At 38.7% G+C, this 72,089-nt stretch overlaps 1 protein-coding gene across 1 annotated transcript; it reads right to left on the reverse strand.

Moving 5' to 3' along the window:
- Positions 1-25,666: 25,666 nt before the first annotated feature.
- On the reverse strand, positions 25,667-35,804 carry TNFSF18 (TNF superfamily member 18). Its single transcript, XM_059145624.1, has 3 exons — positions 35,590-35,804; positions 29,818-29,848; positions 25,667-27,460 (listed from the first exon to the last, which is right to left on the reverse strand). Exons 1-3 carry the CDS (start codon positions 35,731-35,733, stop codon positions 27,114-27,116), a joined length of 522 nt encoding a protein of 173 aa, XP_059001607.1. The 5' UTR covers positions 35,734-35,804; the 3' UTR covers positions 25,667-27,113.
- Between the last annotated feature and the right edge of the window lie 36,285 nt (positions 35,805-72,089).

Consider the following 72,089-nt stretch of genomic DNA (forward strand, 5'->3'; position numbering starts at 1 on the left):
TATTATATTATAGTTAATATATAACTATAATTATATAACTATATTATTATAATTAATAATATTATTAACTATAGTTAATAAAACTATTTATTATTATATTATTTTATTATTATTATATAATTATTAACTATAGTTAATTATATTATTTTTATATATTATACTATATATAATTATATAATAATATAATTTATATAATAATATAAACATATATTACAAATATATATTAATATGGTTAATTATATTAACTATAGTTAATAATAATATTGGTTATTTTAAAAGGGATTTTACTTATTTATTTGAGAGAGAAACCTCACAAAATAGTGCATAAGTGGGGGATGGGGGTGGAGGGGCAGAGGGAGAAGGAGAAGCAGGCTCCCCACTGAGCAGGAAGTCCCACACAAAGCTTGACCCCAGCACCCTGGGATCATGATCTGAGCTGAAGGCAGCTGCTTAACCGATTGAGCCACCCAGGCACCCCTATAGTTAATAATACTGTATTGCGTATTTGGAAGTTGCTAAGAGAGTAGATCATAAAAGCTCTCATAACAAGGACAAAAAGCATTGTAACTCTGTATGGTGATGGATGCTAGCTACACTTATTCCGGTAATCATTTTGCAATATACACAAATAGCAAATCATTATGTCATACCCCTGAAACTAATACATTATGTCAATTTAAAAAATTAAGGAAGTGGGGTACATGAGAACAGTTAAACTGAAATGCTCAGGTGAGCATGAAGGCGCAGAAAAAGATTGGTGTACATGTTTTTAAAGTCCAAGTACCACAGTGAATCCTACCTATTTCCCTCTCCATGGCTATTTAAACTACAACATTCATGAAAAGCTGTGCCTTTTTATCATTTGGTCTGTCTGTAATCGGACATTTTGATGTTGGACCCAACTTACTTATCTTCATCTTTAAGAATTGTTAAGTCATATATCCTTGGCGTATGGAAAAACAACCTAGAAAATAAATTCTGTCATATGAGGTCATTCTTCTCCATTCCCATGAAAAGAGGAAGTGCTCCTATGCAATAAATTAGTATGGAAAGGTCTTCAGAATTTGAAGTGAGATGAGTCAGGCTGTTGTCTTTCATCATTGCAGTAACCAAAAGACCGAGTTCTCAGACCATCAAGGTATTGACAATCTTTCATCAACAAGTAGAGACCTCCCATAAGCATTTGCAACGTAAGCCAGTAATAGCTCTTTTGATGCCGCCAACTCCCACAACACACACACACACACAAACACACACACACACAGACACTCCAAAATTCCAGCAATGGGGTTTTTCTTGGAAATTTCAAGGGATTATGGAGTCAGAGACTGTGGAAGATCCCATCTTGAAGTATTTCAAGACCTTTTACATCAAATGTGTGCATCCATCTAGCCCTACAATGAAAAAGTAGAGGACAAATCTTTCCCTTCAGCAGACTATAGGCAAAGAACATTGAAAAGAAAATCAGTCTATTTGCAGATGCTGCAGAGCTGGATAACAGATCTCATCCAGAAGAATCACCCACTATTCTAAATATCCTCTGCATATTCAAATATTGGGCCAAGAACAACAGCATGAAATTTAACTGGCACAAAGCATCTAAGTTAAATACTACGATTGCATTTGAGCAAAGTGGAGGCGAGCTGTGAAAAAGATCTGGGTATTTTAGTTGATCTCAGGTTTAAGATGACCCAATATAGCTTCTGGTGACATCTGATGCCACTTTAAACATACTAAAGAACAGTGTTTTTACTGAGAAAGCAAATTACCTCCCCATAACCTTTATAGATCAGCCCCGTTCTGAAGTGCTTTATTCCAGTTTAACAACTGGACTGTGAGCAGGGACGGGACAGCCGTGATCATATTTACAGAACGATTCACAGTATTCACATCTTTAATATATTGATTTTGATCCCTATAATCTTACTATGAGATAAATGTTATTCTATCAATTTTTGTAGATGGCAGTACTGAAAGTTGAAAGGCATTAAGTGCTTTGACCAAGATAGGATGGTTAATGAGTGACAGAACCGGGTCCCTGACTCTTAGATACCCTCCTATAACCACTTTTGTAACACAAAGCACATGTAAGAGTCAGTAGACTGAGCTGTGTTCCCTAGGAAAACTTGCTTTCTAAAAAAATGCTTCCAAGAAAATTCCCGAACAAGAGTTTGTGCAAAATTTTCCTTAACTCTCATTCTCTCTATAACTTTCTCTCTATTTTTATTATGAAAGCAGAAGTGGAAAAATGGGAGGGAGCATGTCTTGAAAGTGACTCCGGAAAAGGAAGCACTGATGGTGCCACCTGCCTAAAACTTTAAGATTCCATCAGAAAAGCCTTTTATGAAACATACTAATTATTTGCACTCCATGTGAAAGAAGTCCGGGAGTAAGGATGAGAGACTAATCTTTTCCCCAGACAATGTTTAGATCGAGCAGAAGTATATCCTTCCACACTCAAAATTCATTGTAATCCTTCAAAATGTCACATAAAATATCAAGGCAAATTCTATCTAATCCTAGTAATGGAGAATCAAGCCATAGTATATAGAGCACTGAACTAGTAGTCAGAAATTTTGCTGCTAACTGCAGTTCTGCTAGGTACCACCTGACCGGCCTTAGGCAAGCTTGCACTCAGGTTTACATTAGGCAGTGGGGCTGTCAAGGCCTGTGGCGCCTCATATAGAACTTAAGAACATGCTCTCTGTAACAAGGATTTAGAGTGCATGCTCTAGCGTCAGACAGCCTGATTTTAAAGCAATTCCCTGCCACTTAGATGTCGCACCTTGAGCACTTCACTAAATTTTTCTAACTTTAATTCCATCATATGCTATTAAAGATGTGGAAAGAAAAATGCATATGAGGAGTGCCTCGCTGATTCAGTCAGTGGAGCATGAAACTCTTGGTCTTAGGGTTATGAGTTCAAGCCTCACAATGTACATAACATTGTCATGTACCTTACCAATGAAGGGAATCACTGGTCATTATCCTTACATTTTTGAGAAGGCAGATTTCAAAAAATTGAAAGAAAATTAAGTAGAATTCAGTGAAATATAATTGGGAGAGGGGAGGGAGTGGACTGAGAAAGTTGAGAAACTCTCAGAAAGAAATGCTGACACTGCAGTAGTGGATCACCCATATGGAAGGAGATGGGTGGCTATAGAAACAGCTTTTATGACGGGCTCAGGCGCAAAAGCATACAAATTAAAGATGAGAGATGGGGCACATAACCAAGACAATTTTAAAACAGGGACACAATTTACAACATCGTGGATGGAACTAGAGGGTATTATGCTGAGCGAAATAAGTCAATCAGAGAAAGACCATTATCATAGGATCTCCCTGATATGAGGAAGTGGAGATGCAGCATGGGGGGTTTGAGGGGAAGGAAAAGAATAAATGAAACAAGATGGGATCAGGAGGGAGACAAACCATGAGAGACTCTAAATCTCACAAAACATACTGAGGGTTGCCAGGAGAGGGGGTTAGGGAGAGGGTGGTGGGATTATGGACATTGGGGAGGGTATGTGCTATCGTGAGTGCTGTGAAGTGTGTAAACCTGGAGATTCACAGACCTGTGAGGGCTAATAATACATTATATGTTTATTAAAAAATAATTAAAAAATTAAAAAATAAATAATAAAACAGTGACACAAGCCTCCCAGAATGAAGGCAGGAACACTTGCTTTAGACTGAAATGAACTAAGGTGTGTGATAAAAAAAACATTCTGAAACAAAGAAAAAGACTGTTTTATTTGTGTTTTTGTTTTTGCTTGTTTGTTTAAAGAAGATTAACAAGAAAAGAGTCAGAGCTTGATTCCTTGGAGATAATAGTGCCGTATTAACTTGCAGACAGAGGAACCCGAGTTTCTCAGGACCTATTTTGCTTTCCTCTCATATCTGTCAGGAGTATTTATTGAGCAGCTGTGAAGTGTCAAGCATTGTTTCAAATCCTGAGCCTTTTATAATGATGTAATATAATTGCTCTTGTCAAGAGGTTGATAGTACAGTAAGGAGAGAGGCATGCAAATAAATAAATATAAACTGTATAATTAAGTACACTAAAGTAATTATAGTAATAGAGATGAGTATGAAGTCCAAGGGAGACATGACTAAAAAACTACTCCAGTCCGCCTGGGGTTCTAGAGGAAGAATCACAGAAAGAATAGCATTTAGACTGAGACATCTCACTCCATGAAATGTTGTACAAAGTGGAAAGGGTAACAGATAGAAGGTAAGAATAAACTAGAACTGTCCATCATGTTGAATGAGTTTGGCTCCATTGGCCCTGGTGAATTCATTCATTTGGCTAAAAAAATTTTTTTTTACTAAGGTTTCATGATGTCTGGCAAGTTTTGGAGATTGTAGGGAACTGGACAAATTCCAGAAGACTAAAGACTGACAAATCTTTAGACTTTCCATTTTAAGAGGAAGGATTCAATGAAAGACAATGTTGTTTGAGAGGACAGGCTCCAGATTTACACTGCTAAGATGGGGTTCTGGCTTTACTCCTTACTGTTGTATCACCTTAACCAAGTTACCGAATATCTCTGTTTTTCAGTTCCTCATCTATAAAATGGGAGAATAAGAGGAGATTTCAAAAAGGTGGTAGTGAGGATTACACGGAAAGTGCTTAGAAGAGCACCGGTACAACTCGGCGCTCGATGACTGTGAACTGTTTAACAACTCTACAAGCTACAGATCAAACTGGTTGGCCTCACTCACAGGAAAGATTCCAAAATACAACATTTAAAGACTCTAACCACAGAAAAGGAAGTGATGATATTTTAGGATGAGGATAGGTTCACTAAAAACAAGACATCTCAGACCACCCCCACCCCCCACCACATATTCAGTTTTTACACATGTGTCTTGCTGGCATGGGGAAAGGATTTTGTGGACTCATAACATACGGATTTTATCAAGGAATTTTTCAGTCCTTATAAAAAAGATGGAAGGGTGCATCCAGGTTGATGTTCTGTTGGGGTGCGCCCTTCACTAAGTCAATGAAAGGATCTTGCCCACGACCCAGGAAAGGAAGATACACAGGAGGCTTTGTGTAGATGAAGGTGCAGATGAAGGACTATGCTAGACACTAGAGAAACAAAATAAAATCATATTCCTATTCTCAAGGAAATTATGATAGACTGGGAAAATAGATGTTTATACAGATGCTTACTATAGTAACAAGTATAAGTCAACTACCATTGAAGGCAGTTACGAAGGGCAAAGAGGCCCCAGCAGGAAGATACTTGGCCTAGTCGTGAAAGCTAGTTTCTTGACCTTGTTAAAAATGTTTTGAAAAACACCTTGTCATGTTACTTTAAACTACCTAAACTTCAAAATATATCTGATTGTTTTAATGACGCTAGTTCTATCCATTTATTGCTAAAACAGAACTATCCAAAATAGTTATAACAAAGCCATCATTAGCATAACCATGTCTTATTTTTCAGGATCTGCATTTTCTTATTTGTCCTCCTTTGGCAGAGTCTCCCCTCCCCTCTATTGCTACTGCCACCACAGACCACTCCTCACCTGAGCTGTGTCTGTAGTTCTTGGGTGGCTTTGCTCTGCTTCACCCGCCCATCTGTCACCATGCCCCCTGAGTTGTCTTCTCTAAAACAGATCCCATCGAGTTATGAACTCCTAAAATAAGAAATAAAAAGCCCCTAAATAGTAAAGTATAGATTCCTTGGAACACTGCAGCTACTTGGGATCTGGCTTCCTCTTGTCCAGGATCAGCTCCTATCTTCTCTCTCCACAAGCCACCTTGCCCAGGCCTTGGGACCACCCCTGCTCTCTTCCATACTTCTGTGCCTTTGCTTGCACTTGCCTTTTGCCTGGAGGGCTACTTCCCACTGTGTCATCACACATAAATTCAAATATTCCCCCTTCTCTCATTTGGCTGGAATGTGTTTTTCCTTTATTAGGGCCCTATAGTTATCATAGCACTTGCTCCATTCTTTATTGTATTGGATGAACTCATGGGAAAAAACTTGGCTAGGCTTTGGATTATGTAGATTCCAATTCCTGCATTACTTCTTATCTTCACTGTATCTCAGTTTTCCCATTTGTAAATTATAAACGTGGGATTAATTACAGACTCATGGTTTGACTCATGATTCTTCGACTTTACAATGTATAAAAGGGATACACATGTGGGACAATCCCATCCCATGACTCCCAGGCAACCGGGCAATCAGGAGGATAAATGACTGTTACTGTTAACAGCCATTCTGTAGCCACACAACCAGTTTCTCACTTTCAGTACAGTATTTAGCAAATTACAGGAGATACTCATCACTTACTATAAAATAGACTTTGTGTTAGATGATTTCGCCCACCTGTAGGCTAGTGTAAGGGTTCTTCTAGCAGGACTAAACCAATCGCATTCCTCCATGTCAAGCTCTAAACACATGATAAGTTTCTAGCAATCAATTCTGTTTAAAGTGTCTTAATAAACTTGAAGAACTTGACCTATCCTACCCAACTAAAGACACCTGAATGATTGTTCAAGCTTCAGTGGCAGCTGAGGTTCGCTTCTGGTCCCTTCCACTTCTCTCCCCCTTCAAAAAGTCCTGCCTACATGAACAGGGAATGTGGGGGTTTTGGGGGAGGGACATTAGTTTGCCAGATTCTCAGTTAGGTGGCTTTTTTTTTAATTTTTAATTTTTTATAAACATATATTTTTATCCCCAGGGGTACAAGTCTGTGAATCGCCAGGTTTACTTCACAGCACTCACCAAAGCACATACCCTCCCCAATGTCCATAACCCCACCCCCCTTCTCCCAACCCTCCACCCACCAGCAACCCTCAGTTTGTTTTGTGAGATTAAGAGTCACTTATGGTTTGTCTCCCTCCCAATCCCTCTTGTTTCATTGATTCTTCTCCTAGCCCCTTAAGCCCCCCTGTTGCATCACCACTTCCTCATATCAGGGAGATCATATGATAGTTGTCTTTCTCTGCTTGACTTATTTCGCTAAGCATGATATGCTCTAGTTCCATCCATGTTGTCGCAAATGGCAAGATTTCATTTCTTTTGATGGCTGCATAGTATTCCATTGTGTATATATACCACATCTTCTTCATCCATTCATCTGTTGATGGACATCTAGGTTCTTTCCATAGTTGGCTATTGTGGACATTGCTGCTATAAACATTCGGGTGCACGTGCCCCTTTGGATCACTACGTTTGTATCTTTAGGGTAAATACCCAGTAGTGCAATTGCTGGGTCATAGGGCAGTTCTATTTCCAACATTTTGAGGAACCTCCATGCTGTTTTCCAGAGTGGTTGCACCAGCTTGCAAGTTAGATGGCTTTTTAATATAAAGTTCTTTCCCCTGCCCCAGCACCTTGTCTCTTGGTTTGTTGGTCTGTCATGTGGTAAACAGATGGGACTTAGTTTTGGTAACAGTTTTGGCAAGCCTGCCAGGACAGGTATTGTTCATGGTAGATAGCCCAGTGTTGGGAAGACTATTGGCGTCCCTAGCAATGTCCAGAACTGCTTTCAACCAGGGACCCTCTGTTCATTTTTGAGGTCAATGTAGGTGGCCTCAGCTTCTTGTAGGAGCAAGGAGCCAATATCTGGATTTGTTCATGGACTCATGTGTTGCTGCACCAGTGTGTTCAACTGCAACTCCCTTTCTTTGCTCTTTGTTTCTATTGTTTGAGGTACAAGGCTAGTAAAAACAACTGATGGATTTTTTACCCAATTTGGTTTTGGTTTGTCAGGTAAGTAGCTCTTTTGTGATTGTGTGATATTCGTGGGAAATGTAATGTCTATTCTACCATGACAGGCTGTTTGGGTGCATTTTGTAGAAATAGCCCAATTTCAGTTATTCGTCCATGTCCAAGAAAATAATCTTTTATTGTGACACAGCACAGACACAAAATATACACTGGAGCCTGTGAACGATGGATTTGAAGCCATTCCATGCATTACCATACTGCTCTGCAATTGGATTTGTATTGCTAGAGAGCTGGCAAAGATGATGTCATTCCCTCTATCAGGAGGAGACTAAAAGGGAAGGATCTAAGCTGATGGTACAGAGACTAGAAAAGAAGATGGACAAAAATGATGACATGCTCCTCTGTCAGGAAGAGACTAAACGAGAAGGGTCTAAGCTGACGGTAACAGAGACCAAAAAGAAGGCTTTTCCCCTGGCACTATAAGAAGATGGAGCATTTTAAGGGAGGAAGAAGGCAGGATTATATTACAAGCTCTAAATCCTTTCCCAGCCCTTCCACCCTTGCTTCCTCCAGCCAAATTTCCATCTCCTCTGGCTGACACACTTTAACTGGCTGACACACTTTAACTTCTGGAAACTGCTGGAGCTTATTTCCTCCTCAATAGGATACCAGGAAGCACCTCCAGGCTTCTTGGAGTAGTCTCCCCTTATAAGACTGCAAGGGACTCAATTTGCTAGGAGCAATTCCAGCCAGAGAAAACCAGTTCCCTACTGGTGATATAAAACAGCATGGACAGGTGGCCAGATACTTAAGAACTTACCGTCCCTTTTCTATGTCAGATCAGTTGAATTGGAGGACAATAATTCCTCCTAACAGGCAGATCCCCCTGAAATGACTGAGTTACTTACCGCGATATTTGCAACTCACTGACCCTCTTAGGCAGATATTCAAACTCTTAAATATGCTTCTTTTGGTCAATGAGAAGTGATTAGTGATAGGGAATGCATGTGGGCACCATAACTCCCAGACCAATATTGTGATTCTCTTGGTGGAACCAAACTTGGATCCCAATGACAGAGGAATGCCTGGATTTGATTACTACAAGAAATACAGTTTCACATTTTCTTTATTCATTCCTCTGTTTGATGGACATCAAGGCTCTTTCCATAGTTTAGCTATTGTGAACATTGCTGTTTTAAACATTCCAGTTCATGTGCTCCCCTGGATCACTGCATTTGTATGTATGGGGTAAATACCCAGTAGTGGGATTGCTGGGTCATAGGGTAGCTCTATTTTAAACTTTTTGAGGAACCTCAATACTGTTTTCCAAAGTGGCTGCACAAGCTTGCATTCCCACCAACAGTGTAGGAGGGTTCCCCTTTCTCCATATCCTCACCAACACCTGTCATCTCCTGTCTGGTTAATTTTAGCCATTCTGACTGATGTGAGGTGGTATCTCATTGTGGTTTTGATTTGTATTTCCCTGATGCCGAGAAATTTGTATTTCCCTGATGACGTAGAGTCCATAAGTATCTGGCCACCTGTCCATGCTGATGCCGAGTGATGTGGAGCACTTTTTCATGTGTCTGTTGGCCATTTAGGTGTCTTCTTTGCAGAAATGTCTGTTCATGTCTTCTGCCCATTTTTAAAAAAAATTTATTTATTTGAGAGACATAGATCACAAGTAGTCAGAGAGGCAGGCAGGGAGAGAGAGGAGAAAGCAGGCTCCCCACGGAACAGAGAGCCTGATGTGGGTCTCGATCCCAGGACCCTGGGATCATGACCTGAGCTGAACTTCTGCCCATTTATTTTTATTTTTATTTTTTTAAAAGATTTTATTTATTTATTTGAAAGACAGAGATCACAAGTAGGCAGAGAGGCAGGCAGAGAGAGAGAGAGGAGGAGGCAGGCCTCCCGATGAGCAGAGAGCCCGATGTGGGGCTCAATCCCAGGACCCTGGGATCACGACCCAAGCCGAAGGCAGAGGCTTTAACCCACTGAGCCACCCAGGCGCCCCTTCTGCCCATTTTTTAATTGGATTATTTATTCTTTGGGAATTGAGTTTGATTGTTGAGTTCTTTATAGATTTTGGATACTAACCCTTTATCTGATATGTCTTTTGCAAATATCTTCTCCCATTCTGTCGGTTGTCTTTCAGTTTTATTAACTGTTTCCTTTGCTGTGTTAAAGCTTTTAATCTTGATGAAATCTCAATAGTTCACTTTTGCCCTTGTTTCCCTTACCTTTGGTGATATTTCTATGAAGAAGTTGCTGTGGCTGAGGTTGAAGAGGCTGCTGACTGTGTTCTCCTCAAGGATTTTGATGGATTCCTGTCTCACATTGTGGTCATTCATCCATTTTGAGTCTATTTTTGTGTATGGAGTAAGGAAATGGTTTGGTTTCATTCTTCTGCATGTGGCTGTCCAATTTTCCCAACACCATTTGTTGAAGAGACTTTTCCATTGGACATTCTTTCCTACTTTGTTGAATGTTAGTTGGCCGTAGAGTTGAGGGTCTATTTCTGGGCTCTCTATTCTGTTCCATTGATCTATGTGTCTGTTTTCGTGCCAGTACCATACTATCTTGATGATTCTGACTTTGTTACAGAGCTTGAAATCTGAAATTGTGATGCCACCAACTTTGGTTTTCTTTTTCAACATTCCTTTGGTTATTTGGGTTCTTTTCTGGTTCCATATAAGTTTTAGGATTATTCGTTCCATTTCTTTGAAAAGAGGTGAAGGTATGTTGGTAGGGATTGCATTAAATGTGTAGATTGCTCTAGGTAGCATAAACATTTTCAAAATATTTGTTCTTCCAATCCATGAGCATGGAATGTTTCTCCAGTTTTTGTGTCCGCTTCTATTTTTTTCATGTGTACTCAAAAGTTTTCTGAGTACAGATTCTTTGCCTCTTTGGTTAGATTTATTCCTAGGTATCTTATAGTTTTGGGTGCAATTGAAAATGGGATCAATTCCTTAGTTTCTCTTTCTTCTGTCTTTTTGGTGTGTATAGAAATGCAACTGATTTCTGCGCATTGATTTCATATCCTGACACTTTACTGCATTCCTGTGTGAGTTCTAGCAGTTTTGGAGTGTCTTTTGGGTCCCACCTACCAAAATCTATCTCTCTTTATAATCTTTGACTTAAAATTGAATTTGTTTGGTATAAGGATTGCCACCCCAGCTTTCTTTGGGTGTTCATTAGCATGAACTAGTGAATTGTTTTCCACCCCCTAACTTTAAATCTGGAGGTGCCTTTGGGTCTAAAACAAGTTTCTTGCAGACAGCATATCAATTGGTCCTGTTTTGTTTTATCCATTCTGATACTCTATGTCTTTAAACTGGGGCATTTAGTCCATTTACATTCAGGGTAACTATTGAAAGATATGAATTTAGTGCCATTGTGTTGCCTGTAAGGTGACTATTACTGTATATTGTCTCTGTTCCTTTCTGGTCTGTTACCTTAAGGCTCTCTCTTTGCTTAGAGGACCCCTTTCAATATTTCCTATAGGGCTGGTTTGGTGTTTGCAAATTCTTTTAGCTTTGTTTGCCCTGGAAGCTTTTTAATCTCTCCTTCTATTTTCAATGACAGCCTAGCTGGACATAGTATTATTTGCTGCATATTTTTCTCATTTAGTGCTCTGAATATATCATGCCAGTCCTTGCTAGGCCTTGTGGATAGGTATCTTGCCAATCTATATTTCTACCATTCTAGATTACAAACCTCTTGCCCCAAGCCGCTTTCAGGATTTTCTCTTTGTCTCTGAGACTTGTAAGCTTTACTATTAGATGATAGGGTGTGGACCTATTTTTATTGATTTTGAGGGGGGTCCTTTGTGCCTCCTGGATTTTGATGCCTCTTTCCTTCCCCAAATTAGGAAAGTTCTCTGATATAATTTGCTACAATATACCTTCTGCCCCTCTCTCTCTTTCTGCTTCTTCTGGGATCCCAAATATTCTAATATTGTTTCATCTTCTGGTATCACTTATCTCTCAAATTATCTCCTCATAGTACAGTAGTTGTCTATCTCTCTCTTTCTCAGCTTCTTTATTCTCCATCATTTTGTCTTCTTTAGCACTATTTCTCTCTTCTGCCTTATTTATCCTAGCAGTAAGAGCCTCCATTTTTTATTGCACCTCAATAATAGCCTTTTTGATTTCAACTTGGTTAGATTTTAGTTCTTATTTTTTCAAGAAAGGGATTTTATTTCTCCAGAAAGTATTCTCTAGTATCTTCTATGCTTTTTTCAAGCCCAGTTGGAATCTGTATAATCATTATTCTGAACTCTGGTTCTGACATTTTACTAATGTTCATATTGATTAGGTCTCCAGCAGTTAATACTGCCTCTTGTCATTTTTTTTTTTTTAGGTGAGTTTTTCCACCTTGTCATTTTGTCCAGAGAACAGATGAATGAGAGAAAAAAATGCTAAAAGGGTAATAACAACCCCAGAAAAATATACACTAGCCAAATTAGAAGAGAACCAAAACTGGAGGGAGAAGAAAGGAAAAAAAAAAATATAAGGCTGGTGAATTAAACAGAACCACACACTTGATTTTGGGTGTATTTTTATCTGTTAGAAGATAAACAGCTTCCCACAATTTTAAAGAAAGAAAAACTTCTATATATATGGAAGTAAGGGTAAACACAGTAAAGGGATGGAATAAGACTGTAAAACTGAAAATTAAAAAAGATTCTAAAAAAGAAATTGATAAGAAGTTGGTTGAAAAAAGAAAAAAGAAGGAGAGAATATGATCAGGCTGGAGACCAGAACAAAGCTATACACTAGATTTAAGGCACATTTTAGTCTGTTAGAAGAAACTCTACCCCAAAATTTTAAAGAAAGAAAAACTTATGTGTATACAAAAAATAAAGTTAAATATAAAGAATGGATAGAATATGACTATAAAAATGAAAATTAAAAAAATTGTTAAAAGGTATTGAAAGATTAAATAGTTTAAAAAAGTTAAAATAGGAAAGAGGAAAAATTTAAAAAATAGAATAAGAAAAAATAAAAATTTAAATATTTAACTTTGAAAGATTGAAGCATCATGGGAAAAAAAACCATGAATTCTATGTGTTGCATTCCGCCAACACTGGAGTTTTCCAGTTCTTATTAATTTGTAAACGTGGTCTCCGCTGGATGTTCCTGCTGATCTTCTGCAGGAGGTGCTTGTTACCTTGATTCTCAAATGTCTTTGCCTGGGGCAGAACGGCGCGCCCTTGCCAGGGGCCGGGCTAAGCAAACTGCTCCGGTTCGCGCTCGCGCTCGGAGCTTTTGTTCCCTGAGCGCTTTCCGTACCGCGTTGGACGACGGGAATGAAGATGGCGGCTGCCCAGTCTCCAACCCCGAGGAGCCGGGAGTTTGGGTCCCCACTCCTCAGTGCGCCCTCAGATAATAGTCGTCAATCCTTCGCGTCTCCCTGGTCTCCCCCCACGCTCCATGCTCACCTGGCCTGTGACCTAGTGTTTCTGTCTCTGGCGCACAGCGCCCTTTGGAGTTTCCAAACCCAGCAGATTCCTGCAGTGTGCTCCTGTGCCGCTGCTTCCGTAAGAGGAAGGGGGTTGTCTCCCAGGATCTGCCATTTCTGGGGTCCCTGCTGGAGGAGCAGTGGCCTGACTCTGACTCAGATCATGGTTTAAGGTAACCTGGAGCTGAGACCTCACTCCTCAGCTCCATCTCTGCCCCCAGCTTCCCTGCTCTGATACCCGGGAGCTCTGCCACACTTGGACACCCCCAGTCTTTCCATCTCCCCGAGGGTCCTGAGACCACACTGTCCCTGCGCGGACTCCACCCCCCTTAGCCACTGGAGCGACGTCCCTCCCTGGAGCGGACTTCTAAACATTCTGATTTTGGCCCCGCTGCTCTCTCGCTTGCCGGTAAGTGGCTGACGGAGACCCCTCCCCCACCCCCACTGTCTGTCTTCCCAGGTGTTGCCTCGGATTCACATCTGCACGTGTCCTACCTTCCGGAAAGTGGTCGCTTTTCTCAGATGAACAGTTTTATCTCAAAGGTTTAAGAATTTCCCTGCCATTTTTGGGGAGTTACTGTTCAGAGACTTGAGGATCTTTCACTGATAGAGGAATTCCTCTTACAGAATGTGGATGATCTACTAGTGGTTAGTCCTACTTATGAAAGATATTTAAAGAACGCCATCCTCTTATTAAATCATTTGGCTGACTGTGGATACAAAGTATCCCTCTTCAAGGTGCCAATTTGCAAACAAGAAGTAACTTACCTGGGCTTCAGCCTAACAAAAGGGCAAGGAAGCTTATTGCCTGAGAGGAAAAAGACTCTTGGTTTGCTCAAGGCACCCACCGCCAGGCACCCGTTATGTGGGTTCCTAGGCATAGTTGGATTCTGCCCTATTTGGATTCCAAATTATGGACTGATAGCTCAGCCCTTATATGAGATATTAAAAGAATTGAATGCTGAGCATCTAATTTGTACAAAAAAGTGCCTGAAACCTTTGATACTATAAAATATGATACTATAAAAGAAAGTCTGCGGGGCCCTTGGGTGGCTCAGTGGGTTAAGCCTCAGCCTTCGGCTCACTCAGGTCATGATCTAAGGGTCCTGGGATCGAGCCCCGCATGGGGTTCTCTGTTTGGCAGGGAGCCTGCTTCCTCCTCTTCTCTCTCTCTCTGCCTACTTATGATCTGTCCCTCTGTCAAATAAATAATAAAATCTTTAAAAAAATCTTAAAAAAAAAAAAAAAAGTCTGCCTCAACCCCTGTTTGGGGTTGCCTGATCTAAAGAGAGCTTTTAAATTATATGTGCATGAAAGAGGAGGCATTAGCTTAGAAGTGTTAACCCAAATGCTGGGGGAATCTTCCCCAACTTGTAGCCTATTTTTCAAAACAGTTGGAACAGATAATCAAAGGATGGCCACCCTGCCTCCAAGCAGTCGCTGTAGCTTGTGATGTTTTACAGGATGCTGAAAAGTTTACACCTGGCCAACCTATAAGGTCTTCGTACCTCCACAAGTGCTGCTCTGTTGGAAGAGAAGGGTGGCTTTTTCTTGCGGTTGGCAGAATGGGGAAATATCCAGCGATTCTGCTTGATAACCTCAATGTGAAATTGCAGGCTACTTCTGTTTTAAACCCAGCATCTCTGCTTCCTGACCCCAGTGATCATCTTGAATATGATCGTTTAGACATTGTGAACTTAGCACATTCTAGCAGGCCAGACCTCGTAGGCCAGGCTTTAGAACACCTAGATTGGAAGCTCTTTATGGATGAAAGGAGCTTTACAGAATGAGGGCAGCTGGATATACTGTGGGGACTGTTGGAGATAACTGAGGCCCAGAAACTGCCCCCCCGGGAAGCTCAGCTCGGAATGCTGAGATCATTTTCCTAATGAGGGCTCCTCCCTTTGTCTGCTGGTAAGAAGGTAAATATATACACTGACTCTCAGGATATCTTTTTCATGGTGCATGTTCATAATGCCATTTGGAAGGACAGGGACTGCTGACATCTAAATTAAGTATATTAAGCACTCTGTGGAAATCTTAGCTCTACTGAAGGTTATACAACAGACATCTAAGGTGGCAAACACCAGGGACCGCAAAGAGGGGAAACCCATGTAATTAAAGGAAATTCAGCTAGCAGACATTGTGGCAAAATGGGCTGGTAAAGAAACTTTTTTAGGGTACTTTGATTCCTCATAGAGATCTCTGCAGTTATCGCAAGTATACTGCAAGAGACAGGCTGAAGAATGGGGACTTAATAATACAGAGACTACATTCCTCTTGAAGGCCTCAATCTATAGGAAAGATTGGAAAAATGAATCACACCTTGAAGAAAACTATAGCTAAAACTTGTGAAGAGCCTAGCTTAACTTGGGATAAAACATTGCTTTTGTACTTCTCAAGATAAGGGCAGCTCCCCAAAGCAGGTTGAAATTAAGCCCTTTTGAAATTGTGCATGGGAGGCCTCTCCAGGCTAGCTTTGACCTCCCTGTCCTCAAATCAATCATGAATTAAATGTTATACGATATGTTTAAAATTTAAGTTGATAATTAAATAGTATGCATGTGTTTGTTTCCACTAGACCCAGTGACCTGATGAAGTACCATACCCCCTTCATCTCTGGTGACCAGGTGCTACTCAGAACCTGCAGGGAACAGGGCCAACTTGCTGAAAAGTGGATGGGACCACATGACCTATTAGTGACTCTCTAATCATCTCTTACACGTTGGCTGCCGTGAAATCTTGGATACATCACAGATGGGTGAAAACAGGCCCATTTGAGGAATCAGAAACAACCTGAAGCTTCCTCGTGGACATGTGAGTCAGTGGAACATAGATTCCACAAACTTACTTCAGCTTTTTATGCTATTTATTTTACTACTAAAATGGGCTTAATAGTACTTATAATAGGAGTTGGCATATATGTATGTTCATCCAGGTGATTATGATTTGCATAGCTAAGAGGTGCTCTAAGTAGGATGAAACTGATAAGAGACTATTCGCTGCTTTTAAGTCCTCACCTAGCAAGGCTACAAATGATTTTCTAGAACAAGTCTGTTTGTTTCCCTCCGTGACCTCCCTCTGATGTCCCAGTTCATCAGGAACTAGTTAGACTCTGGACGACGTCCTTTTCCCTTTAGTTTTGTAAGGTTATGAAGAACATGATTGATGGGGCGTGGATTTGCAGCAAGTCTAAATTATCAGCACATTCCTGCATGTCAACCTCTAAGCACACGGTAAGTTTATAGCAATCCATTCTGTTTAAAGTTTCTCTGGGAACTTGAAGAATCTGGCCCATGTTAACTGAAAACAATCACCTGGTTGATTGTTTAAGCCCTAGTAGCAGCTGTAGCTGGTTCCTCCCCCCATCCACTTCTCTCACCCTTTTAAAATTCCCTGCCTGAACTGAGCTGGGAAAATGGTTTTTTGAGGACATTAGTCTGACATCGCTTTGGTTAGCTGAAATTTCTTGAATGAAGTCACTTTCTCTGTCCCAATACCTTATCTCTGGACTTGGAGGGCTGTTTTGCGGGGAACAGATTTGATCTGAATTCGGTAACATTCTGAGCATGTTTAACGTAGGTTAGATGAAGCTGTGATGTTTGGAAGATTAAGTATGTGAAATGAATTCTCAACTTGTATTTTCAACTTATAATGGATTTATTAAGATGTGACCCCATCGTAAGTCAAGGACAATCTGTATCTTTGTATAAGATACCTTTGTGATTTGAATTCATCTGATTCTCTTACTAGATCTATCCTCTTAAATCTCAATTCCTTATAAATATTCACATTATCCGTAGCACCTAACTACCCTCTGTATGTGGGAGAACCATGATACGTATTTGTTGAGTAAAATGAATGAATGAGTAATTAAGATATTTTCTTGATATAAAATTGAGTCACCATTATTTATGTAACTTAAATACTGCATTTCGATAAAGTATAGCCTCCATTTAACTGTGTTTCTAGAAAAGTTCTAGAAAAGGCAACTAATAAGAATACGTTACAGAGATTTAAGCTTTTTAATGGTCATCATTCCAAGCACGATGCAAATATCGGTATGCTAATATGTAAAGTGTGAAGAGGTTGCTCATGGAAAGAAAAGGAAACAAATTTAAGGGAAAGGCAAGACTTCCTACCTAATATAGCTAGTTGTAAGCTGGTAATAACACAAAACTCATTGGCATATATTGAGCTTTCTGTTGCCAGGAACTGAAACTGTACCATGCAGTATAAATAAGCTTCCTTAATTTACTGATGAAAACCCCTCCCTCTGGAGAAGCTACACACATTGTTCAAGCTCACATAGAGTGTAATGGGCAGAGTCAGGATTTAAATTGAGGCCTGTTCTAACCCTAAATGCATCCCCTGACCACTGCATTTGATTGCCTCTCCTGAGATGATATAGCCAGAAGATAACAGATGTTTTCAAATATTTTTGAAAGGACATCTTAGAGTTGATGGGCCCCATCCCATCGAAGGGAAAGGACCCACTTACAGTAGCTCCGGGAGAAAGGTGGTTTATAGGCTCTAGAACAGGAGTGAGTATTGTGTCAGCAGCTGCAGCATGGGGGGAGGGGAAGGGGGAGGACGAGAAAGGAAATTTCCTGAGAAAGGAAATCTTCTGGATTTTTCCAGAAGAGGGTACCCTGATCAGCCAACATTAATACCAGGTCTTTTTGCCCCGTAGATGCCTCTTTCGCTCCATTCTCCTGGGGATTACTTACTCTACCATTCCACAATTCTTTTCACAATCAAGTTTTTACAGACTAGTGTAGCTTATTGACTCGCCTTCCATTTACTCTACATCTGGCAACTGTGCTTCTCATTTGTTCCTCATTCCTGGAAATCCACATTCCCCCCCCCCCACCTTATGCCACTGAAAATGATCTTGCTGATGTCACCAAAAATTATCTACCAGCAAAATCCAATGGGAAATTTTCAATCCTCATAGTGTCTGACTTTTTGGAGCTTCCAACATTGTTGAGCACTCCCTGCTCTTAATCACTCATGGCCCGTTTCTTTGGATCCATTCCACCAGTAGACCTCATTTGTCCCTGGCTACCCATCCTCAAATACTGGTGCTCCCAGCCCTCATTCACTGGCTCCCTTTTCATTCTAAACTCTTGCTGTTGTGATATAATTCACAACAGTGACCTCACCCTAAAGGCTGTTGACTTTTACTCATTCATCCCTTCCCATGAGACTTCTTCTGAGTTCTAACTGCCTGTGAGTCATGACCACTTAGGTAGTCTACAGCATCTCAGACCATACACTTATATATCTGAATTCATTATCTCATCCATCCCAAACTTTTTCTAGATTCTCTTTCCTGTCCCTTACTATGAAAACACCATCCTCTCAGTATCACCAAGAAGGTCCTTCCCTCTTCTCCATCCCTCACTTTGAATCTATCACTCTACTAGTCAAGACTCTGATTTCAGTTAATAGAAACCAACTTCACCCAGTTGAGGGAAAAGGAGGAATGTTTTACAAAGGTACAGTGATTCTCCTAGGATCCAAGGACAAGCACGTAGCTGGGCCATATAAGTTAATAGTTAAGTGGAGTTTCTTTCCATCTTTCACTGCTACTTCTCTCTGCATACTCCTTTTATTCTTTTGTCTCAGCTAGATCAAATTTCTCTGTTTCTCAGAGAAAACCAGAGGGAATATAGGCTACCCAATAGCTCCACGTTTTTATCTTGTCCAGTTGGTCCTAGGTAGTTAATTCTGGACAGGTCAAGCTCAGCTAAGAGAATAGGGTTACTTGGTAAAAACAAGGCTGCTGAAATCTGCCCTGTAGATAAGAAAGTCTGGTAAGGAAACCACTATGAATTTGACAGAAACTCCAGTAGTATCTACCACAATAACTAAAGTCTGATGATTCTATGACCTAAATTTTTCTCTGTCTCTTCCCTATCCCCATGGCTAATGCCATTGTCCTTATTTAAGTCCTCATCTCTATTGTAGCTCATTTACTGCCATTAGAGTGATTATATATACAGTCCTCTGATCATTTGTATACATATCTTTCTCTGCTAAGTTCTGAACTTCTTGAGGACAGGCAATATATCTTTTGATTTCTGTATTCCCTCTGGGACTTAGCATAATATGTGGGATGTAATTGGCCCCAGGAAGTATTTGTTTAATGAATAAAAGGTGTTTCAGTATCTTTGGCCGTTTTTTCTTTTGGGCCTTCTACCTAACCACTCTGGTCTGCAGATTATGCCTGCCAATAACCTCCTGGTTGTAATTAGAATTCCCACTCAGTGCTTCCTCAGGGAGGGACGGGCTGACTAACAAACCTCCACCTTCGTTTTTATCTCATGCTCTTATGAATTTGGTTATATGGTCCCTGAGATATTTATAAACTCTAAGACTTGGATAAAATTCCATTTCTGTACCTATAAATGTGAAGACTGGACATTAGACATGGTTACTTCACCATTCTGAAATAACCGCCCTGAACAGCCTTGTTGAAAAGGCAGTGCATTAAGTAAGGCAGCATATGTCAGTATCTGTGCTCAGAAACTATAGTTCATGTTTATGAAAATATTCACTTGGAGTAAGTAGTAACAAATCCAAAGATTGTCAATGCTCTTGCAGAGGAAATATGTACACATTCTAAAATCTCACATGTTGCTGAGCCCTTTAATTGCTCTATAAAAATATGTGAGGAAAAATTACCCCTGGAGCTATGCTGTGAAGTTCATGAGAAATCGATTTTCCTGAATATGTTTGCTTTAAAGAATGATCAGTACCATAATAACACTGTTGTAAGAACCATTTTTTTGAGAAGATACCCATGGATCTTTCTAATATAAATTTCCAAAAAAAGCCAAGGTAGAAGCTTAACCTAAAATTTGGTGAGGACATTACTGTGGTGGAGCAAAGTACTGTGTTCCAGAACACTGCTTTCTAGGGAAACAAAGATAATGAACTGAGGACTATCATGATGACGGCGGTGGTGTGGGCAGTGGTGATAGCAGCCAACTCTGACTGGGCACTTGTTATGTGCGTACTTAGAAGTTTCAGTGCATTACTTAGAGGTCTAAAAAACCTAGAGGAATAGACGTGAGCATACCATTTTGAGAGGTTGTTGACAGCATATGTATCGTGTAACTTGCTGGTCAGTGTAACCAAGAACCAGAGTTCCATCTTCTTCGCTTATTCATGTCAGTACATCTTAAGCTCTTTTAATGTTCCAAGCACAATTTTAGGTACTGCTCATACCATATTAAACATATAAAATGGAACTTACCTTACCTTGGGGAGGAGAAAGAATAAAAGAGATGTTAAATATCTCAACTTGAGAAATGACAAAGGTCAGTAACTTAGGAATAGATCCAAATCTGCAATAAAAATCAGTGGCAGCCATCATTTTAATGTCTACTATGTTCTCAAGAATTTTATGTAAATTTAAAATAGGTTTAAATTCCAACTAACTTATTTTTTTTAATTTTTTTACTTTATTTTCAGTGTAACAGCATTCATTGTTTTTGTACCACACCCAGTGCTCCATGCAATCCGTGCCCTCTCCAATACCCACCACCTGGTTCCCCCAACCTCCTACCCCCCGCCCCTTCAAAACCCTCAGATTGTTTTTCAGAGTCCGTAGTCTCTCATGGTTCACCTCCCCTTCCAGTTTCCCTCAGCTCCCTTCTCCTCTCTAAACCAACTAACTTATTATTTGATTCAACAAATGTTTATTAAGCTCCAACTACATGTCAGACATTGGACAAGCAAGAGTAAACAAAATAAATAAGAAAGGTCTCCAAGAGGGCGAGCAATTTGTCCAAGATCCAAATAAGTAGTGAATGGCAAAACTGGGATTTGAAAACAAGTTTGACTACAAAGGTAGAAGTTATGATGCTATTGAAATAACCCTAGTGGCACAGACAAGAGACTTAGCAGAAAAAGAGGTCAGATTCTCTTTGAAGGTAAGGATGACATGATTTCCTAACAGATTAAATGTATGAAAGAGAGGGTCCACAGAGGTTTTTCTCTATGCAACTGAAATGAGGAGGGGCTTCAAGAAACGCCAGTTTGGGAAAACATTTCAGAGATGGCGGTTTTGAGATCTCTGTTCTATTTCCAACATGAAGTTGCTGATTCCACAGGTGCATTTACACGTCTGACGTAAAGCAGAGCAACTTGGGCGAAAGAGGAGTATTTGAGAGCTGACAGCACTCAGGCCGATAATGTGGTATTGACTGTGGCAGATAATGTGGTATTGACTGTGGCAAAGCTCAGATGCCTTCGGTCACCAACGTTCACACCAACGTTCAAGTGTCGGAGCTGCCATTAGGTTATGAAAAGCGAAGAGCCTGACCTTTCTTTTCAGACTCAGAGGATAGACGGCCACTGCTTTTGTGATGAGAGACGGGTTTATAGTAAGTCTCATGGGCAGCACCTGTGTTGGTTTTAGATTGTTGTTCGTTTCATTTTGCGTATTTATTTACTTGTCTGTTTGTTTGTTTAGCAGCTTTGAATCTTTTTAAATACTTGGAGAAATATTCAGCTGAGATTCATTATATGCCATAAAATAGCAGCTCATAAACTGTGGTGTGCAGAAGTCCATGTTGGAAAATCCATTTGATCCCGAGTCCTCACTCCTAGAAACATTTATTCGGTGGACTTGAATGAGGCCCAGGAATCTCTTGTTTTTTGTTTTTGTTTTTGTTTTCCAAGCATCCCCAGCGAGTCTGATGTATACAGTCCATAAACTTCACTTTGAAAACCTCTGCCATTGATCATTGAATAAATTGAATAAATTGCTTTGCCCTAGGGTATTATAAAGGTTGTTGCTTCCAAGTATGTCTGCCCAGCAGAGCTTAAAACAAATAGGATTTTGTCCTGTTTTAATGATTCAAGAAAAGGTAGCTTATTGGCTATTTTCCCTTAATGCAAGTGAATTTATAAGGTTCTTTATCTTACTTATATTAACAGTGTTCCTCAGAACAGGTTTTGATGGGGAAGGAGAGTAGTTGAGAGCAGTAGGTGTTGGGATGGGGGACAGTAAGAACAGGGAGACTGAAGGCTTTCCCCACTGGACACTGTTATCCAGAGTACATATGATAATGCTGAGTTCTTACCAATGCCAAAGTAAATTTATGATTTATTTGTTCACCCAAAAGAGAAAAGGACTATGAGCTAGGTACTGTGTCAGACTCTGGATTCTTGGACATTGGATTCCTTTTAGAGATTAGCCCATTGGTTAAGAGATAACAACCCATAAGCATGGAGGAAAGGTTAAAAGTCTCTGTGTCTTCCATTCTGTAAAACTGAAACTCACTAGTTCACCCTAGTCCATTGGACTCTGTATGTTTGCAGCCCAGAGTAAGCAACATGCTACCCCTGTAGAAAGCTGTCTGGAAACAATGCCTCTGAACACAAAAATCAGAGATTCCCACTCTGATTATGCAATTGAAGCAAAGAGAGAGGTGGTTTAATCTAATGATTCTGTTCATTGAATTTTCATGTTCCTATTCCTAAAAGTTTCCTGAGTTCTTTGAAGCAGGTCCTAAAAAACCCTCCAGTCTGCTTTCCCAAATGGCATAATGGAATTCATCAATACTGGCTTGTGTCTTCGAGTGGTCGCTCATATAAGCTGCTTGGAATTCCTTAAACTAGTTAACTGCTAACAGAATCTAGTACATTCGAATAAAATAAATGGAAAGTCTGCATTTTACTATCTAGAGCATTCCTTGTGAACCTAGAGAGAGAGTGCTTAAAGCTCAGGACCAGGGGAAAGTTTATTTTTCCTAATAAAACAGTGTGTGTTAAAACAAATTTTTTGGACGAAACAACTCTATTCCCATCATGCTTTCTAATTTTCGTAGATTCTCAAGAAATTAAAAGCAATCTTTTATATTCATTTGTAACAATGTTCTTAAGCCTAACTTTTCTGAACTATAATTTCCCTCTCCCTCCGCCTTTTTATATTTTGTTTCTCTGTGATGAGAGTTTGGAGTGCTTTGTATTTCTGCATATTATCATGGGTCTCTCTGATCCCTTTTTGACATCTAAGAGTATACCGGGATGTTAAAGTGGGATTCTACCTGATATCAAAGTGAGAGTAAGGCAGTTGCCCCCACCAATATGCAGAATTTACAAAAGGAAAGAAGGTAAGCCCCTTTCCTCTGATACTCTTTGATGCATTAGCTGGATCAAGGACATAAAGTGAGGGCAGAGGGGCGCCTGGGTGGCTCAGTAGGTTAAAGCCTCTGCCTTTGGCTCGGGTCAAGATCCCACGGTTCTGGGATTGAGCCCCGCATCGGGCTCTCTGCTCATCGGGAACCCTGCTTCCCCCTCTCTCTCTGCCTGCCTCTGCCTACTTGTGATCTCTGCCTGTCAAATAAATAAATGAAATCTTAAAAAAAAAAAAAAAAGTTAGAGCAGAGTAATAAGGAGGAGAGTTTGTGATAACGTCTATAAAGACAAGACTGTGGCCGTGCTGAGTTCCACCAACTCTATTTACAGAAGGAATGAGGAGCAATGAAAGTTACTAATAATAGTAAGCCTGATGGGAGGACTTCAAGGGAACCCCTAAAAGAACTTTGAAGTATAGTTCTTGCAATTGGGAGATACGGAGAACGAGTGCCTGAGTCCCACTGAAGAAAGCAAAAGTTGATGGTGAGCTTGAGTTTGACCCCACCCAGCAAATCTCTTGGGAAGAGGAAGGCCAGCTCCTTGGTAGTAAAAATGGGAGAATCTTGCTACAGTCCTACTCTCTGAGTTTGTAGGTGCAAAGCATGTACACAGGTTTCTTGTGGATAGATGTGGGACTCACAAGAGTCATGATCCATAGAGTGACTTTGCCAGGGTTGCTAGTGACCGCCAAAATAGAGATGCATCCTATCAGATCAAGAAAATTGTATGTACCAAGGTTTCCTTTAAACGTCGACCTGAAGGTAGTTGACTAGACTCCTCACCCATACTTAATCAGGTTTTTGCTTCTTCTTCTCACATAAAAAATTTTTAAAATGTCCTCTCATCCCCACCAATGAAATTGCTTCTTTGAGATCAAATGCAAAAAGACAGGAATTTCATCTCCAAGATGAACAGACAAGCTTCATTTAAGGAGTTCAAACCTGTATTACTTTTCAATGAACTGCCATCTTCAGAAGTAGAGACTTCACCCACAGTGAAATTCCACACTCTATGTAAGTTTTGATGAGCAAAATGGAAGGTTTAAAAAAAAAAAAAAAGTTAGTGTAAGATGTGTTGGTGATGGCTTTGTTGTGAGAATGGCTGAGGTGGAGTTGAGGGGTGGGTGGAAGACAGAATGTGAGACTGTCGGACGAACTCATCAGAAATTGGGACAGGGGTGCTTAGGTGGCTCAGTGGGTTAAAGTCTCTGCCTTCGGCTCAGGTCATGATCCCAGGGTCTGGGATCGAGCCCCGCATCAGGCTCTCTGCTCGGGGAGGAGCCTGCTTCCTCCCCATCTCTACCTGCCTCTGCCTACTTGTGGTCTCTCTCTCTGTCAAATAAATAAATAAAATCTTAAAAGAAAAAAAAAAAAAAAAAGACTGGGACACCCGTAATCAAAAACTAATTGCATCCAGCTCTCGCTTTTGCCTAATGCTAGCCGAGCAAGTGTGTTCACGCGGTCAAGGTTTTCTCTGAAGCCCCTGAATGTTCTCAACATCACAGACGCTACACTGATAAACCCACAGATAAGTCAGCTACAGTTCACTTACCGATATACATTTATTATACAAAAATGTATAATTTTTGTATGTATGTATTATACAAATGTATAATCTTTGTATAATAAATGCATTATTTATTATTATTTTATTTATTTTTTTATTGTCATTTATTACCTTCAAGTATTTGAAGGAAAAAGGAAACAGTATACATGAAAACAATGGCAGAAATGACACCACCAGGAAACTTCAAGGTCACCTGTCAGTAGCCCTCTCTCTGGCTGCAGGTGCTGATATCACTCTTGCCCTGAGAAATCACTACCAGGTGGGACTCTTGCTGAGAGTATGACAGTTTTACTCTCTCCCTTGCCTGCCTCGATTTTCCCAGGAACGAGGCAGGAACAGAGAGGAGTCATTAAGAAGGAGAGTTTTACAAACAGTGGTGTGCTGGTGAACAGGCTGTCCCAAAGGAAAATCCCTAATTTGCAGTGTCACCAATTCCCATGGTTTAAATAGTCCCACTGTGGCCAATTTCAAGAATGGCTGTAATTAATAACCAGATTGCAAAATTTTGGAAAACTTAACAATCAGCCGTCACGAGCTTAGTGCTTGCTCCCTCCAGCACTGCAACACACTGTTGTTTATAAATCAACAACAATAACAAGTTTTTATAAATATGTGATATAACTTTACTTTCCTGAGAAGATATGCAAATGCAAGAGAAGCAAGGTGTCTAGGTCTTTGCCCAATACAACCACTCAGCAGATGTTTTATTTAAAAAGACTAAAAAACATCTTGGCCTTAGGCTTGCTCTACTCCCCAGCGATTTCTGTACTATACAATACAAATATTTTTAAATTAACTTTATATGTAACACTATTAATTAACATAATATAGTTTTTTACAGATATCCATAAATATTTTAAATGGGCTATCACGTCATCATATTACATAGCTTTCAACAAGAATCCACAGACAACTAATTAATTTAACAGAGTCTAAAATCTTTAGCAAGCTATCATTGAATTGAAGGTTAGTCATTATTTTTGGAAGTTAACATGTTTGACCAAGATCAGCTCTTTGAAGTGAGGACGGGGATTTGGTTGGAGTAAGCGCTGAGCAACAACCTCATGTGCCCTGCTTCAAACAGGGAAATGAAAAATAGTTTGCTAAGAAAGGAAAGTTCGTTGTAGCTTTATTCTACCCACCTTGAGCTGAAAGGGAGTGCGGCTGATAATCTGCTAAGCTCTTTAGACTTAACTTCATAGCTGAAATACTAACCCTAAAGCTGAGATATTATGACACATTGGGGAAGACCATGGCCCTATCAATCACTACTTCTATGGGTTGAGGCAAGTTACTTATGTTCCAGATGCATTCATATTTTCACTGTTAAAATTGTGCCAAAAACCTGCCTCATTTGCTTCATAGAGTCGCCCCGTGATACATGAAAGCACTTTGCCAACTGTGGCGAGCCAGCTAAAAATACGAAATTATTACATGACATAATACATTACTGATGATACAAATTTCTAGGGTTTAATTTTAGGATTACTAATGATTACTCTTTCTTTACTACTGACATGTAGACACATCAACACCTTCTCATGAGCCCTGTGTCAAGGTTCAGAAGGAGGCTTTGACCAGCTTGTTTTATAAAGCCTTCTACATCCCAAACGTGATGAAATCAAGGGAAATTCCCAATTAAAGTGCACTCCATTCTATGCCCGCTGTGGCTGCGCCCCAATAAATCTCTAGAGTATTCTCTGTCTTCTTAACATCATCACATCTAAAGTGGGGTGTTGTTGGCATATCTGTGGCCACCCTCCCAGTCTGGTTACTTTTATTAGGAGGGCCTCGAAAGACAGGAGTATGGGAAGAATAAAGTGAAACAGCCCAAGAATATGAGAACAAGGCCAGGCCACCACCCTGGATCTTTTTTTTGCACACCAGGTAAGGCTCCCAGGGCAATAAGACATTTTTCCCATCCAAGGATTTAAGAATTAGACACAGACTCTTTGAGAACCTTCTGTCCTCGAGTGACCCACAGTCATTTCTCGTGGATTGATAAAGCATCTTTGCTGACCCAAAGTCGAAGGTAAACAAATGTCTCTGGCCTGTCCTCTGAGTCTTTTTTGGATAAGCTTGAGAGATGAAAACTCACATGCAGAGAGGTTCTATGTGTGTTGATTTGTATGCTCAGACAAGCTGCGGGTGTGGAAAGTCTGCCTCCTCCAACGCAATCACCAGCATCTCTCCACGTGGGAAAGATGGCGCGGAGGCCAAAAAGCGTCTCTAGGGGTTATACTGCGGATTTGCCAGCAGCACGATCCCCCAGTATGTGTGGTTTTTTAGTACCTGATGGTCAGAGTTGTATATTAGTTCTAGAATATCCCCAGCACGCAATTCGTAAGTCCCTCCTACATTTTGAATTTTAGAGTTGTTTGTTAGAGCTTGTATGATGTCTTCATTTTTACGTAGCCGCACCGCAAAAGGAGCTGGTTCCTTGTAGGTTGTGTTGGGAGTCACTTGGCCATAAATGAGATACAAGCCATTCTGAAGTATTTCCAGTTTCTCATTCGCTGTCTTATTCACACAAGGAAGCTTAGGACATGTCATTTGCCATTTTAAAGGGGATGGTCCTGTAAGACATTTACAGAGGAGAAAAGAAAGGAAAGCGTGGTTACTCATTTCATCCCCTTCCTGATTATAGTTCTTTCCCACTTACAGGTTGTTTCTCTCCCTAGTCTGTATTAGTTTTCTCCAACCACAATTTTAATATTTTAAGTATCTAGTCCTTGTTTTAGAGCTCTAAAGAAATGGATTTGGAGGAGAAAAATGGGTTGAGTTTTAGGGGTCACTCCATCTGTTGTCAATCAGTATTTGTAAAAGAAACTAAAGAAGGAGAAGAGAGAGAGGACTCACACACCAGGACTGTGATGACCAAACTCGACAGGACGCATATTCATGCTTTTCTATGTAAATACTATTTATTGTGTATCATTTTATCAATGAGACCTTCCTCATCAGTCTACAGAAAATAGTGCTCTCCTGCCATCTCTCCCTTTATCCTGCTTTAGTTTTCTTCACAGAAGGTGTGTCATCATCATTATAAATTAAGTGGCTCATTTCTTTATTGTTTGTATTATACCCACTTGAATATAATGTCTTTGAGCACACGTGCTTCTCTGTTTTGCTCACTGCTATATCTTCAGCACCTAAAAGTTCCCCAAACCTACTGTTTGCTCAATAAATATTTCTTGATTGAATAATACATCCATGCTCCTGAATTAGATGTATTATGTCTAAATTATGGCTTTGGATCCCAAGATCTGCTTGGGATATCATGGTAAATTCACAAGTTTATTTATTTATTTATTTATTTTAAAGATTTTATTTATTTATTTGACAGACAGAGATCCTAAGTAGGCAGAGAGGCAGGCAGAGAGAGAGGAGGAAGCAGGCTCCCTGCTGGGCAGAGAGCCCCATGCGGGGCTCAATCCCAGGACCCTGGGATCATGACCTGAGCTGAAGGCAGAGGCTTTAACCCACTGAGCCACCCAGGCGCCCCAATTCACAAGTTTATAAATGGAAATTATTTGAATTTTTAAATACAAAAATTTAAATTTTTAAGTGTTTAAATATAAATATCCCTAGTTTAAAACTGTCAAGGGATGGAGAAAGAGTCAAGACTTTGTCACTTACTTTTATAGGGATATGGGGAATTTACATATTTTTCTAGTGTTAATTGTTTTTGCATAGTAATGTATTTCAGAGCCCCAGGGAGTATCTTGATCATTCAAAAATACTTATTTGGCCTGTTATCTAATTCTCTGTAATTTTTTTATGAGGGAAAAGCTTTTATTTCATAATTAGAAAGAAACCTCGACAAGAAAGCAATGCACAAGAGATCACACATTGACTTAAATTGTTATTTATATATAACTGATTGATTATAAGACTCTGAGGGTAGATTCTGAAGGATAATGAAGGAGGGATCACTAGAGCAAGTAGTAAAGTCTCTCTGTACCTTCAATGAGCCCAAAGCCCAGAATTTCTTTCTGCTTTACACGTAATACTTAACAGACAAAAGGCAAGTCACCAGGAAAAAGTGTCACTGGTTCTCTCATTCTACAGTAGGAGCCACTTAAAGACTTGAGGCCACTTAGCAGCACTTGAGTTTCTCAACATTTTATCACCTCGAGAAGAAATTTCAAACATATTATTTTTACTCCATTCACTAGAAAAACAAAAACAAATTACAAAGGCAGAGACAAGTACTAAAAAGAGATTCCGTAATTCCCACAAGCCAGGGAAGTCCGGCATTTAGAACTTTATGGGAAAAGAGGGATTGCTGTTAACTTTAGAAATGTTCTGCTCTTGGCTGAAATGTGTTTGTGGGGGGGGGGGGGGGTCCTGAAATATGTAAACAATTCAAATGCATTTATTTTTTATGGATTCTAAGGCATTCTCAGTGTACCTATAAACTGTAACGTGTGTTCTTAGTGAATACCGGGTCATCACTCTAAGGGAAAGGGGCTCAGGAGCGGAGAGGACAGACACAAAGAAAGTGGCCACTTCCCTGGTGTTCATTCCTTTTCTATGTATTTGGAAACAAAAATGTCGCCCTACACACACTCTGCTGGGTACCAGCAACATGTGAACTGTGAGAACTTTGAGTTCGTCAGAGGGAAAGGTGGTAGAAATTTGAAACATGTGCTTATTGAAGACACAAAATTAAAGGTGGATTCCGGGGTTTCAGGTGTCTGGCTCTGGAACAGTGATGTGCATTCCTGCCCAGATGTGTGACGGTGAATGCAAGCTTCATCGAGGCATGAGCTTGTCTGTCTGGTTTACTTCTCAAGTCTCAGCTCCTAGAAACTGCTCGGACGTGATAAGCAGTTATAAATAGTAGTTGAAAAGTGAGGAAAGATGGGCTTCCTTCTTGGAACAAATACTACGAAAAGTAAAAAGGAGGCGTGCAAGACAGGTTACTTACCGAACTTAGCTATGCAGGGTTCACTGGCAGTCTGTAGGGGAAGAAAAAGAAGAGCCAGTCAGGAGGGTGGCCATGGCACAACCTTCTTCATGGGGTTATTTGGTAGAGGCTTCAGATTCTGAAGCAAACTTCTTTTCCCTCGCCATATTACAAAATCCTGCCCTCCACTTTGCCTTGCCTGTTTCAGCTCTCCTTTGCAGATGGCTGGCTCCGTCTTCCCCTTTCATCACCCAACAGCCCTTTTGGGTGTTCTCGGCCAAAGTTAAGGTCTCATCCCATCCACCTAACAGGACAACTATTTGATCTCAGACTCTCCTCCTCATGGGCCATAGGAATTATCTATCAACAGTAGTCTCCACACCCCAGTCCCTACACCGTGATCCATCGGCATGTGAAAAGAAAATAATAGAATCTCTAGTTAAGTTTATCTTTATTTTTTAATAACGTTAAACTATAGAAGTATTCACAATGCAGACTGGTAAAGCCGCCTCATCTAATATCCAGACAATCACACCGTTTACAGTAACTGAGGTAACATGAGGAGGCAAGCTTCAAACTGTTGCGACATATCACAGCTCACTTGCTACAAGAAGCCACCAGTGTGCTTAATTCTATAAATATTGGTACTTAAATGCTAAAGACTTTAAAATACTTAGTAGTAAAATAAGGTATAACCACAAAAAAATTTTTTTTGTACTGTGTAAAGTTCATTAGTTTCCTTGCGGAAAAGGGCTTAAGGGACTGCTTGAACTTAAAGATATTGCACATTTTTCTTTGATGGGATTTCTTTGGCTGCTGTGGTAGGAATAAAGCAAAGAGAGGACAGGGCAAAAGCAGTAAGACCAGCCAAAAGATCACTGAAATCCTCTAGGCAAGAAGGCATGGTGCCTCTGACCAAGGTGCTGGCTATCCGGACGTGGATATGGGATGAGAAAATGAGAAGATGAAGATGGTCCAAGATGTTGGGCATCGGTAACTGAAAAGGTAAAGTTGTTCATCACTGAAATGAGCAAGATTTAAGAGGAGTAAATTGAGAGGAAAGACTCATGAGCTCACTTTTGGACACATCAAGTTTATGACTCATGCTTCTGACATACCCAGGCAGACGCGAGTGTCAGGTAGGCCTTTGGATCTACAAGGATGGAATTTAAGGAGTTTTGATGATATACATTTTGGAATCTTTAGCTTCTCTGAGACACTTCAAGGCGTGAGGCTGTGCTAGATTGTCAAGGGAGTGAGTACAGATAGAAAGGAGCACTGGAACACTGCAGGGTGTGGAGGTCAGGAAATGAGGAAGAAACACCAAAGGAGACCAGTGAGTCAGAAGGGAAACTTGAAGAGTGTGATGTTGGAAACAAAGAGAAGAAAGTATTTCAGAGAGATGTGATCAGCTCTATCAAATGCTGCTGCTGGGTCAAGTGAGGTGAGGACAGGGAATTAACTGATGGATTTGATAATATGGTAGCCATTGGGGTTCTTGGCAAAAGTAGTTGCTGTGATGCGGTGAGGACAGAAGCTTAATTAGAATGGATTTAAGACCAGATGAGAAAAGAAAAATCGGGGGAATTTTGGTGTAAGGGAAAACAGAAAAATTAAATGGAGCCTGGATGGGGATGAGAGGTCAGAGAAATGTTTTGATTTTATTGTTTTTCATAGTCGTTGGTTTTGTTTGAACATGGAGGAACTGACAACATGGTTATCTGTTGCTATTTAAAGGGAATGTTCCAGCAAAGGGGAAGGAGGGGTGTGAAATAGAACGCAAGAGCAAGGAGATCATTGTTGAAGCAGTCAATGCCTTTAAGTAAGAGGGACAGAATCTGGTTCATAGGAGGCCTTAGATAGGTTCATGAACAATTCATGCACAGTGACAATATTGTGAATATACTATTCCAAGCATGTCATTTGGTTCCTTACAAGTTTTCATTTTGTGTATCTTTTTATTATACCTTGTATTAGCCCTTATAGCTAACATAATAAATTAGCATATACGGTGGGATTATACTAAAAAATATTTTGTTGATAAGGAGGTTCAATCAGAAAGTTTGGATTCCTACAATTGTCTTTGCTCTTGCAATCATTTCATTACGAGACACCCTTTTGGGGTGTCTTAAATGCTGAAATTCAGTTTAGTTTGATCCATGATAGGCATGTGCTAGATTCCCTTATCTTCTGTTTTCTCACTTATAAAATGGGAGACATAATAGCACCTAGTTTACTGATGGTGTTTATGGGCTTAAATATAATAATCGTGAAGAAGGGCTTTGCCCATACAGATCTGGTCCTGCTTATGAAATATTAGCTGTTTCGATAATGATGCTGGTCACAATGAAGAACGGGACAAAACATTGATCCTATAATCCCAGCCAGCATTGTAAGCAAGAGAAACACATACAATTCATAGTCCTCGCCTCTTAGGCAGCTTATGACTTTTCCAGAAACACATGATCACACACATGAGGCAATTGGGTAACAACCTAAATATAAGTGAGTGCCAAAGAATGTGGCACAGATAGCATCTGTGGTGTCTCCCATCATGCATAGAGAGTGTGTGGAGAAACCTGAGGCCACAGACAAATTAGTTGCCAGAAACAGAAATCGTGGGTGCTGTACTAGGGCTGCCTTAATGTCTACTTAGAACTACAGAAACCGCCACTGACATTTTCTACTGCCACAAATGAGACTCTGTCCAATCACAAAAATCCTCTATTTGGCAGTGAGGTATAATCTTTATTTTTATTATTATTTTTTATTGTGTTATGCTAATCATCCTACAATACATCATTAGTTTTTGATGTAGTGTTCCAAGACTCATTGTTTATGTCTTTAGCTGAGGAAATGAAACAGATGAACAAGGAATGTCCGTTTTGTTAAAAGCCTTTTTAAATTTATCCTCATTAAGTTTAAATTTTTTTAATTAAATTACAATGTCAGCAATAATGTGAATATGAATCACTGTAATCTATCAGAGCCCCCTACGGGTCAGGCACCCTCCAATCTCATTAATCCTTACTGTAGGTCTATGGGGTAGGAAGTAGCAAGCTCATTTGCAGATGAGGAAGTACGTCTGCGAGGGATTAAGTAACTAACCCAACGTCATGCAGCTGATAAGAGGCTATGCGGAGATCCAAACAGCCCGTCTGATTCAAAAGTCTCACCCCTGCTCCTCTGTGGGGGCAGTTTCTATTTATAATACCGCTGATGTTTACGAGAGAGGTAAATAGCCATTTATGAAGAAACAAATGGGACTTTCCATTTAATTTAATTCATTTTTGCTTTGAAGGAGCAATTGCTCTTGTAACTCCATTATGACATAAGCCCAGATTTAAATGTTTGGGTTCAAATGACCAAAACAATAGTTCTTTCTTCAAACCAACAACCAACCCTACTTAGATCACATTTGGAAACAGACTCTATTTTGCTTCTAAGTACAAGCCTGACTTCTCCTTTTGGAAGCATCTTTCATTTCATCGAAGCAGGGAACTCTTCTGAACATTCATTTTTGGGGTTTTTTTGTTTTGTTGTGCTTCATTTTAGAGATAACTTCTGTGAGGTTATTTTCACTGAGGGGGTAGACCAAACTCCTTGGGTTCATAGCCAATCCTTCCAGTTGAATGTCTTTCGAAAGATAGGGATGGGGCAGGAGAAAGATTGTGCTCCCAAAGAAATTTCTGTTGGTGTGGAGGAAGCCAATCTTCCTGTCTAATCCTTTTTGAATTAGTGCCTGGGGATGTTGGAAAGTGGGGTTTTGTATATAAAAACTAGAAAGGATTAAAAACAACAACAACAACAACAAAAAAAAAAAACAACAACCAATCCTCCAAGGTTCATGCGTGTGGTGAGAAGGTGGAACAGCCACCTCATAATGACTCACCATCCGCTAGCCACACAGCCCTCTTTTCCTGAGATACTTATTTGTGGCCAATGAGGAACGGGAAGTGCAGGCAAGTGGAAAGTGAGTTACTGCATCGCGTCAGCCAGGCCTTTGGCTTTTCCTATAGGAAATAAGCCTTTATGACATCCAATCATGATCGTATCCTGAAAACCTTTAAAATCTCTCCAAATTTGAAATAAACTCTAGGCTATTTCTTTAGAGGACGAACCTTTCATTGAGAAGATGCATGTTGTCTAGGAGAGAGAATCCGAGCTTAAACACATGGGCTTAGTCAAGTTCAATTCTGGCAAGAGGCATTCTAGGTCCCTCTGGCATTATTAGACATCCTCTTTCCCTTTGCAGAAGCCGCTGTGTTCCTTTGAGAAGGACATATTCAGCCCCTTCTATGCATTGGTTCCCTAGCCATATGTAGGAATGGATAACACCTATAACATTATCTTATATTCTTCAGGAAATCTGGTTAAAAATGGAGGTTGCTCTAAAGGGGCGAAATCTTCCAAAGTTAAGCTATTGCTATTCTCACCCTTCCTTTTCTTCACAAATCAAAACCCTCAGAATTCCTGACAATTCTTTTCTTTCTGTTCAAGCATCACTTCTCCAGGAAGTTCAGACTTCTGCTTGATACATTCCTGGAGAGAGTAGGGGCGTGATTAGAAAGGCCTCTGTTGCATATCCTTGTGTACAACTGGGGAATACAGATTAATGGTTTAATGTCTAGGAATGTGACCAAAGCTACACTTCCCCTAACTAAATTAATACCAGCAACTACGTGCCCTTCCCCTGCATCTTTTCTCGGTGGCTTTTAAATTGAGTCACAGAAACACATTTTTGGAGATTTCACCAGCCAGTCCCCTTAGAAAAATGTGTCTGCAGGTGCTAATTTCATATGGCCCTTTCTTAGATAGGCATATACTACTATATTATCTCCAAGGCTCAGAATCTTCAAATGTACCCCCAAATAGTCTAGCTCTTAAGTTAAATAAAACATTTCTTATTTTCTTTTAGTCCGTGCTATGTAGTCAACAGTCAGAAAAACTTAAGAAGAGTCTAATATATCTCCAGTTCTTTTACTAGACCCACAACTTGGGTTGGAGCTCAATGGGAAATTCCTGATAAGCATCAGGGGCTTCCCAAATACGAATGTGCTTCCTCCTTCTTCCATGAAGCCTTCCCTGATCACTCTAGCCCAAAGCCATTGTCCCCTATTTTGAATTCCTAAAGCATTTATGCTCTCTATTATCCTTAGATGAATTATTAATCACTGTATTTTATAGCTGGAAGGGGCACTGGAGTGAACAAATCCATTCTCCTACCACCATTTTTCAGATGAAGAAACCAGAAAGACTAAATGTCTTTCTTAAATTCATACAGCTAGGGAGACCTAGAACAAGAATCCAGATCTTACCTCCTAGTTCAGTGCCATTTCCTTCCACGAAGATGCACTAATCACTGATCACTCACCTCCTTCTGTCTTCCATTATCTCCTTTTATCTTTTCCCTCAGTAAGACTATATGTTGCATCCCATTCCTTGAAGGCAGGCATATGTTTTATACCTCTATACATACCTTTATTCCACCAAGAGGGGTTAGCAGAGTTCCAGAAAGGGAGAAAGTATTCCAAGGCATCTATCAATTGACTGATTTAATTAAATGATTCTATCTGACCCAGCTATGCAACTAACATGTAGCATTTTCTAGTACCTTTCATTTCAAAACATTTATATAGACCTCAAAAGCCATATGCCATGACAAACTTGAAACTTTTTGCATTTTCTATACCAACACGTCTCTTCCAACTAGCTCTAACAATACTGAATGGCAATGATAATAAATAGACTTGAAAAGAAAGGCAGCAATTTTAGGTACTATGATCTCCTTACCTTGAGTGGAAGAAAAGTGAGAATTAGTGTACTGAAGGAGAAAAGCAACAGCAAAAGAGCTATTACTGAGTAGAGGCACCATTGCTTCCAGGATGATCTGCGTGTCCCTTGAGGACCTGAATGGCTTAAAGGCATATCTTCCATGAGGCTCAAACTCGTTCTCTGCAGGAATAAGAGCTCTGGAAAGCAGAAATTCACAAGTGATGGTCCAGTGATGCAACTAGTCAGTTTTGTGGTATGATAATTAGCAGTGGGTGTAATAGGCGGGGTTTTCCTTTTGATTCTGTGTGTTGGAAAACGATACTTTTGGGCTAAGTGATGACTCTCATTTGGCAAACGACCAAATGCACTGAAAGGAACAGAGGGCTAGAAGCCAACACAGACAGAGAGGATGAAAAAAACCAACACAAGGAACTTACAGAGGGAAAAAGTTCTTTTCCGAAGAGGAAGTAGAGTACTGTGTAACATTACAAATTAATTTCAGATAAGAAAATTACTTATAAAAGAAGAAATAAAGTTCAACATTAAGCCCTGTCATGCTCTCGATATCATGTATGTGTGAGGCAGGGGTTGGGGATCTAATGAGGCTAGGGTGCATGGTTTGGAAAAAAGAGTTTCATCAATTTCTAGGATATAAAATATGTTCCTTTTGAAATAGTCTCTAGAATACAGCGGCATTACTAGAATTTCATTTTTTAAAAATATAAATACAACAAGCCCAGTTTTCTCACATCTAATCATTTTAAAACCCTGAAAGTTTCATACTGGCATCAAATAAAGTTATCATACAAAAGGATGTTTTCCCTCACTTGCACATGTTGTGAGCTTATACTCCAAAATACTTGAGTTTCTTCCTGGCACCGAAAGTGCTGATTTACTACAAAATTGAGGAAGTCCCTGGTTCTCTGTACTTCAGTGTTTCCATCTGTTCAATGGAATACCTACCTTTTTTTTTTTTTAAACAGAATGCCAGGATCATGTGCTAAAAAGAACATGGATTTTTAAATCAGAACTGAGATGAGAGCCTGGCACTTTCCAGCTCTTACCTGGCCTTTGGCATGATACTTGACTTCTCTGTTTTGTTCATTTTTAAATTGAGAAAATTCCCACTTCACAAGGATTGAGAATGAAATAAATGTGAAAAGTCTGCCTTATATGAGATGTTCCATAAGTGTTTATCTCTTTTCCACCCTTCTTAAATACTATACTGTAGTATACTATATACAGTCTAAAGTTGGAATCCATCACAAAATCCTGGAAAGTAATGATTTTAAAGAAATATGTACAGCAGGATATTATTCAACTGAAGTTCTTTTAAATAAAAGTTTAAATGAAAGCAATTTCTTCAGTTGAAGAAATTAGTTTTTAATCTAGGAGAATCAAAGGTTTTTATTTTTTTTTAATTAGGGGGAAAAGGCTTACTGATTTACGATCCTATTTATAAAAGAGAAAGCTAAAGATAATAGAGGTTTTGTGGTGGGTCACACCATGCATTGCTGGGTGTAGTGGAGTGGGAACCTGAGCTCAGGGATACTAACCATCTTCTAACCTACCATCTTCTCTTAATATCACACTATTTTTAACAGTATTTCTCCCTGTGTTGTCACATTTTAACTTGGCCTTATTTTACCTTGATCAATCAGTTGTCTCTGAAGAAGAATCCAGAGTCAGAGAGGAATAATTTTTCAGTACAACAGTGTTTCTGTCACTCTGTGCTAGGTGTTGGGATACAGAGATGAATAACAAACTGACCATAAAAGAACCATACATTGTACCTAGAACTCCGGTACTCATATCAAGTCTGCAATGCACATGCACAAGGACAGAATTTAAAACTGACTCCTGAAAATTTAGACTTCTGCTTCTTTGAACTGCTCCCTCTCCTGTCTCCTTTCCAAACTATAGATGGAAATGTCTCTGCTTACTCACTTCAGTAAACATTTATTCAAATGAAGAACTGTTCCAAATAAAATCCAGTTCCTCCTTCTACCCTTAACCAACATTGGCCTCTGCTATACCCTTATTTATTATTTTAACTTAATGAAAGTATCTTAAGAAAGATAACATGCTTATCTCAAGAAGAATACATTCCAGGGCTTCTTTTCATGAAATGGGGTTCCAAAATGAAGGAACTTCAAGTTAGAACAAGTGCTAGTAGGGAAGACTTTTGAAATTCTAGAGTAATGAGTCACCATTGGTTCATTTTTGGTGTAAGCTATAAGAATTGACATCTCAGGGGCGCCTGGGTGGCTCAGTGGGTTAAGCCTCTGCCTTCAGCTCAGGTCATGATCTCAGGGTCCTGGGATCAAGCCCCACATTGGGCTCTCTGCTTGCAGGGAGCCTGCTCCCTCTCTCTCTGCCTGCCTCTCTACCTACTTGTGCTCTCTGTCTGTCAAATAAATAAATAAAATCTTAAAAAAAAAAGAATTGACATCTCAGATGTGACCTCTTAGGATGCGACAAGAGCACCAAACTCAAGCTTTTGTATTTATGACCTAACACTGGATCACATATTTAGAATGAGATTTTTTTTTTTCAATTAAGTATATTGAACATTTCCTATCAGCTTGCTACTGTTCTAAGAACTTTGGGGGATATAAAAAGTCACAGGTGTCAAGGAATTTCCCACACACTAAATTGAAACCTTAAGCAGAGGGAGGACAGAGTCTCAGAGAACAGAAAGATCTGGATAAACTAAATTAACTGAGAACACAAGTTAGAAATGGATTGAGAGGAGAGAGGAAGGAGCTCTTTCTTGTGGGAGCCATAAAACCTGAGGAATAAATATTCAGAGGTATAAACATCATCAAATGTTAGAAAACATTTTAAAAGTTTAATATGAACAAAGGCAAAATGCCAAATTTTTGAATGGATCTAGTAGTTCTCATTCAAGGGCTGCAAAATGAGGAACTCAGGAAAACTTGTAAAAGAAAACCCTGTATGTTTTGGGTTTAAAAGAAAGAATGTAAGACATGTTTGATTAAGTTGTTTTAACTGTATTCTTGGTTGTTTCAAATTTGGGATGAGTTCGATATATAGAAATGTGGCTCTAGCTCAGTTATTGTCCACATTATACTAACATGAATTGGGCACCGATTATGTGTCTTCACTGTGCACAAATGGTTATATATGAGCATTTAGCAACCCTCTATTGACATCCATATTTGGCTCAGTTGGTTAAGCAGCTGCCTTCGGCTCAGGTCATGATCCCAGCGTCCTGGGAGCGAGTCCCATATCGGGCTCCTTGCTCGGCAGGGAGCCTGCTTCTCCCTCTGCATCTGCCTGCCATTCTGTCTGCCTGTGCTCGCTCTCTCTCCCTCTCTCTCTCTGTGATAAATAAATAAAATCTTTAAAAAAAATGATGAGACTGACATTTGAGGGGACAAATCAGTAGTCCATACTAAAAGAGATTGAATCCCCATCTTTTGGATCCCAGAGCTCTAATTTTTCTGCCTCTATATGCTGAAATATATGTGAAGTGGATGCCTTGTGGAAGAAACAGAGTGGGATACATATTAAAATCTGTGAGAAAATATTAGATGGACATAAGATTCCTCCAAAACCATGTATTACTCAGGTCTGCATGCCTTGCCACATTCTTTTTATATACTACTTACCATGACTTTATCCTTGGGACAGTCTATGGTGTAGCATACTCCGTCAGAAATACTCAATATATCAGAACTCAGTAATGCTGCACAGCTGCTTTTGCTTACTTTAGATACCAGAGTATTCACTCTTGTGACAAATAAGGCCCATTTAGCTTGAAGTTACATAGATATAGATAGATAGAGAGATGATAGATAGATACATAGATGATCTATAATAGGCATGATACATAAATAGGGTCTTAAACTCAGAATTTTATAAAGACAACAATAGCATCTACTAAAATTAATAAACACATTTAATAAAGAGAATTGTGTACAGCTAATTATACATAAATATATATACAACTATACACATATATGTATAACATACATATTTATACACATATTTATATGTGATATGTACAAATTTTAAAAGATACTCAGAAATTTCTTGTATCAATTTCCAGATCATTCTAAGAAACAAAAAATAACCCTTATCAGGATGGTCTAGGAAATAGTTGAAATTCAAATTGGGTTTTCCTTATTTCACTATTTAAAGATGACATGATACTATACAGAGAAACTCCTAAGGAGTCCACCAAAAATTACTGGGACTGACAAATTAATTCAAAGTAAAGTCACAGGATACAAAATCAATGTACAGAAATCTGTTCCATTCCTAAACACTAATAATGAAACAGCAGAAAGTGAAATTAAGAAAACAATCCCATTCGCAATTGCATCAAAAACAATAAAATATCCAGGAATAAATTTAACCAAAGAGATAAAATACCTGTACCTTGAAAACTATAAAACAGATTAAAGAAATTCAAGACAATGCAAAGAAATGGAAAGGCATTCCATGCTCACGTGTTAGGAGGAAAAACATTGTTAAGATATATACTACACAAAGCAATCTGTTACAGATTTAATAAAAATATCAACAGCATTGTCCACAGAACTAGACCAAACATCTTAAAATTTTTATGGAACCAGAAGAGAGGAGTACTCAGAAGTATCCAAGACAATCTTGAAAAGGAAAACCAAAATTCAGACTTCAAGTTGTATTTTTTTCAAGCTGTAGTAATCAAAACAGTATGGTAATGACACAAAAATAGACACATAGATCAATAGAATAGAAAACCCCAAAATAAACCACAAATAAATAGTCAAAGACAATAAATAGTCTTTGGCAAAGGAGGAATGAATATACAATAGGAAAAAGTCTCTTCAACACATGGTGTTGGGAACACTGGACAGTTACATGCAAAAGAGTGAAACTGGACTGCTTTCTTACACAGTACAGAAACTCAAAATGGATTAAAGACCTAAATGTGAGACCTGAGATGATAAAAATCTTAGAAGTAAGCACAAGCAGTAATTTTTCTGACACTGGCAGTAGCAGCATTTTTCTAGATGTCTCCTGAAGCAAAGGACATAAAAGCAAAAATAAACTATTGGGATTACATAAAAATGTAAAGCTTCTGCACAACAAAGGAGACAGTCGACAAAACTCAAAGGAAATTTACTGAATGGGAGAAGATATTTGCAAATGATGTATCCAATAAAAGGTTAGTATTCAAAATATATAAAGAACTTATAAAACTCAACACCCATAAAACAAATAATACACCTAAAAGACATTTTAATTGGATTATTAAATGGGTAGAAGGTATGAACAGACATTTCTCCAAAGAAGATGTAGAGTTGGCCAACAGATACATGAAAAGATACTCAACATCACTGATTATCAGGGAAATGCAAATCAAAAGTACAATGAGCTATCACTTCACACCTGTCAGAAAGACTAAAATAAAAAACACAAGAAACAAGTATTGGTGAGGATGTGGAGAAAAAGGAACCCTCATGCACCGTTGGCAGGAATGCAAACTGGTGTGACTACTGAGGAAATACTTGTCCATCAGTGTTCAAGTCTTTAACATTGTACTTGGTACATAGAAGACATTCAATAATGTTTTCTAAATGAACAAGGGGAACAACATGCCCTTTTGTAATATTTTGGAATCCTTTTTATAGAAAAGCCACAGACTTTCTTTATTCATTTAGGTTCCCAGTACCAAAACCAACAAATGTAGCCATGAGCCAGAATATTTAAATCACATCATGTAAGGCTAAGGCTAAAAATGGAAAACCAGAAGATAAAAGGTCTCATAGATTTCTGTGCGAACACATGTCACAGTTGGGTGTTGAATGCAGTGAATGTGATGACCATTCACCACTGGTAGGTCTGTTTTGTATTAGTTTGTCAAATGGGAAGACCAAGTAGAAAAATATAAAGGGAAAATGTCATATATGTCATCTTTGCCAGGGCTTCCCAAGGAAATCCAGGACATTTGGGGAATGCTTAGTCTCAGATATATTAAGACCTTCTTATTTCAGTCAGGTTGATAGGTAGGTGAAATTCATAACTCTTTGATGACCTGTGTGATTCAGCAATGCCCATTCATTATGGCTCCCAGGGTGATGTTTGATATTTTTAAATAGGATATGACACACCATTTTACAAAATGGAAAATCTATTTTCAGTTCAGATTCCAAACAGGAAGTAATTCTTCCAATTTTGTTTTTTGGGTTTTTTGTTTGGTTGGTTTGTTTGATTTGTTTTTGTTTGTTTGTTTGTTTTGTTTTGTTTGTGAGTAGTTAGGGAAAGAGACAAATACAAATGGCCATTGCAGAAAAAAGTATGGAAATAGGATGAGAACTAAATACCTGACCTCATTCAGAGGAAGGGAAGTTTTGTAAAGGAGGCAATATCTAAGCAGAGATACACATCTGAAGAGAGGTTAATCAGATGAAAAACCTCATAACATACTATTTCTCTAAGCTAATCAATTGCAGTTCAATAAATGTGTTGATATATAATATGTATGTGTCATATATTAATAATTTTCAAAACACCATAATATATAAATATGTATTCCTTCTGGTATAATGCCAAAATATATATTTAATGTGTGTCCAAGCATGTGTATGTGTTTGTGTATGCATGTGTAGTCTTACAGCTTCTTGGGCACTTCATTTGACAATGGAGAACTCAGAAGTAAGGCAAGTTTATTGATCTTAAGGAATCCCTTGACTGATAATTGCTTTTTTTGTTTGTTTCTTATGTTTTTTTTTTTTTTTTTAACATTTGATCCTTCCAAACTTGCATTGAAAATGTGTTTCAAGTTTCCCTTATCTTTTTATATGATTTTATTTAACTTTCCCAGAGTTACCAGTTAATTCGATTCAGGTGAGAATTGGCAAATCATCTAGAGTTGTTCAGTCCAAGGTACTCGTCTATCCAGTTTGATGACTCTAGCCATGAATACAGTAGGATGTTCCACAGTAAAGAGGAAATCTCAGGTTGGTGTGCCAATGGAAAAAACACTGAATCACAGGCAACGTTGTGGAATGTTGCTTGATGGAATAGTGCCAACTGAAGGTAGCAGGCAGTTTCCATTTGCTAAATAAAGAACGAACAACTTTAAGGAGTTAGCTATGAATATTATACTAAGATAAGGCCCAAATTATTTCAGGATTTTGATCATCCAACAAGCATAAAGGAACTATTTTTTGGCTGAAAATAAGGCTGTTCTCCTCTTCACACGTACACAGCCTCTTACATCCTCTTCTGGTCTCTCATCCTGTGAATTAATAGATCATGTCAGGCACCAGCCTTACTGATGGCAACATCACTGAATGCTGATTTCACGTGTAAACCATAAAAAAAGAAGACAAAATTATAAAGAGTGAAAACAAGGAAACAAATATATATTAAAAGCCGGGCATTGTCTTTAAAGTTTAAACTCTCACAACCATTGTTAGATTTCTTTAATCCTCACAAAAACATTACAGAGGAACCCATGTTAATCACATTCTACAGATGAGAACATCGAAGTTGAGAAAGGTTTAACAATTTAACCAAGACCAAATTCGAATCCAGATCTGTTTAACTTTAAAGTCTATTCATTCTGTCTTGATACATAAACAAGTACCTGAATTTGGCTTTGGTAAGAGAAGGATTTTAAAATGAGAAAACAATTTACAATGTTAAGGATCCTGAAGTGTTTCACGTCTTTTTAACTTTTTGTTGGTTGGTTGGTTGGTTTTTGTTTTTTAAGTAGGTTCCCTGCCAAGCATGGAGCCCAAAATGGGGCTTGAACTTGCAACTCTGAGATCGAGACCTGGGAGCTGAGATCAAGAGCTCGATGCTTAACTGAGTGAGCCACCCAGGCACCCCTGCTCCACTTCTGAATATGATATTTACTAATATATCTTTTGAAGGGAAGGGTCTTAGTAAATAATAGTATCTTTTTTAAACGGACATATTTTTTGCTCTGTCTTCAATTTCATATTCCTTCTTTTATTCCTCCTTATCTGAAAATGACTCAGATTTCCAAATGGAGTCAGATGTGAAATGAAATTTTAAATTAGGATAAAAGATATTGATTGTGATGGAAATGTCAAAATGATTTCCAATCATATAATATCCCCCATGGTGTTCAATTTTTTTTAGTAGAAAATGTCAACTGAAAAAAATTTCTTTACATTCTGTTATATATAAACACTGTATATATAGCATGCATCTATTTTTATTATTTATTTTTTTTAGCATGCATCTATTTTTAATTTTATCTGTCATTTATCTTAAGGATGAGATAATAGTAAAATTTATGGGTAAACATAAAGTCAGAGGATTATTAATTAAAAGAGAAATTTAGAGCCAGGTAAAGTTGTGGAAACCAAATGGAAAGGTTAGTTGTGGTAATTTCAAGGTAGAAGAAAACAGAGGCCCCAGAAGTTTCAAAGGGAAGACAGTACAGTAACTGTGGCAGAGATGACAGATTATTTCAACAGCTGTTAGAGTCATTCATGAATGTGCTGAAAGCACAAAGACCGGTGAGAAGATTCTACAGATTGTAACTATATTGACAACAGTCACAACAGCAATAGCAGCTAACATTTATAGATCACCTTCTGTCTTTTAAGTAGGAGTTGAATAGCCCATTATAAGGATTTTACCATGCAATTTGAAGTCATCTTATTGGCAAGACTATTTTAGGTTCAAGGTAGGAAATGTAAAACCCACCGCCAGTTGTATTTCTATAAACACATAAAACATGTGATTTGTCAGTGAATGGATGAACAGGAAAATTAAATGGCATGGACTTCTGAAAAGAGTGAGCCAAGGAAAGGAGAAATGGCTCTAGCTCCATCATTCCCCCTTTCCAAGTCCAGCCTGCAATTTGTTTATCTTAGTTTTGCATGGTGTCTTGGAGTTGGTGGACATGGGGATGCCAGACCTTCCCAGCTGGTATTGCTGTGCTGTGTGATGAGATAGGAGAAGAAGTTCCAGGAAAGCATCCTGATAAGATATAAAGAATCTAGTGAAGGGGCCAACCATTCAGAATTCTACATGTAGAAACTCTTAAGTCTCATACAAGTGTGAAATATTCAGGATGTTTTCCTGACTTTACAGTTGAATTCACCAGGCCTCTTCATACTTCATCATTTATTTTATTTTATTCTCAGTTATAAAGAGTTTTCTGCTTTTCCCTATAGAATCTCTCCTACCTGCACGGTCATCTATACACACCACACATACATTTTTTATTATATTAAGTTAGCCACCGTATAGCACATCATTAGTTTTTGATGTAATGTTCAGTGATTCATTAGTTATATATAACACCCAGTGCTCATCACAACACATTCCCTCCTTAATACCCATTGCCTGACTACCCCCATCCTCCCACCTCCTCCCCTCTGAAACCCTCAGTTTGTTTCCAGGGTCCATAGTCTCTCATGGTTTGTTTCCCTCTCTGATTTCTCCCCCTTCAGTTTTCCCTTCCTTCCCCTATTGTCCTCCATGCTATTCCTATGTTCCACATATGAGTGAAACCATATGATAATTGTCTGTCTGCTTGACTTCACTTAGCATAATCCCCTCTAGTCTTCCATGTCGATGCAAATGGTGGTATTCATCCTTTCTTTTTTTTTTTTTTTAAAGATTTTATTTATTTATTTGACAGAGGGAAATCACAACTAGGCAGAGAGGCAGGCAGAGAGAAGGGAAGGGAAGCAGGCCCCCTGCTGAGCAGAGAGCCCGATGTGTGACTCGATCCCAGGACCCTGGAATCATGACCTGAGCCGAAGGCAGCGGCTTAACCCACTGAGCCACCCAAGCGTCCCGGTATTCATCCTTTCTGATGGCTGAGTAATACTCCATTGTATATATGGACCACATATTCCTTATCTTTTCATCTGTTGAAAGGCACCTTGGCTCCTTTCATAGTTTGGCTATTGTGGCCATTGCTGCTCTGAACATCGGGGTGTATGTGCTCCTTCTTTTCACTACATCTGTATCTTTGGGATAAATACCTAGTAGTGCAATTGCTGGGCCATAGACTAGCTCTATTTTTAACTTTTTGAGGAACCTCCGTACTATTTTCCAAAGTGGTTGCACCAGCTAAAATTCCCACTAACAGTGTGAGAAGGTTCCTCTTTCTCCACATCCTCATCAACACTTGTTTTTTTCAGGAAAAATTGTTAATATTTGCCATTCTAACTAGTTTAAGGGGATATCTCAGTGTGGTTTTGATTTGAATTTCCCTGATGGCTAGTGATATTGAACATTTTTTCATGTGTCTCTTAACCATTTATATGTCTTCTTTGAAGAAGTGTCTGTTTATGTCTTTGGCCCATTTTTTTGACTAGATTTTTTTTGGGTGTTGAGTTTGAGAACTTCTTTATAGATCTTGGATACCAGCTCTTTATCTGTTATGTCATTTGCAAATAACTTCTCCCATTCCATGGGTTGCCTGCTACTTTGTTGACTGTTTTCTTTGCTGTGCAGAAGATTTTATCTTGATGAAGTCCCAATAGTTCATTTTTGCCCTTGCTTTCCTTGCCATTGGAGAAGTGTCTTGAAAGAAGTGCTGTGGCTGATGTCAAAAAGGTTACTGCCTATGTTCTCCTCTGGGATTTTGATGGATTCCTGTCTCACATTGAGGTCTTTCATCAACTTTGAGTTTATCTTTGTGTATGGTGTAAGAGAATGGTCCAATTTCATTCTTCTGTATGTAGCTGTGCAATTTTCCAGGCACCATTTATTGAAGAGACTGTCTTTTTTCCATTGGATATTTTTTCCTGATTTGTCAAAGATTAGTTGACCATAGAGTTAAGGGTCCATTTCCAGAGACTCTATTCCACTGATCTCTGTGTCTGTTTTTCTGCCAATACCATGCCATCTTGGTGATCACAGCTTTGTAATATAGCTTGAAGTCAGGCAACTACACAGCACATGTGTTATTTTAGGATAGTAAATGAATAAAACTATAAAGTAGCCAAATTTGTAAAGAGTTTATTTAGTTGCTAAGTTCACACATATAAATGAAATGGCAAAGAATTTGAACACTTTTGAGTCTGATATGTGAGTATACAGGTGGGATCCTTAGGATGTTCTTTTGTCACCTTGTAAGCCTAGAATATAAAAGCTGGAAGAAATTACTTTAACTCCCTCATCTTCCCAGTGAGGGAACTGTGGACCCTTCTTAAAACTCTTGGTGAGTGAAAGAGAGAGTCAATTATCATATGGTTTCACTTATTTGTGGAGCATAACAAATAACATGGAGGACATGATCTCAGGGTCTTGGGATCGAGTCTCTCATCAGGCTCTCTGCTCAGCGGGGAACCTGCTTCCTCCTCTCTCTCTCTCTCTCTGCCTACTTGTGATCTCTGTCAAGTAAATAAATAAAATCTTAAAAAAAACAACTAATGATGTATTGTAGCATGGAAATACATATTTGATAAAAAAAAAAAAGACTCTATCTTAAGAAAAGTTGTTAGACCTCATAAATGAATTCAGTAAATTTGACACAAAGTCAATATAAAATCAATATACAATATACAAAATTGACACAAAATCAATATACAAAATTTAATTGTGTTTGAACTACTAACAATGAACAATCAAAAAATCAGTTAAGAAAACAATGGTATTTACAATTGCATCAAAAAGGATAAAATACTTAAGGAATAAATTTAACCAAAGAGATGAAAGATTTGTATGCTGAAAACTATAAGACATTAAAGAAAATTGAAGAAGACACAAATAAATGGAAAAATATCCCATGCTCATGGTTTGAATGTATTAATGTTGTTAAAATGTCCATATTGCTCAAAGCAATTTGCAGATTCAATAATTTCTAAAAAAAAAAAAAAAAATCCAATGGAATATTTCTCAGAAATTTTTTAAAAATCCTAAAATTGGGGGACATCTGAGTGACTCAATTAAGCTTCTGCCTTTGGCTCAGGTCATGATACCAGGGGCCTGGGATTGAGTCCCGCATCAGGCTCCTTACTCAGTGGGGAGCTTGTTTCTCCCTCTGCCTGCAGCTCCTCCTGCTTGTGTGTTCTCTCTCTCTCTTCACAGACAAATAAGATAATTTTAAAAATCCTATAATTTGTATAAAACCACAAAAGACCACACAAATAGAGCAATCTTGAGAAAGAACAACAAAGTTTAAAACATCACATTTCTTGATTTCAAACTATATTATAAAGTTTTAGCAATTGAAACAGTATGATATTGACATAAAACCAGATATATAAGTCCATGAAACATGATAGAGGGCCCAGAAATAAACTCACACAAGTATAGTCAATTACTTTACAAAAAGGAGCCAATAATATACAGTGGAGAAAAAACAGTGTCTTCAATAAATGGTGTTGGGAAAACTGGACAGCCACATGCAAAAGAAGGAAATTGCACCATTATCTTACACTATGCAGAAAAATAAACTCAGAAATGATTAAAGACTTAAATGTAAGACCTGAAACCATAAAACTTTTAGAAGAAAGCATTAAGGGGCAAGCTACTTTAACATCAATCTTGAAAATATTTTTGGATTGACACTAAGAGCAAATGCCAACAAATTCTCTTTTTTAAAATTTTATTGTGTTATTTGAGTTACCATCCAGTACATCATTAGTTTTTGATGTTCCATGATTCTTTGTTTGTATATAACACCCAGTGCTCAATACACTTAATATCCATCACTGGAAAACACATTTTGAAAAGGTTCTAACATCACAATTCACCAAGGAAATGCAAATCAAAACCATGATGAGCTCTTACCTCATACCTGTTAGAATGGCTATCATCAAAAAGGCAAGAAATAAAAAAGGTTGGGGAAGATGTAGAGAAAATGGAATCCTTTTGCACCATTGGTAGGAATATACATTTGTACAGCCTCTATGGAAAATAGTATGGAGGTTCCTGAAAAAATTAAAAGTAGAACTGTTATATGACATATATATGTATATATATATATATATATATATATATGTAAACATATATGCATATATGTTTATATATATCTTATATAATATATATAATATAATATATAATATAATATATATAATTATATATAATATATGTAATTATAGATGTATATAATACATATAACATATATATTATATATAATACATGTAATTATAGATGTTTTGAAATTATGTGAAATTACATATTTATATATACTCATATATATGGGATATATATATTTCAATAAGAAATTAAATGTATATGGAGCACCTGGGTGGCTCAGTGGGTTAAGCCTCTGCCTTCAGCTCAGGTCATGATCTCAGGGTTCTGGGATTGAGCCCCGCATTGGGCTCTCTGCTCAGCAGGGAGCCTGCTTCCTCCTCTCTCTCTGCCTGCCTCTCTGCCTACTTGTGATCTCTCTCTCTCTCTCTCTCTCTCTCTCTCTCTGTCAAACAAATAAATAAATAAAATCTTAAAAAAAATAAATGTATATTCATATATATATATGGAAATTGAAACAGGATCTCAAAGAGATGTCTATATTCCCATGTCCTTGCAGCATTATTCACAACAGCCAAAATATGTATATAACCTTAGTGTCCAATCAAAGAGGAATGAATAAAAATAAGCACCACTATATATATACAATATTATTTAGCTGTGAGAAAGAAGAAAGTCCTGCTATTTGTGACTGTATGGATAACGGTAACCTTGAGGGCATTATCCTAAGGGAAATAAGTCAAAGAAAGACAAATACTGCGTAATATCATTTGTATGTGTCATTTAAAAAAACCAAACTCATAGAAACAGAAACTAAAATGGTGGTTACCAGGGACTAGCTGATGTGGAAAAAGGGAAAATATTGGTCAAAGAGTACAAACACCTAGTTATAAGATAAGTAGTTCTGGGAATCTAATGTCCAGCATAGTGATCATAGTTAAAAATAGTATATTACATTTTTTTAAGATTTTATTTATTTATTTGACAGAGAGAGATCACAGTAGACAGGCAGGCAGAGAGAGAGAGAGGGAAGCAGGCTCCCTGCTCCCGCCCGATGTGGGACTCGATCCCAGGACCCTGAGATCATGACCTGAGCCAAAGGCAGCAGCTTAACCCACTGAGCCACCCAGGTGCCCAGAAATAGTATATTACATTTTTAAAAGTTGTTAAAAGAGTAGATCTTAAACGTTCTCAACACACACACACACACACATACACACACACGGTAAATAGGTAACATGATTCCGTCGTTAACATGGTGATGGTAACCATTTTGCAATATATGTGTATCAAATCATCACTTGTATACCTTAAACTTACACAGCGCTATATGTAAAGTCTCGATAAAGTCTCAATAAAGCTGGGGGAAAATAAGTGTCCCTCAGTGCAGGTTTATCTTTTCTCCCCTACCAGTCTTTTGGGGTAGGCAGCCACTTCTTGCCTGTTACTCCTCTGACACACTGGGTAACTGTGAGAAGGCTTGTCCTCCTACTATTTTCCCTTGCTGCAAATTATTTTCCCCAATGCCAGCCATTTTATCTATACAGGAAAAGGGAGGTTGCTAAAACATTTGGTGGAATGACCCTCTTTGTGAAATCTGCAACAGATAATTTTTGAATTTAGAAGTTTAATCTTAGAAGATAATATCCACTTGTGTATTCTAGGCTGTGAGCTGCCTTTATAAAAATACCTGCACCGGGCATCAAGGGGTAAGACATTGAAGGAGAAGAAAATGGATACCTCTTTTACTGTGTAGTTGCATGGCTTGCTTTTTACACTTCGTATAGCGTAACTAGCATATTCTTTAAACAATTCACAAAATAATATGTAATGGATGCCTGGTACCCATACTGAATGGATATAGCAATAACACTGTTGGAAATTTTTTTTAAATATTGAGGAATATGAAAACTAGTGTATATTCAAGTTCATTCACTTGCATGTTTCTTTCCCTCTTTGGTGCTAAGCAACGTAAAAAAAAAAAAAAAAAAAAAAAAAAAATCAACAGGAAGTGTCTGGGTAGCCCCTAACCAGTAGAAAACTTGTTGGAGATTATGGCCTATATTCTCAAGCTTATTATCTAAGCTCAATACTGGACATAATGGTTATTCAAGCATGGGTTGATGATTTGTTTAGAGTAGTTATCTAAGCTCTAGAAAGTATTCCTACAAGTTTCTTCAGCTAAGAGACAGTCTTAGGGTTATATGAAGAGGCTTAGTGCTGTTCTGATACTGAAAGTGTCCATCCCTTACAAACAATAGTCTTCTTTGTACTTGAGAAGGGTTCCTGCTGGTTCCCTGCTCAGAGGAAGCTCTTATCTCAAAATAGGCTAATAAGCATTCTAGCTCATGGCAGAAACCTGCTTTCTAGAAGTACCAGTATCAGAGAGGCTAGTATTAGAAAAAACCCTTTGTTTTCTCTCCTTCTTAATCTTCTGCTGACCAACTCTTACATCATCCTCTAAAATCCCACTAGGCGTTACTTTCTGGAGAAACCATCCCTTGACTTCTCATCTTAGTTAAGTGCCTCTTACATTTGCTCTCAAACCTCATCATATTTTTCCATATTATAGCACTTAACCTTCTGCAGTATAATTATCTGCTTATGTATGCACATAATGGTGATTTTCTTTTTCTAATCTCTTTATACCCCAACCCTACCTAAGGCCTGGTCCATAGATGATTCTCAGTGGACACTGGGTGGAGAGATGGATGGGTGAATGAGTGGCTTTACTAACATTAGATCATCACACAGTAACACCCAGACCAGGTTTAACTCCTAAGGCTTGAGTTTACAAGTCCTATGTTCACCCCATTCTATTCCCACTAGTCAGAATCAGCTATCACCAGAGCGAAGTCTATGTTGAATTTTTTGCTTCACGTTTAACTTCATGATTGTTTTTCCCCTAAGCATAGTAACACTGATAACAACATTTTTAAATAGTACAGCTCAAATCTGGTGGTCTCATAGCTGACTGTAATGCTCAAGCCTTTCTCTCCTATGAGATTCTGACTGCTGAGGGCTTTGAGGTGACATTGCAGAAGGCGAACAGAGCAGTGTTTATGCTCATCATGTAAACCCTATAGTATAAATAGCATGACTCATATTGGTCTTGTCCAAACTGGAGGCCCGGTAGCACCCTGCCTGTGATTTGTAATTACCAGGATCTTACTAGACACCCTGTAGGCACTGAGTGATTACCCTGTATGTTTGTTTCCTGATGTATATCAAACTAAGATGTAATATAAACCCTACCACAAAACCACATCCTGTTAAAGAAGTAAATACAGTGAACAGTTTCTTAGCAAGAAGGATAATCATGATCAGCTCATGTAAAATGGCTTGCCTCCCAAGCAGTTCTTGAGTTTGTTATCACTCTGGTTTTGCTCATTGTTTCACTTACTTTGGTACATTGTACCTATGTCCATAATAGTATTGGTGTCTACATATTAAACTGCAAACCCCTGAAGGGGTGGGACAGTGTTTGTCTCTATATCCATAGTATCTCGCATAGTGTGGGTATTCAGCAAATGTGTATAGAAGACTGAATGAACGAGTGAAAGAATATATTGATCCTTTTGGAATCAAATGTTCCATATAATTTGAATTATCTTTCCACATAGGAATGGGCTTTCCCATCATCTTTCACATATTTTGTCCTATATTATAACCAAAAAACATTAATTAAGGAGGCTACATTCTCTGGCCTTGGATCAAGATCAAATGAGCTGGTTCCTACTTCGACCCAACATCTTGGTCTCCTTAGGATCATTCTTTGCTTGCTTCATTCAGTTGTAACTGATCAGATATCACTTTACACTATACACAGAATGAAAGTTAACATACAGAATGGGAGAAAATGTTTGCAAATCATATATCTGATAAGGGACTGACATTCAAAATATGTAAGGAACTCCTACAGTTCAACAACAACGACAACAACAAAACCTCAAAAACGGGCAAAGGAATTCTCTGAAGATATAGGGATGGCAAATAAGCACATGAAAAGATGCTGATATGACTGATCTTTAAAGAATCGCAAATCACAACAGTGAAATATGTTCTCTCCATTAAGATGGCTATTTGTTATTAATTAGTAAAATAGCAAGTGTTAGTGAAGATGTGGAAAAATTGGAACCCTTGTGCATTGTTGGTAGGAATATAAAATGGTACAGCCACTGTGAAACAGTATGGCAATTCCTACAAAACTAAACATAGAATTTATATATGACCCAGCCATTTCACTTTTGGGCATATACTCAAAAGAATTGAAAGCAAGGACATGAACAGATACATAACAGTATTTTTCACAATAGCCAAAAAGATGGAAGCAATCCAAATATCCATTGACAAACGAATGGATAAACAAAATGTATATGATGAACTGTATATGTCCCCCCAAAATGGATATGTTGAACCCCAGTGAGGAAGCCTCTGAGGAAGTAATTAAGTCTAAATGAAGTCATAAAAGTAGAGCTTTGATATGATAGGATTAAAGTCCTTATAAAAGGAAACACCAGGGTAAGCTCCTTCACCTTCATCCTGGCAATGATTTTTTTTTTTATTTGACCCATAATCAAAGTAAACAAGCAAAATAATCAAGTAGGGTCACAACAAACTAAAAAGCTCCTGAATAGAAAAGGAAACCATTAACAAAATGAAAAGGCAACCTATGAAATGGGGAAAAATATTTGCAAACCACATGTCCAATAAGAATTTAACATCCAAAAAATACAAGGAAATCATACAACTCAGTAACAAAAAGTAAATCCCCAATTTAAAAATGGACAAAAGACCTGGATAGACGCTTCTCCAAAGAAGACCTAAAAGTGTCCAACAAGTTTTGAAAAGGTGCTCAACATCACTAATCATCAGGAAAATGTAAATCAAAACCAGAATGAAATATTGCCTCAAACCTGTTGCGATGGCTGTTATCAAAAAGGCAAGAAATAACAAATGCTGGCAAAGATGTAAAGAAATCTTCTATCATCTTAGAGTACACAGAACACACACACACGCACGCACACACACACACACGCACACACACACACACACATATCTTTAAGACAGAATGTTTGTAGAAATATGGACATTGAAGGCCATTCTGGTGAAGACCCTAACATAAATGAGGAAGAGATTCTTGGAAACCAGAGGAAAGATGAAGAATTTGCATGCCTTGTGTTCTAGAGTTTTGTAGAAAGCAGAACATGGAAGAGATGAAATTGGTTATTTAGCTGAGGACATTTCCAACCAAAGTATTTAAGGAGTGGCTTGGCTTCTTTTTACTGCTTATAGTGGAATAGAAGCAGGGAGAGACAAATTGAAGAAATTGTTGAGCAAAAGGAACCAGAACTTAAAGATTTGGAAAATTCTCAGCCTGTCCATGTTACAAAAAATGAGAAAATTCTCTGAAGGGAGTGCCTGAACTATCATTTGGTACAACCATTATGGGCTTGTATAAGCAGAAACACTGCCATTTTTAACTGAAGGGGATAGAGTGAAGGTACAATGAAGGTACGACTTCTTAGATTCCATGGGAAGGGACAAGAAATCTATACAGCTCCAAACACATGCTATTCTTAAAAGAAGAAGGGAGGAGCAGGGGGAAGAGGAGGAGAAAGAAGAACAAGAATGACCCCAAAGGTTATTCAGAGATCACCAGTGTTGCCTCTTTGGTTTCAAAAGGTGGGGCTTGAGACCACTACCTAGGTTTCAACAGGTCAGATGGTCTCTACCTACTCCAACTAGAACCATGAGGTAAAGGTGCTCCTGCTGAGCCTAAAATTCATACAAAATCTAAAAGGACCCAAATAGCACCCCCCCCCCCAGCAAAAGGGCCTTGACAAAGATTCCAGATTCCAAAACATTACAAAGCTATAGTAATTGAAACAGTATGTTACCAGCATAAAGATAGACATGTAGACCACTGGAAAAGAATAAAGGCTAAAACCTCCTACATATGGTCAAATAATTTTGATTAGGGTGCCAAGTCTACACAATGGATAAAGGATAGTCTCTTCAACTAGTAATTTTGAAAAAAAACTAGATATTCACATGCAAAAGAATAAATTTGGACTCTAAACGAACATCATACACAAAAAATTTAACTCAAACGGGATCAAAGACTTAAACATAAGAGCTTAAACTATAAAGCTCTTAGAAGAAAACATGGGCAAAATCTTCAAACATTGGATTTGGCAATGATTTCTTGGATAGGAGACCAAAGACACAAGCTGCAAAAGAAAAAATAGAAAAATTTGAATTCATACAATTTTAAATATATATATGCATCAAAGGACACTATTAACAGAGTGAAAAGGCAAGCAACAGAATGGGAGGAAATATTTGCATATCATATATCTGATAAGGGATTAAATATCTACAATATGTAAAGAACTCCTGTAGCTCGACAATTAAAAAAAACAAAACAAAAAACCAGACAAGCAAATTAAAAAATGGGCAAAGGATTTGAGTGGGCATTCTTCTAAAGAATATATACAATGACAAATACATGAAAAGATGCTAATCATCATCAGTCACTGGAAATGCAAGTCAAAACCACACTGAGATACCATCTCACACCCTTTAGGAGTGGCTACTATCAACACAACAGGAAATAACAAGAGTAGGTGAAAATGTAGAGAAATTAGAACCTTGTGCCATATTGGCTGGAATGTAAAATGGTGTATCTGCTGTGGAAAACAGTATGAAAGTTCTTCAAAAAATTTAAAAATGAATTACCGTATGACCCAGCAATGCTACTTCTGGATATACACTCAAAAGAACTGAGAGCAGGATCTCAAAGAGATATTTCTACCACTACATTCATAGCAGCATGATTCACGATAGCTAAAATGTGAAATACCTAAAAAGAACTCCTCAAACTTAATCTGTTTGAAGTATGTATTTTTCCTCTTCTCTGACCTACTTCTACATCCAGGACTTAGTCATTGACCAAACTACCCATCAGATTACCCACCTTTACACTTTGGAATCCACTTTGGTCCTTCTCTCTCCCTCAGCCCTAAGATCCTGTCAGTTTCCAAATCCTGTGTATTTAGCCTGTAAGTCCTACCCCTCCCCTTAGTTCAAGCCTTTTATTGCAGCTGTGTCTTCATTGGTCCATTTATCACCATTCCTTCTCCACTAGCAATACATTCCTGAAAAAATGGACTGAAGCACTGCCTTTTTAAAAACCTCTTAATTTAATTTTTTTCAGTGTTCCAAGATTCATTGTTTATGCACCACACCCAGAAAGCACTGCCTTCTTAAAAATTTCTGTTGCCTTCTCAGTGCCTTCAAGACAAATCTGAGCTTCTTTAACAGCTTCCTACAGTCCACTGTCATCATAGCCTCTTCCCTGCTACTGTCTACATGTCTCCTCAGGCGCACAGGTCACAGAGTATCTGTTTCCCTCAGACTTCAAGTTCTTCTCTCTGTCTGGAAACTTTCTCCCTTCTCCTTATTTAAACCTAGATAAAAATATTTCCTCACTTTGAAGCCTTCCCTGACCTTCCTAGGAAAATGTAAATACTTTCCACTCTGCACTCTGGGCTTTTGTCATTATTCCAGTGCATCAGTGATGCCTGGCAATTGTCTGTGTGCACGTCTGTTTCTCCTATGACACTCTGAGCATCTGGAGACCAGAAGTCTGTGTCAATAAACTTTATATCCCCAAAACTCTTTAGAACACCTAACACACAATAGGTGCTTAGGTTTTAGTTCATTGATAGAAAGAATTGAGAGAAGGAAGAAAGTTTATTTATAGAAATAAAGAGCCATGTCAGGATAATGGACCTAGATGACTTTCTTAATATCTGTAGTTCATGTTTAGTACCAACAAAATTTCTCCATAAAACACAGGCACTGAATAGCACCCTTGGGAGGAGAGGAACTGGATTCTAGTTATACACGCACCACCATTGCCTGGCATGATGTTTGGCCTCTGATAGGCCCTCAGTGTGGAAGAAAGAAGGAAGAGAAGGGAAGGAAGGAGGAGTAAAAGGAGAGAGGTCTGAAAGAATGAAATCTGTGGACTCTGTCTCTAGAGTCTATATTCTACCCAACTGGACTGAGTCAGATTCTTAAATATCATGGAATCAAGGTTTGCCTTAAAGGGAGAGTCCACACATTTTCCTTGTGGACTGTTCCAACCTCTTATAAGCTTTATTGCCAGGAAAATCTTCCTGTTGGTTAATCTACATCCTTCTGCTATGCATGTAATCTGCTTTCTATCTTTTCATTTTTAAAAAATTTTTAATTTTTTATTTTCTCAGGGTAACAGTATTAATTATTTTTGCACCACACCCAGTGCTCCATGCAATCCGTGCCCTCTCCAATACCCACCACCTGGTTCCCCGACCTCCCACCCCCCCGCCCCTTCAAAACCCTCAGGTTGTTTTTCAGAGTCCATAGTCTCTCATGGTTCACCTCCCCTTCCAATTTCCCTCAACTCCCTTCTCCTCTCCATCTCCCCTTGTCCTCCATGCAATTTGTTATGCTCCACAAATAAGTGAAACCATATGATAATTGACCCTCTCTGCTTGACTTATTTCACTCAGCAGAATCTCTTCCAGTCCCGTCCATGTTGCTACAAAAGTTGGGTATTCATCCTTTCTGATGGAAGCATCATACTCCATAGTGTATATGGACCACATCTTCCTTATCCATTCGTCCGTTGAAGTGCATCTTGGTTCTCTCCACAGTTTGGCGACCGTGGCCATTGCTGCTATAAACATTGGGGTATAGATGGCCCTTCTTTTCACTACATCTGTATCTTTGGGGTAAATACCCAGTAGTGCAATGGCAGGGTCATAGGGAAGCTCTATTTTTAATTTCTTGAGGAATCTCCACACTGTTCTCCAAAGTGGCTGCACCAACTTGCATTACCACCAACAGTGAAAGAGGGTTCCTCTTTCTCCACATCCTCTCCAACACATGTTGTTTCCTGTCTTGCTAATTTTGGCCATTCAAACCGGTGTAAGGTGGTTTTAATTTGAATCTCCCTGATGGCTAGCGATGATGAACATTTTTTTACGTATCTGATAGCCATTTGTATGTCTTCTTTGGAGAAGTGTCTATTCATATCTTCTGCACATTTTTTTATATGATTGTCTGTTTTGTGTGTGTTGAGTTTGAGGAGTTCTTTAAAGATCCTAGCTATCAACCTTTTGCCTATACTGTCATTTGCAAATATCTTCTCCCATTCCGTGGGTTGCCTCTGTTTTGTTGACTGTCTCTTTTCCTGTGCAGAAGCTTTTGATCTTGATGAAGTCCCAAAAGTCCTAGAGGAGAACATAGGCAGTAACCTCTTTGATATCAGCCACAGCGACTTCTTTCAAGATATGTCTCCAAAGGCAAAGAAAACAAAAGCGAAGATGAACTTTTGGAACTTCATCAAGATCAAAAGCTTCTGCACAGCAAAGGAAACAGTCTACCTTTTCATTTTTAAGGGCAATGTTAAATAATTACTTCTCTAATATGCTCTCCTCCCATGTTCCAGGGACTATGTTTGGTTATTTGCACAGGTTATCTCAAGCCCTCACAACAGCTGTACGAACTGATTACTCAGTTTATTCCTCAAATGGGAAAAGTGACTGGTCCAAGCCTTCACAGTCAGCAAGGGATAGAGTCAAAGTTTAACCTGTCTGTCTCCAAAGACTATGTTCCTATTTCATAAAACCTGCCTACACATCTATCCATGCTTCTTTCATTGTTGACTGGCTTAAAATTATTTAATTAACAAATGCTTATAAGGAACTTACTGCATGCTAGGCACTGTTTAAGTGCTTTGCCAGTATTAAAGCACTGAATCCTCAAACAATCTTACAATTGTTAAGTATCATTACTGTTTACATCTTACAGATGAGGAAACTGAAGCACAGAGAAATTAAGTTCTCATTTTACAGATAAGAAGAAAATATTACAGATAAGTAATTTTCCCAAAAACGTAGTAGTAAAGCAGGATCTAAATGCCAGTAGTCTGGACTCAGAATCTGTGTTTTGAGCCTCTACACTAAACTACCTCTAATTTTAGTTTCAAAAAATAATTCACTTGTGAACTGAATTATACTTGTTACTCAAGAAATTGATAACAAAATAGAGATTATAACTTAAGGTTAATTTCTCTCCTTGGAGTCTTTTGCATCTTCATCTTTTTTGTTTGTTTGTTTAAAGACTTTATTTATTCATTTGGCAGGCAGAGATCACAAGTAGGCAGAAAGGCAGGCAGAGAGAGAGAGAGAGAGAGGAGGAAGCAGGCTCCCTGCCGAGCAGAGAGCCCGATGTGGGGCTCGATCCCAGGACCCTGGGATACGACCCTAGCTGAAGGCAGAGGCCTAACCCACTGAGCCACCCAGGCGCCCCATGCATCTTCATCTTTAAAACAATTTGTTCCATGGCCAGACACAATCTTGATTTTTCCAATAACCATTTTGAAAAAATTTCTATAATTATAGTATAAATCACAGGTGAGAGCCTGTGGAAGAGGCCAGGTGAATTACTCTCTTACTCTAGATGAGAACTTTATAAACACATGTCTAGGTTTTTAGTGACAACATAGGGGTGCTAGGTGAACTTAGTTCTCTCATCATAACTGGTTAGTTGTGGTGGTTTCTTGGAGCAGTACACTGAACAGCTTTCAAAAACAATGTTCTGCTACAAATAAATTCAAATAGATCAATCTTCAAATTATTCAGGAGAGCATAAACAACTTTCTGGATTCCTATAGGTTTTCTTCCTTCTTGTATGAAGGGATGTTCGGCACTAGATGCAAAGATGCACCTACTCTTTCCAGTCAGCATTCTACCAGCAACATCTTTGAACTCAGCAGAGTATTAAAAATTAAAACTCAAAGTGGTCCACTTTCAAAAAACCTGTACTAATTTATCTTTAGCTCTTCATGAAGGTTACAACACACATTTTCATTTAACTCTCACAAATAACTTGATAAAAGGAAGATTCCATTATCCTTTTTGCAAATAAGGAAACTGAAGCATATAGAGGTCAGATGTCTTGCCAAGAGGTCAAGTGGCTTCATGCCAGTAGCAAGAGGCAAGTAGCAAACTCTGATATGACTGTGGATGAAAGCCATTCTATTTCTAGTATAGGAGACATTAGGATACCAGACAGAAAGGATGGCCATTATCAGGTAAAGGGCCAATGAGCTTACAGTATTTCAGCAATATACTTGGCTCTGAAGTCTCTGACAGCTATTGCAAAAGGACAGAAATGTGGTAAATAATGAAGTTTTTACTTTTTTTTTTTTTTAATTTTTTATTTATTCGATAGACAGATCACAAGTAGGCAGAGAGGCAGGCAGAGAGAGAGGAGGAAGCAGGCTCCCTGCTGAGCAGAGAACCCGATGTGGGGCTCGATCCCAGGACCCTGAGATCATGACCTGAGCCGAAGGCAGCGGCTTAACCCACTGAGCCACCCAGGCGCCCCAGTTTTTACTTTTTTTTAAATTTTTTTTGGAGTTTTTATTTTTTTAAGCACCAAATAATCTTCAGGGATAAAGTAAAGTATTTTCTGGAATGGTGTATCTCTGAGAGTAGATAATATCTGATTTTTTTTTTAAAAGATTTTATTTATTTATCAGAGAGAGAGGGAGAGAGAGCGAGCACAGGCAGACAGAATGGCAGGCAGAGGCAGAGGGAGAAGCAGGCTCCCTGCTGAGCAAGGAGCCCGATGTGGGACTCGATCCCAGGACACTGGGATCATGACCTGAGCCGAAGGCAGCTGCTTAACCAACTGAGCCACCCAGGCGTCCCAATATCTGATATTTTTACTGTGGTTTTACCTAAGACTTAAAAGTGCTGTCCAGATATATCAAGTGACTCTGCATAAAGAGAAGACTAATGTGTAAAATGTTAGATGAAAGCCATTCTGTAGAAGCTGATAATAACAGGACCTAGACAACTTAGTACTTGGGAGGGAAAAATGAAAGAAAATACACTCTCGTAAAAGCCAGAATATTAGAAGACCCTGGGGTGACAAATTGTATTCAGTCATTTTGTAGATAAATATTACCCAATGATGAATGAGAAATGTAAAAGGGGGAGGATGATATTTTTTTCATCTTCTTGTACCTGAAGAACAATGAGTTAAACAAACAAATATAATGTAGTCTTGTGATCATTTCTAGATTTTACTCAAGATTGGAATTTTCAGCACAACCTGAAAGTGAATGGCCTGCATTCCTTTGAAGCTAGACTTTGAGCTAATTCACCATGGTATTATAGCTACCATCTTCTGGCCATCTGGGATATTTTCTCTAGGGAAGTGGGGGAATAGAAGTATGGCTGCCAAAGCCATGTGTTTTCTGGCTGGCTTTTAAATGTCTTTCTAGATGAAAATGAACTCAATGGAAAAAAGAGAAAGAAGTAGATAATTTCCAAGCATTCACAAGCCTCAGCAAATAAATCTTACAGTAATTAAAGGAAGTGAAAGCTTTTTATTCCTGTTTTTAGCTACAAGAAGTACTTTCCCAACTTGTTTTTTTTTTTTTTTTTTTTTTTTTTTTTTCTGGGTGGCTGATGGGTACCTAATTTCCAGAACTGTAGCAAGATTTGTTAAAGTCAGCTGATTCAGAGTGCTCCTGAGTCCAAGTGGAAACTGCTCTGTAGGACACAGAATCAAACATTCATGAATCCTTAGTACCAGCTCTGACAAGTTATGTGACACCAGTCACTCTTTACAGAATATAGCCTGAGATCTACCCCTTATAACACACACCAGTGCCAAATTTCCATATTTATTAACAGATAATAATTTATTTAGGTATTCAGTTGCCTGAGGGAATAAGAGGTTTCACCCATGGACCCTAATGGGGAGTAAAAGAAAAAGTTAGAAAAGTCACCTTTTTGTAAATCATGTATTATTTTCCATGTAATGAGATGATGTACCGAAATAGTAGTAGCTGCTGTATTTATCTATATGAAGAACTCAGCTTCAGATTTTCTTTCTTTTTTTTTTTTTAAGATTTTATTTATTATTTGAGAGAGAGAGCACAGGAGCAAGGTGAAGAGAAGGGGATGTGCAGACTCCGTGCTGAGCAGGGATTTCCCCCCCACCGCCGCCCCACATGAGGCTCATCCTGGGACCTTGGGATCATGACCTGAGCCAAAGGTAGACGCTTAACAACTGAGCCATCCAGGGGCCCGAGGCTCAGATTTCCTGAAGTATTTATTAAGAGAGTAACTAGTTTTTCTTCACAAAGTAAAACAATGTGTTATCAGTAGAGAATGGACTTGCACTATTGTGGGGAGGTTAAGAGGAACCATGTGTGCTACCAGTCAAGAAATTTCACACTCAGCAACAGTACAAGAAGCTTATAATCAAATTGGAGAAACACAACTCGCAGTAGCATCATTTCCAGAATACCTCTCTGAGCTTTGACATGAAGTTCTTTAAATACTCCTTACCTTGCTTCCTCTGCCCTACTTCACATTTCTCTATTCCCTCCTCTTTAGTCTTTATGATGTATTCCTCTTTCCTGGTTGATTCCTAAAATAGTGGTATTTGGTCTGTGGTCTTTTTCTCATTTGGCCCCTCTAAGTAGGTAAGGCCATCCACTCCAGGAGCATCAATTACCACCTATCTGATGATGAATCCTCAATCTGTGCCTCGAGAGATATCACTAGAGCTCCAGCATTTTACCAGCCTCCATTGGGAAATCTTAGACATGCTCAACATGTCTAAGACTGAATTCATCAGATGCCCTTTTAACTATTTCCTTCCTTTTGGATTGCCTATCTAGTGAATCCATCGCTCTACTGATAATCCTTCCAGTTCTTTTTTCCTCTTTCTTCCTCACTTCCTCCCCCTGCTTCATCCAAATCTTGAACAACTCTTGAATCTATCCCATTTTTCTCTGGACCCACAGCCAAACTACTACAGCACTCTTGCTCTCCTCTAGTTCACTTGCTACAATGCTGGGCCATGATCTTTCAGAAAGAGGGTGCGTGGAGAGAAGGAACAAGAGAAAGTCAAAGGGAAGAAACAGGAAGGTAGGGAAGAAACTTTGATTACATAAAACCATTTTTTTTTTATGATTCTTCACTGACTTCAGGTAAATTCTGATGCCTTAGTCCAGCTGCTAAGAGTCTGCCTACTTTTTCTCATCTCTTGCCACTTTAAAAAAAATCAATCCTTAATCTGTAAAACCACAAAATTATCTTTGGTTTCTTAAATGGATATTCTTTCACCCCTGGGCTTTGGTTTGGCATATTTTGTCTTTCTCTTCATTCCCTTCACCTCATTCACTCTTTCTTATCCTTAAGAGTTACCACCTCTGCTAGCCAATCTCTCCACCACCCCTGTAGGTTATAGATACACATCCTACACACTCCCTGAATGCCCTTCCTCTGGGACACTGTAGATAGAAATACCTCCTATTTGAGGGGCACCTGGGTTGCTCAGTGGGCTAAAGCCTCTGCCTTTGGCTCAGGTCATGATCCTAGGGTCCGGGATCGAGCCCCACATCAGGCTCTCTGCTCAGCAGGGAGCCTGCTTCCTCCTCTCTCTGCCTGCCTCTCTGCCTACTTGTGATCTCTGTCTGTCAAATAAATAAATGAAATCTTTAAACAAAACAAAACAAAAAAGAAACCTTTTCTATTTGAAATAAGAATTGGCTGGGTGATGGACATTATGCTATGGTGAGTGCTGTGAATTGTGCAAGACTGATGAATCACAGACCTGTGTCCCTGCAACAAATAATACATTCTATGTTAATAAAAAGTAAAAATTAAAACTAACTAAATAAATAACTGACTGACAAGAGAAAGAAAGAATTGACTGTATAAACCTTCATAGACTAGACAGTAGCAAAATTTATCATAGGTGAAGTAGTGGCTCTTTGTCAAAGAAGATGTTTTGGAATCTCCTGGCTATGAAGCATGGTCTCTTCCCACCCATCTACCACCCAAGCAGTCAGTGTGAGGCAGAGAGAGCCAACACAGAGAGCCAGATCACACTTCATTGGAAACCCAACAAGTTTTAAGGGTTTGGAGACTTTACAAAAAGAGTACTTCAAAAGAACAACAGACTAGAACATTTGACAGCAAGCTGGAGCTAAGTATTTCCCAGCGCTACAAAATCAGCTGATGGGGCTTTGAAGCAATAACATCTAAACTGTTGCTTAAGTTGACGCTTGTACCGAGCTGTTTTGCAGATTCCTCTTTCTATCAACTCCCGAACCTTTAGCAAAATTCTGCTGCAAGTATATTTTATATATAGTCCTGGGGAGAGGGACTGGGGCAAGGGGATTTCAGGGAGCAGAATGAGCCATTTACTATATCGTGCCCAAACTGATTTAGGGAGAGAGAAGAGACAGCCATGTCTAGAATTGGGTTTGGAATAGGAAAGTTTGCTGCAGTAGTGACTGACCAAGAAAATATAGATTTGCCCACTTTCTCTTACTCCGAAAGAATTTTTTAGTTTGGCTTTTATTGACTAGAGAAAGTACCAGCAAGGCTGATGTAGAAGCAAAATAATGAGAGAAATGTACAAAGCTATAGAATTGCCAACTCCTCACCCTCACCTCTCTTCTCTCATTTTCACCTAAACTCAGCAAAAGCAGGTCTGCTTTGCTCCACTCAGCAAGTCTCCATTTTACTTCTCTCTGAATTCCAGCTTAAAGAAAAAAAAAAAGGAAGAAAAAGAGCAAAACTTGCCCTCATTTTCCCTCAATCCTGATTGTGCTTCCTGTGAACAGTACTCCCAGACTTCTTTTTGCTTGCAGGAAGTATACCAAGCGTCCAATAGTGTCTGGGATGGAAATTGAACCAGTTCGTACAATAATAAGGTAAAAAGATATTTGGAGAAAGCTGGAGAACTTGGAGCATTTGAATTACATTAGCACTTAGGCTCACATATAACTATTATTTACTTATAAGTAAAAGGAGTGATAAAGTCTATAGTTCTGTGCACTCCAGAGATTACTCATTACTCAATACAACCAATAGGTTACCAAACCCTGGCTCTGCCACTTACTGGTTGTGTGGTCCTGGGCAAATTATTTAACCTCTATGTACCTTGACTTTATCATTATCTGGGCTGGGGATAATAATAGCACTTAACCCTCTCCCAAAGGGCTATTGTGAGATCTATATTGTATACATCATATGCTTTGCACAGTACCTGAAAAATTTCATGTTGACATCTGCTTTGCATCCTCTCCTAACAGAGCACCAAAACTTCTGCCAAAACTTTCCATCCAAAATGAATTTTGAGGTTTCAGTGGGATAGCTTCCACTCAAGCAGATGGCAGACTTAATGGCTACCAGGCCTGTCTAGAAGCCCCATTGTCTAAGGCTGGATTACCATCAATTCTAAATTATGCTCTATTGGCCTTACTAATCCTTCTTAAAAGAATTATTAGTGACTAATTTGGGATTTGTAAATTTTTACCTTCAGATTCATTCCTGATAATTTGAGGATATAAATCAATTAATAATGTTATAGGGCTCTGGCTTTTTGGAAAAACAACCAACTCCTCAAGGGATGTATGGAGGGGAATCCCAGAAAAGGGACCAAGATTTATGTACTAAAATGAAAATATGGGGGTCTTAAATTTTATACCAAATATGCCTATGTAACTGAAAATCCCTGAAAAGAAGTATGACTAACAGATGGATCCAAAACTATGACTCAAGGGCAGTGCTGTCCCTAAAGGAGAGGGCATTTTAGAATTGGGCTTTTTACACGGAGGGAAGCATGAAAAGCAGATTTTACATGAGAGTAGAGGAGCCGAAGGAAGAGACTGCTCATAGATCCAGGAGGGTCAGAGAAGGAGAGAAAACAGGATTCCTCATGATAGAGTCACACTGACAGCATCTTTGGGTATCATGGAATCCTTTTGCACAAAATTTTTCAGATACCGTTTCTTGGAATATAATGAGGACAAAAGGCTGTTTCTCAGTAAGAATGGAGATGGTCCTGACTTAAAAAGAAAAATGCTCCCTTTATATGAACCTCTGAGATGAAGTCTGTGGAACAGTGACCACAAGCTGGGAGAAGAAAGAGATTTTAGTCCCTCTAGAGTCAAGAGAATTTATGGGGAGAGATTCTGGTGTACTTCAGTCTGTGAGAAGGAACAAAAACTCTATGGAACAAGAAGAGAGGACATGGGAGGGGCAACACTATTTGCTCCCAACTCTTCTCTCTGAGGCACAAATTCTTCTCTGAAAGACACAAGGAAGAGGCAGGAACTGAAATTTTTCTACCAACAAAGGAATAATTTTGTTCAGATCCAGAATTTCACTTCTAGTTTGATGCTTTCTTGGTGAAGGAGCATTCTCTGGGCCCATAGGTTACCACAACACACATTTATCATCACCCTATTATATGGTAGATGCTGGAAATACAACACAAAGGGGCCCCTCGGTGGCTTGGTTGGTTAAGGGACTGCCTTCTGTCCAGGTCATGATCCTGGAGTCCTGGGATCGAGTCCTGCATCAGGCTCCCTGCTCAGTGGGGAGTCTGCTTCTCCCTCTGACCCTCCCCCTTCTCATTCTCTCTCTCAAATAAATAAATAAAATCTTAAAAAAAAAAAAAAAAAGAAATACAACAGAAAATATGAGGGCCCCATCTTTTTGAAGTCTGCGGTCTACTAGGGCAGCTGTCTGATAAAAGTTAATGAGTAAGACTTCCCAGTTCTGTGTTTCTCAGAGCATTCTACAATGTGAGACGTTCCTGGCAATCTTTTTCTCAAGGAACCATCAGCTGGCTGCTGGGACTACTGCAATCCAACCCCAGTGGAATTACTTACCTACTCAGATAGTTTGTCTGTTGAGGCTGTTCGGTGGTAGCGGTGGGTGGTTCTTTTGTTTTGTTTCGGCAAAGCTATAGGTCTGTACGGTGTTAGCTCCTAGTCCTAAGGCCAGGAGCAAATTCTAAATCAACTCAAATGTGGTGATGGTTTGACCTCATGAAAACACTTCTTTCTTGACCCTGTGACCTGTTGATTACTTTACTATGATCATCATTATTGTTACCATTTTTATCATGAATGGAAAAGAGTTGCCTCACTCTACAGGTGTGACTTTATCTTATCAAGTGACTGAGAGAAACATAAACTCACACAGAAGCTAAAAAAGAAATCTGAAGGATTTCCAAAGCAGCTTGTGGGTGTGAAAGTGAGTCTGTTGGAAATTTGTTCATCCCAATGCTTCCTCAGTTCTTCCTTCCTTGGAGTCTAAGGCGCTCTAACTCAGGCAAAGGCATATATACCACTTCATTTTTAAATTGCTGTATTCTCGAAGGCACTCTAAAGGTTCTCTCATTTGTCCATGGTGAGCGACCAGTGTTTTTCCAGACTCAGTTCAAATGCACAACTTGGGATACTTTCCCAAACTTTGTGGAAGAACCGGTCGTTCCAGTATACCAGTTGTTCACACCATTACTATATACCATTTGTCATGCTGAATTGGAATTGTTTATGCATATATCTCTCCTAATGAAGTGTGAGCACTTCTAGAGAAAAAGACTTCTCTTATTTCCTTTTGAGAAATTTCTCTCTTCTTCCCTATAGGGCATAACAGAAGCTTGGTTCATTTTGTATAATAAATAAATGAATGAATAATAATGTTTTAGTTAGGTTCAAATAAGCATTATGAAATCTGTCCAATCAAAATAATAAATGTTCATCTTTTTTTTTTAAGATTTTATTTATTTATTTGACAGAGAGAGATCACAAGTAAGCAGAGAGGCAGGCAGACAGAGAGCGGAGGAAGCAGGCTCCCCATTGAGCAGAGAACCCGATGTGGGGCTCAATCCCGGGACTCTGAGACCATGACCTGAGCCGAAGGCAGAGGCTCCAACCCACTGAGCCACCCAGCCACCCCATAAATGTTCATCTTTTAAAGAACAGGGAGGGATAATAGAAATTTTAAAAAGCAGCAACCTTCAGCCCTACAGATGCATAGTTGACCAAATTTACTAGCCAGAGTCTGTTTTTTTTTTTCTTCAAGGAGAATCTCATAAGGATCAGCTTTCAGAGAAAATACTTTAGAAAATGATCCAAATCTATAAAGCCATTACCTAGAATTATATGTTAGTAGTAAAAGTCAGGAAAAGTTGCCCTCCTTTCTTTTAGTAGTATAACAATAATACATTTCAACTAACTGTGGGAATTTGAGGCTTGAAATTCTAAATGTTTTGGATCAAGAAAAGTCCCCCATCTTTCTCAGAAAGGGTAGTGGTAGAACCTTTCCAAATCAGTTACTCTGATGCTGGACGTAGTTGGATGTTGGATAGCCATCCAAGCTTACTTTTGGTCACTCTTTGTTTTACATTTTGTTTATTATATTTTGTTATATACACTTTGTATATTTTCAACCTATTTGTCTTTGAATCTTAAGCATGTTTCTTGTGGACAAAATATAAGTGCATCATATTATGTTTTCATATATTCTGCCAACCTGTGCCCTTTGATTGGACTGTTTAATTCACTTATCTTTATTCTACTTGTTGAAAAGGTAGGATTTATATCTGGCATTCTGCTATTTGTTTTTTAAATATTTTTTTTTCTTTTTGTTCCTTTGTTTTTCTGCTACTGTATTTTTTGAGTGTTGAATACATATTTTTTACCATACCAATTTGTTTTGCTTATTGTTTCTATTGTTATATATTTTTAAGTTATTTTAATAGTGGTTGCCTCAGAGATTCAATTAGCATTTTAACTTAAAACAATCTAGCATTGGTTTATACTAACTTTACTCAATAGTATACTTCTGCTTCCTCCCCTTTTTTTGTGTGTTATTGTTTTCATACAGATTATATAGTTATACACTCCAAGTACAACAGTTTTATACTTACTGCCTAATAGAGTTGTCTTTTAAATCAGGTAAAAGAATAAAAGAGAAACAAAAATATGTCTATACTGTCTTATATTTATATATGTACTTACCTTTTCTAGTGCTCTTTATTTATTCATACAGGTTTGATTTACCATCTGGTGTCTTTTCTTTTTAGCCTGAAGGGCTTCTTTAGTATTTCTTATTGGATAACTCTGTTAATGACAGGTTGTCTCAGAGTTTGTTTATCTAGGAATATCTTAATTTCTCCTTCATTTGTGAAAAATAGTTTTACTGGATGTAGCATTCTTGGTTGAGAGTCTCTTTCTTTTAGTACTTTGAATATGTCATCCCGCTTCCTTCTGGCCTCTATGGTTTCTGATGAGGATCCTTTGTATGTGATGAGTTATTTCTCTTATTGAATTTCAAGATTCTGTCTTTGTCTCTCTAATGTTTGTTTATGAAGTGTCCTTGTGTAGATCTCTTTGAGTTTATTTTACAGTTTTTAAAAAATATTTTGTTTATTTATTTGACAAATATCACAAGTAGGCAGAGAGGCAGGCAGAGAGAGAGGGGGGAAACAGACTCCCCACTGAGCAGAGAGCCCGATGCGGGGTTTGATCCCAGGACCTGAGATCATGCGGGGTTTGATCCCAGGACGAGCCGAAGGCAAAAGTCCAACCCATTAAGCCACCAGGCACCCCTAATTTACAGTTTAATGAGGTTTTAGGATATGTAGATTAATGCATTTCACCAAATTTTGGAAGTTGGTGTTATTATTTCTTCAAGTAGTCTTTCTGCTCCTTTTTCTTTTCTTTCCTTCTTAGATACTGATTTTGCATATGTTTATATGCTTGATGACATCTGAGGTGATGTTCATTTTCTTTTTCATTGTTTTCTTTCTATTCCTAGGACTGGCCAATCTTAATTGGACTATCTTCAAATTCACTGATTCTTTCTTCTGAAAGCTCAATGTTTTTAGCACCTCTAGTAAACTTTTGTACTTCTAAATGCTGGAATGTCTACTGAGTTTTTAAAAAAATATTTCTTAGTTTTTATTGATGGTCTTTAATTGATAAGTTCTTGTTGTCATACTTTCCTTTAATTATATGTTATCTTAATATATTTACAATAACTGATTTAAAACTTTTTTCTACAAAGTCCATGACCAGTTTAGCCTCGGGGGCCGGGGGGGCATTTTCCATTGGTTCCCCTTTTTTTTCCTGTATATGTATCATATTTTCATTTTTTGTGTGTTTTTCTCATAATTTTTATTGAAACTGGATACTTTCAAGAATATATTTTACAATGTAAGAACTATGGTTTCAGATACCCATTCCTTCCAAAGCTTGTTATTGCTGCTGGTATTCTGTAATATGTGGTCACTGAGTTCTCTGTTGAATTTTTTTTTTATTCTTGTTTTTATTTTTAAGCTGGGTTGCTAAGGGTCATCCTTGAACCAGTGTTATGTAGCAGCAGCCAGCAATGTTTCAGAAGATTTCCTTATATTGTTTATCATAAATGTCACCCTTTGCCAGTGAGATCTGTGTGTAAAGACATGCCTTCAAACCTCAGGCCATTTGCCAAAGACACTTAGCTTTCATTTCATTCCTTAGCTTTCATTTCATTTCCTCAGTGTCACTCAAACATGAACTGACACAACTAGAACCTTCTTTTCCCCAGATCAAGTCTTGCATATACACTGTCTTCTAGATCTTCAGCAATGCATAAGGGCTTTTTTTTTTTTTCCTAAAGATTTTATTTATTTGACAGAGAGAGATCACAAGTAGGCAGAGAGGCAGGCAGAGAGAGAGGAGGAAGCAGGCTCCCTGCTGAGCAGAGAGCTGGATGCGGGACTCAATCCCAGGACTCTGAGATCATGACCTGAGCCAAAGGCAGCGGCTTAACCCACTGAGCCACCCAGGCGCCCGCATAAGGGCTTTTTAAAGTTACCCAGTTTAGGGGCACCTGGGTGGCTCAGTTGTTAAGCATCTGCCTTTGGCTCAGGTTATAATCCCAAGGTCCTGGCCCCTACTCCCTCTCTCAGTCCCCCTGCTTATGTTCCCTTACTTGCTATATCTCTCTGTGTCAAATAAATAAATAAAATCTTTATTTTTCTCCTTAGCTTTTAAAAAAAATATTTTTTTATTTCTTTTCAGTATTCCAGAATTATTGTTTATGCACCACACCCAGTGCTCCATGCAATATGTCCCTTCCATAATACCCACCACCAGGATCACCCAACCTCCCACCTCCCTCCCCTCCAAAACCCTCAGATTATTTCTCAGAGTCCACAGTCTCTCATGGTTCATCTCCCCCTCCAATTTCCCCCAACTCCCTTCTCCTCTCCATCTCCCCATGTCCTCCATGTTATCCCTTATGCTCCACAAATAAGGAAAACCATATGATAATTTACTATCTCTTCTTGACTTATTTCACTCAGCATAATCTCTTCCAGTCCTGTCCATTTTGATAAAAAAGCTGGGTATTCATCCTTTCTGATGGAGGCACAATACTCCATAGTATATATGGACTGTATTTTCCTTATCCATTCATCCATTGAAGGGCTTCTTGGTGCTTTCTACAGTTTGGTGACTGTGGCCATTTCTGCTATGAACATTGGGGTACAAATGGCCCTTCTTTTCACTACATCTGTATCTTTGGGGTAAATACCAAGTCATGCAATTGCAGGGTCCTAGGGTAGCTCTATTTTTAATTTCTTAAGGAATTTCCACACTGTTTTCCAAAGTGGCTGCACCAACTTGCATTCCCACCAACAGTGCAAGAGGTTTCCTCTTTCTCCACATCCTCTCCAACACTTGTTGTCTCAGAAGAGACCCCAAATTGCTAAAGAAATATTGAAAAAGAAAAACAAAACTGGGGACATCACTTTGCCTGATTTCAAACTTTACTACAAAGCTGTGATCACCAAGACAGCATGGTACTGGCCCAAAAACATGGACATAGACCAGTGGAACAGAGTAGAGAACCCAGATATGGACCCTCAACTTTATGATCAACTAATCTTCAATAAATAAAATCTTTTAAAAAAAATAAATAAATTCCCCCAGTTCTAATTGTAGAAGGGACTCCGTGGAAACAACCAGATGCATATACCTGGGAATCCTGAGGGATGGTGCTCAGAAAGGTGATCCTAAAGTATCTTTCCTTGTTCTTGATGGCCTGTGTGTGGTATTCAAACATGTAGTGAAATGTTGAGGTGCTGATAGGAGCAGTAAACTGGTTAAGACCCAGGATCTGAATGAAGTGGTTACCATATTTAAAATTTCATATAAATGCCATAGACTGTGGATTCTAATCACAGATGCTTACATATCCTCCAAAAGGTCAAGTGAACCCAGCTACAACTGAAAGGTCACCAGCTATGGAAATATATCTGAATGGCTGTCCACTGAGAATGAGAATAAGGTTCTAGAGAATGCCACACGCATTTCCCCACTGAACTGTGAACTCCGGGGTGCCTTTTGTCAGTGTCTAATCTAGTACCTGGGAAAAAAGAAATTATTCATTCAGTACTGGCTGTTCATTACTTTTTATTCTGTTGCTTAAATTTTACTACTTTGTACTTTTTTTCACTCCAATTATCAAGCATCTATCATAGGTTTAGTACTAAATAAAGCTCAGTCCTTAAAGCTGAGGAACTTATAATTCTTTGGGGTCACCTTCAAAATCCAGTGTATTAAATACTCTAAGAAAAAAGTTGTTGGCTCAGAATAGACAAAGCCCTAACTTTCATGAGGGATCAAGACAGACTTCATATAGAAG

This window comes from Mustela lutreola, chromosome 14, assembly GCF_030435805.1.
Source record: "Mustela lutreola isolate mMusLut2 chromosome 14, mMusLut2.pri, whole genome shotgun sequence".
In the NCBI taxonomy this organism is placed as follows: Eukaryota; Metazoa; Chordata; class Mammalia; order Carnivora; family Mustelidae; genus Mustela; species Mustela lutreola.

What these genes read in the sequence shown, in the direction of transcription:
- TNFSF18 (XM_059145624.1), bottom strand. Translation starts at nt 35,733, where the DNA reads ATGGAAGATATGCCTTTAAGCCATTCAGGTCCTCAAGGGACACGCAGA. An exon ending in TCACTTTTCTTCCACTCAAG is followed by an intron (nt 29,849 to 35,589) that starts GTAAGGAGATCA and finishes CTTCCCCTACAG; the next exon opens with ACTGCCAGTGAACCCTGCAT. An exon ending in ACCCTGCATAGCTAAGTTCG is followed by an intron (nt 27,461 to 29,817) that starts GTAAGTAACCTG and finishes AATGTCTTACAG; the next exon opens with GACCATCCCCTTTAAAATGG.